Source organism: Triticum dicoccoides, chromosome 1B, assembly GCF_002162155.2.
Source record: "Triticum dicoccoides isolate Atlit2015 ecotype Zavitan chromosome 1B, WEW_v2.0, whole genome shotgun sequence".
Lineage (NCBI taxonomy): Eukaryota > Viridiplantae > Streptophyta > Magnoliopsida > Poales > Poaceae > Triticum > Triticum dicoccoides.
In genome coordinates this window covers 497,180,854-497,242,154 of record NC_041381.1, presented here as the reverse complement: position 1 = coordinate 497,242,154, position 61,301 = coordinate 497,180,854, and the positions used below count along the sequence as shown (strand labels likewise).

General features: G+C 41.6%; 2 protein-coding genes and 2 pseudogenes across 2 annotated transcripts in view; 3 read left to right on the top strand and 1 right to left on the bottom strand.

Annotated features, from left to right (window-relative positions):
- The first annotated feature begins 1,762 nt into the window (after positions 1-1,762).
- On the top strand, positions 1,763-12,282 carry LOC119350508 (annotated as a pseudogene).
- Positions 12,283-19,467: 7,185 nt separating this feature from the next.
- Positions 19,468-36,113, top strand: LOC119350507 (annotated as a pseudogene).
- A 20,441-nt stretch (positions 36,114-56,554) lies between these two features.
- Positions 56,555-60,136, top strand: LOC119344265 (GDSL esterase/lipase 7-like). The gene is made up of 5 exons (XM_037614787.1): positions 56,555-56,846; positions 57,139-57,296; positions 57,464-57,703; positions 59,378-59,633; positions 59,756-60,136. Exons 1-5 carry the CDS (start codon positions 56,555-56,557, stop codon positions 59,983-59,985), a joined length of 1,176 nt encoding a protein of 391 aa, XP_037470684.1. The 3' UTR covers positions 59,986-60,136.
- Positions 60,137-60,353: 217 nt separating this feature from the next.
- Positions 60,354-61,301, bottom strand: part of LOC119344279 (calcineurin B-like protein 7) — a 2,345-nt gene continuing 1,397 nt past the window's right edge. The window contains exons 6-9 of the mRNA XM_037614791.1: positions 61,162-61,214; positions 60,801-60,881; positions 60,602-60,714; positions 60,354-60,517 (exon numbers count right to left, since the gene is read on the bottom strand). Coding sequence (XP_037470688.1) covers positions 60,454-60,517; positions 60,602-60,714; positions 60,801-60,881; positions 61,162-61,214 — 311 coding nt within the window. The 3' untranslated portion in view covers positions 60,354-60,453. The remainder of the gene's footprint in view (positions 60,518-60,601; positions 60,715-60,800; positions 60,882-61,161; positions 61,215-61,301) is intronic.

The window sequence follows — 61,301 nt, the reverse complement described above, 5'->3', positions numbered from 1 at the left end:
CTAGATCTCATCTAGAGGGGGCCGGCCCCCTTCCCCCTTCCCCTATAAATAGAGGGGCGAGGGGAGGGCTGAAGACCTGATCCAAGGCGCAGCCCCTCCCCTCCCCAACACCTCTCCTCCTCCGTTGAGCGCTTTGCGAAGCCCTGTCGGAGTACTGCCTCTCCACCATCATCACGCCGTCGTGCTGCTGCTGGAGCCTTCTTCCTCAACCTCTCCTTCCCCCTTGCTGTATCAAGAAGGAGGAGACGTCGTCCGTACCGTACGTGTGTTGAACGCGGAGGTGCTGTCCGTTCAGCACTTGGTCATCGGTGATCTGAATCACGGCGAGTACGACTCCATCATCACCGTTCCCTCGAACGCTTTCGTACGCGATCTACAAAGTGATATGTAGATGCAATCTCTCTCCCATGACTCGTTGCTTAGATGAACTCATAGATGGATCTTGGTGAAACCGTAGGAAAAAATTTAATTTTCTGCAACGTTCCCCAACACAGTTATCTAAAGTAGCTCCATGCAGAGCATTATGGACATAAAAATTTGCGAAATACATATGGATCTCAATGTGGCAGATGCGTTTACTAAACCTCTCTCACAAGCAAAACAAGATCACGCCTTAGTACTCTTTGGGTGTTAATCACATAGTGATGTGAACTAGATTACTGACTCTAGTACAATCTTTGGGTTTTGGTCACATGGCGATGTGAACTATGGGTGTTAATCACAAGATGACGTGAACTAGATTATTGACTCTAGTGCAAGTGGGAGACTGAAGGAAATATGCCCTTGAGGCAATAATAAAATTGTTATTTTATATTTCCTTATTCATGATAAAGGTTTATTATTCATCCTAGAATTGTATTGATCGGAAACCTTGATACATGTGTGAATACATAAATAAACACCGTGTCCCTACACTACTAGGGAAAAGCTTATACACAGAATTTTATTAGTAGCACGGTCTAAAAAGAGGCGCTACTAATAATTAGTAGTAGCGAGGGTATAAAACCCGCGCTACTACTAAGGTGATAATAGTAGCAAGGTGTATAAACCTGCGCTGGTACTAAGTGTTCTTCACCGCGCCCTCCGGGACAAGCAGTAGTAGTAGCGCGGGTTATAAACCCACGCTACTACTAAGTTGATAGTAGTAGTGCTGGTTATATATCCCACGCTACTACTAAGTGGTCTCCATCGTGCACCCGGACATGCCATAGTAGTAGCATTGGTTTAGCGTGGGGTATAAACCCAACGCTACTGCTAAGTGATCTCCTTGCCGCCGCCACCTCGGCCTCTCACCCCTCCTTCGCCTTTGTCTCTGTGTTTCTCCTCCACTCCCCACGATTCCCCCAACCAACCCCATATCCGTCGGCAATGCTGACAACCTCCTCTTCCCCAACCCCACCGTCGGTGCCCCCCACCTCACCAGCAGCCACTGCCTCTCTCGGCGCCCGAAGCCCTAGCTCAAGCTGCTGCGACCCACCCGCTGCGTCCCATGTTCATGTGCGAGATCCGCACCATGGTGATGCTCAATCCAGGCAGGCCCGAGGAAGGAGAGCAGTCGGCTCCCTTCCTCCTCTCCGGTGAGCCTAAGCGAGCACCCCCTCCCCCCACCGCCCGCCGGCGCCGACACCGTGACCCACCCGCTCTGGCAAGGTCAGTCCCCTCCTCCTCCCACACCCCTCCCCGTGCATCACGCGCTCAAATCGGGCGCCCCGCCACAGGACGGAGATCTCACGGGTTGTTTGTTTGGTGGCTGGTTCCGCAGATGAACAAGGAGAGGCTCATGAAGATGGTCGGCACCGTTCGCACCAGCGGCAAGGGCACCATGCGCCGGTAGGTCCTTGTCCTCGACTGGCGCGACCGATCTATGGAAAAGGTTGGGATTGCAATTGCTAATCTGGCTCGTTGGCTGGGGTCTGGTGTAGGAACAAGAAGGCGGTGCACAAGACGGCGACCACGGATGACAAGCGGCTGCAGAGCATGCTCAAGAGGGTGGGCGTCAACACCATCCCCGCCATCGAGGAGGTCAACATCTTCAAGGACGACCTCGTCATCTAGTTCATCAACCCCAAAGGCATGTTATTTATTTCCTTCATGGTGTCTCTGCATACTCGTTGCTTGCTTCTGCTTACCATGTGGAGGTGTAGATGGGGATTACTGACTTGTTTGTGTCCTGTTTTCTGTCGATGCAGTGCAAGCGTCCATCGCCACAAACACATGGGTGGTCAGTGGGACTTCCCAGACCAAGAGTATGGATCCATCTCACTTCTCTATCATTTGGCCATGATGATGATGATGTAAGTTGTAACATTCTTAGATTGGATTTATGGATGCATCGCTTTAATGCAACAGCTAACCCTCATTTGCATCCATTCAAGCGAGATCCACTGGTTTTTATTCCTTAATTATCCTAGTCAATATGTGTTGGAAATATGCCCTAGAGGCAATAATAAAATGTTTATTATTATATTTCCTTGTTCATGGTAATTGTCTATTTTTCATGCTATAATTGTATTGACCGGAAACCGTAATACATGTGTGAATACATAGACCACAACAAGTCCCTAGTGAGCCTCTAGTTGACTAGCTCGTTGATCAACAGATGGTCATGGTTTCCTGACTATGGACATTGGATGTCATTGATAACGGGATCACATCATTAGGATAATGATGTGATGGACAAGACCCAATCCTAAGCATAGCACAAGATCGTGTAGTTCGTTTGCTAAAGCTTTTCTAATGTCAAGTATCATTTTCTTAGACCATGAGATCGTGCAACTCCCGGATACCATAGGAATGCTTTGGGTGTACCAAACATCACAACGTAACTGGGTGGCTATAAAGGTGCACTACAGGTATCTCCGAAAGTGTATGTTGGGTTGACACGAATCGAGACCGGGATTTGTCACTCCGTATGACAGAGAGGTATCTCTGGGCCCACTCGGTAATGCATCATCCTAATGAGCTCAATGTGACTAAGTAGTTGGTCACAAGATCATGCATTGCAGAACGAGTAAAGTGACTTGCCGGTAACGAGATTGAACGAGGTATTGGGATACCAAAGATCGAATCTCGGGCAAGTAACGTACCGATTGACAAAGGGAATTGTATACGGGATTACTTGAATCCTCGACATCGTGGTTCATCCGATGAGATCATCGTGGAACATGTGGGAGCCAACATGGGTATACAGATCCCGTTGTTGGTTATTTGCCGGAGAGCTGTCTCGGTCATGTCAGCATGATTCCCGAACCCGTAGGGTCTACACACTTAAGGTTCGATGACGCTAGGGTTATAAGGAAGATTTGTATATGATTTCTGAATGTTGTTCGGAGTCCCGGATGAGATCCCAGGCGTCATGAGGAGTTCTGGAATGGTCCGGAGGTGAAGATTTATATATGGGAAGTCATTATACGGTCGCCGGAAATATTCGGGGGTATACCGGTATTGTACCGGGAGCACCGGAGGGGTTCCGGGGGTCCACCGGGAGGGTCCGCCTGCCCCGGAGGGCCTTATGGGCTGTAGGTGGAAGGGAACCAGTCCCTAAGAGGGCTGGGCGCCATCCCCCCTAGGGCCCATGCGCCTAGGGTTGGGGGGAACCCTAAAGGGTCGCCCCCTTCCTTGAGGGGCAAGTCCCGTCCCCCTTGGCCGCCGCCCCCCTCTAGATCTCATCTAGAGGGGCCGGCCCCCTTCTCCCTATAAATAGAGGGGTGGAGGGAGGGCTGCAGCACAACATCCAAGGCGTAGCCCCTCCCCTCCCCAACACCTCTCCTCCTCCGCGTGAGCTTGGTGAAGCCCTGCCGGAGAACTGCCACTCCATCACCACCACGCCGTCGTGCTGCTGCTGGAGCTATCTTCCTCAACCTCTCCCTCCTCTTTGCTGGATCAAGGTGCAGGAGACATCACCAGGATGCACATGTGTTGAACACAGAGGTGCCGTTGTTCGGCACTTAGATCGGAATCCACCGTGATCTGAATCGCTACGAGTACGACTCCTTCATCCGCGTTCTTGTAACACTTCCGACTCGCAATCTTCAAGGGTATGAAGATGCAATCCCCTCTCTCTCGTTGCTAGTTACTCCATAGATTGATCTTGGTGATGCGTAGAATTTTTTTAATTTCTGCAACGATCCCCAACAGTGGCATCATGAGCTAGGTCTATGCGTAGTTTCTATGCACGAGTAGAACACAAGTTGTTGTGGGTGTCGATTTTGTTAGTTTACTTGCCACTACTAGTCTTATCTTGATTCGGCGGCATCATGGGATGAAGCAGCCCGGACAGACCTTACACGTACGCTTATGTGAGACAGGTTCCACCGACTGACATGCACTAGTTGCATAAGGTGGCTAGCGGGTGTCTGTCTCTCCCACTTTAGTCAGATCGGATTCGATGAAAAGGGTCCTTATGAAGGGTAAATAGCAATTGGCATATCACGTTGTGGTTTTGGCATAGGTAAGAAACGTTCTTGCTAGAAACCTATAGCAGCCACGTAAAAACTTGCAACAACAATTAGAGGATGTCTAACTTGTTCTTGCAGCATATGTCATGTGATGTGATATGGCCAAAAGGATGTGATGAATGATATATATGTGATGTATGAGATTGATCATGTTCTTGTAATAGGAATCACGACTTGCATGTCGATGAGTATGACAACCAGCAGGAGTCATAGGAGTTGTCTTAATTTATTGTATGACCTGCATGTCATTGAATAACGCCATGTAATTACTTTACTTTATTGCTAAACTGTTAGCCATAGTAGTAGAAGTAATAGTTGGCGAGACAACTTCATGAAGACACGATGATGGAGATCATGGTGTCATGCCAGTGACGATGATGATCATGGCGCCCCGAAGATGGAGATCAAAAGGAACAAAAATGATATTGGCCATATCATGTCATTATTTGTTTGCATGTGATGTTTATCATGTTTTACATCTTATTTGCTTAGAACGACGGTAGCATAAATAAGATGACCCCTCATAAAATTTCAAGAAAGTGTCCCCCCTAACTGTGCACCATTGCGAAGGTTTGTTGTTTCGAAGCACCACGTGATGATCGGGTGTGATAGATTCTAACGTTCGAATACAATGGGTGTAAGCCAGATTTACACATGCAAAACACTTAGGTTGACTTGATGAGCCTAGCATGTACAGACATGGCCTCGGAACACAAGAGACCGAAAGGTCGAACATGAGTCGTATAGCAGATACGATCAACATGAAGATGTTCACCGATGATGACTAGTCCGTCTCACGTGATGATCGGACACGGCCTAGTTGACTCGGATCATGTATCACTTAGATGACTAGAGGGATGTCTATCTAAGTGGGAGTTCATTAAATAATTTGATTAGATGAACTTAATTATCATGAACTTATTCTAAAATCTTTGCAATATGTCTTGTAGATCACATGGCCCACGCTAATGTTGCCCTCAACTTCAACGTGTTCCTAGAGAAAACCAAGCTGAAAGACGATGGTAGCAACTATACGGACTGGGTCCGGAACTTGAGGGTCATCCTCATAGCTGCCAAGAAAGCATATGTCCTAGATGCACTGCTAGGTGAAGCACCCGTTTTCCCAGCAACTCAAGACGTTATGAACGCCTGGCAGTCACGTAGTGATGATTACTCCCTGGTTCAGTGCGGCATGCTTTACAGCTTAGAACCGGGGCTCCGAAAGTGTTTTCAGCAGCACGGAGCATATGAGATGTTCCAAGAGCTGAAAATGGTTTTCCAAGCTCATGCCCGGGTCAAGATATATGAAATCTCCGACAAGTTCTATAGTTGTAAGATAGAGGAGAATGGTTCTGTCAGCGAGCACATACTCAAAATGTCTGGGTTGCACAACCGCTTATCTCAATTGGGAGTTAATCTCCCGGATGATGCGGTAGTCGACAGAATCCTCCAGTTGCTTCCACCTAGCTACAAGAGCTTTGTGATGAATTTCAATATGCAGGGGATGGTGAAAACCATTCCTGAGTATATTCAATGCTAAAATCAGTGGAGGTGGAGATCAAAAAGGAACATCAAGTGTTGATGGTCAATAAAACCACTAGTTTCAAGAAAGGCAAGGGTAAGAAGAAATTCAAGAAGGACGACAAGGGAGTTGCCGCGCCCGGTAAGCCAGTTGCCGGGAAGAAGCCAAAGCATGGACCCAAGCCTGAGACTGAGTGCTTTTATTGCAAGGGAAACGGACACTGGAAGCGGAACTTCCCCAAGTACTTAGCGGACAAGAAGGCGGGCAACACCAAAGGTATATGTGATATACATGTTATTGATGTGTACCTTACCAGTACTCGTAGTAGCTCCTGGGTATTTGATACCGGTGCACTTGCTCATATTTGTAACTCAAAGCAGGAGCTGCGGAATAAGCGGAGACTGGCGAAGGACGAGGTGATGATGCACATCAGGAATGGTTCCAAGGTTGATGTGATCGCCGTCGGCACGCTACCTCTACATTTACCTACGGGATTAGTTTTAAACCTCAATAATTGTTATTTAGTGCCAGCTTTGAGCATGAACATTGTATCTAGATCTTGTTTAATGTGAGATGGCTACTCATTTAAATCCGAGAATGATGGTTGTTCTATTTATATGAGAGATATGTTTTATGGTCATGCCCCGCTGGTCAATGGTTTATTCTTAATGAATCTCGAACGTGATGTTACACATATTCATAGTGTGAATACTAAAAGATGTAAGGTTGATAACGATAGTCCCACATACTTGTGGCACTGCCGCCTTGGTCACATTGGTGTCAAACGCATGAAGAAGCTCCATGCAGATGGACTTTTAGAGTCTTTTTACACATGCGAACCATGCCTCATGGGCAAAATGACCAAGACTCCGTTCTCCGGAACAATGGAGCGAGCAACCAACTTATTGGAAATCATACATACTGATGTGTGCGGTCCAATGAGCGTTGAGGCTCGCGGAGGCTATCGTTATGTTCTCACCCTCACTGATGACTTAAGTAGATATGGTTATGTCTACTTGATGAAACACAAGTCCGAGACCTTTGAAAAGTTCAAGGAATTTCAGAATGAGGTAGAGAATCAAGGTGACAGAAAAATAAAGTTCTTACGATCAGATCGTGTGGGAGAATATTTGAGTCACGAATTTGGTACGCACTTAAGGAAATGTGGAATTTTTTCACAACTCACGCCGCCTGGAACACCTCAGCGTAACGGTGTGTCCGAACGTCGTAATCGCACTCTATTGGATATGGTGCGATCTATGATGTCTCTTACCAATTTACCGCTATCATTTTGGGGATGCACTCTAGAAACAGCTACATTCACTTTAAATAGGGCACCGTCTAAATCTGTTGAGACGACACCGTATGAGTTATGGTTTGGGAAGAAACCTAAGCTGTCATTTCTAAAAGTTTGGGGATGCGATGCTTATGTCAAGAAACTTCAACCTGAAAAGTTGAACCCAAGTCGGAAAAATGCATCTTCATAGGATACCCTAAGGAAACCATTGGGTATACCTTCTACCTCAGATCCTAAGGCAAGATCTTTGTTGCCAAGAACGGGTCCTTTCTAGAGAAAGAGTTTCTCTCGAAAGAAGTAAGTGGGAGGAAAGTAGAACTTGATGAAGTACTGCCTCTTGAAGCAGAAAGTAGCGTAGCTCAGGAAGATGTTTCTGTGGTGCCTGCACCGACTAGAGAGGAAGTTAATGATGATGATCAAGGTACTTCATATCAAGTTGCTACTAAACTTCGTAGGTCCACAAGGACACGTTCCACACCAGAATGGTATGGCAACCCTGTCCTAGAAATCATGTTGTTAGACAACGGTGAACCTTCGAACTATGAAGAAGCGATGGCGGTCCCAGATTCCAACAAATAGCTTGAAGCCATGCAATCCGAGATAGGATCCATGTATGAAAACAAAGTATGGACTTTGACAGACTTGCCCGATGATCGGAGAGCGATAGAAAATAAATGGATCTTTAAGAAGAAGACGGACGCGGATGGTAATGTTACCATCTATAAGGCTCGGCTTGTCGCTAAGGGTTATCGACAAGTTCAAGGGGTTGACTACGATGAGACCTTCTCACCTGTAGCGAAACTAAAGTCCGTCCGAATCATGTTAGCAATTGCCGCATTCTATGATTATGAGATATGGCAAATGGACGTCAAAATGGCATTCCTTAACGGCTTCCTTAAGGAAGAATTGTATATGATGCAGCCGGAAGGTTTTGTCAATCCTAAGAATGCTAATAAGGTATGCAAGCTCCAGCGCTCCATCTATGGGCTGGTGCAAGCATCTCGGAGTTGGAACATTTGCTTTGATGAAATGATCAAAGCGTTTGGGTTTATGCAGACTTATGGAGAAGCCTGCATTTACAAGAAAGTGAGTGGGAGCTCTGTAGCATTTCTCATACTATATGTGGATGACATACTATTGATGGGAAATGATATAGAACTTTTGGAAAGCATAAAGGCCTACTTGAACAAGTGTTTTCCAATGGAGGACCTTGGAGAAGCTGCTTACATATTAGGCATCAAGATCTATAGAGATAGATCAAGACGCCTCATAGGCCTTTCGCAAAGCACATACCTTGATAAGATATTGAAGAATTTCAATATGGATCAGTCCAAGAAAGGGGTTCTTGCCTGTATTGCAAGGTGTGAAATTGAGCTCGACTCAAAGCCCGACCACGTCGGAAGATAGAGAAAAGATGAGTGTCATCCCCTGTGCCTCAGCCATAGGGTCTATTATGTATGCCATGTTGTGTACCAGACCTGATGTAAACCTTGCCGTAAGTTTGGTAGGAAGGTACCGAAGTAATCCCGGCATGGAACAGTGGACAGCGGTCAAGAATATCCTGAAGTACCTGAAAAGGACTAAGGATATGTTTCTCGTTTATGGAGGTGACGAAGAGCTCGTCGTAAAGGGTTACGTCGATGCTAGCTTCGACATAGATCTGGATGACTCCAAGTCACAAACCGGATACGTGTATATTTTGAATGGTGGGGCAGTAAGATGGAGTAGTTGCAAGCAAAGCATCGTGGCGGGATCTACATGTGAAGCGGAGTACATGGCAGCCTCAGAGGCAGCACATGAAGCAATCTGGATGAAGGAGTTCATTACCGACCTAGGAGTTATTCCCAATGCATCGGGGCCGATGACTCTCTTCTGTGACAACACTAGAGCTATTGCCCTTGCCAAGGAGCCCAGGTTTCACAAGAAGACCAGGCACATCAAGCGTCGCTTCAACTCCATTCGTGAAAACGTTCAAGATGGAGACATAGATATTTGTAAAGTGCATACGAATATGAATGTCGCAGATCCGTTGACTAAACCTCTTCCATGAGCAAAACATGATCAACACCAGAACTCTATGAGTGTTCAATTCATCACAATGTAACTAGATTATTGACTCTAGTGCAAGTGGGAGACTGTTGGAAATATGCCCAAGAGGCAATAATAAAATGGTTATTATTATATTTCCTTGTTCATGATAATTGTCTGTTGTTCATGCTATAATTGTATTGACCAGAAACTGTAATACATGTGTGAATACATAGACCACAACAAGTCCCTAGTGAGCCTCTAGTTTACTAGCTCATTGATCAACAGATAGTCATGGTTTCCTGACTATGGACATTGGATGTCATTGATAACGGGATCACATCATTAGGAGAATGATGTGATGGACAAGACCCAATCCTAAGCATAGCACAAGATCGTGTAGTTCGTTTGCTAAAGATTTTCTAATGTCAAGTATCATTTCCTTAGACCATGAGATCATGCAACTCCCGGATACCGTAGGAATGCTTTGGGTGTATGAACGTCACAACGTAACTGGGTGGCCATAAAAGTGCACTACATGTATCTCCGAAAGTGTATGTTGGGTTGACACGAATCGAGACCGGGATTTGTCACTCCGTATGACAGAGAGGTATCTCTGGGCCCACTCGGTAATGCATCATCCTAATGAGCTCAATGTGACTAAGTAGTTGGTCACGGGATCATGCATTGTGGAACGAGTAAAGTGACTTGCTGGTAACGAGATTGAACGAGGTATTGGGATACCGACGATCGAATCTCGGGCAAGTAACATACCGATTGACAAAGGGAATTGTATACGGGATTACTTGAATCCTCGACAACGTGGTTCATCCGATGAGATCATCGTGGAACATGTGGGAGCCAACATGGGTATCTAGATCACGCTGTTGGTTATTGGCCGGAGAGTTGTCTCGGTCATGTCTGCATGATTCCCGAACCCGTAGGGTCTACACACTTAAGGTTCGATGATGCTAGGGTTATAAGGAAGATTTGTATGTGATTACCGAATGTTGTTCGGAGTCTCAAATGAGATCCCGAACGTCACGAGGAGTTCCGGAATGGTCCGGAGGTGAAGATTTATATATGGGAAGTCATCATACGGTCACCGGAAATATTTGGGGTATACCGCTATTGTACCGGGACCATCGGAGGGGTTCCGGGGGTCCACCGGGAGGGTCCACCTGCCGCGGAGGGCCTTATGGGCTGTAGGTGGAAGGGAACCAGCCCCTAAGTGGGCTGGGCGCCACCCCCCCAGGGCCCATTCGCCTAGGGTCAGGGGGGACCCTAAAGGGGGCGCCCCCTTGCTTGGGGGGCAAGCCCCCTCCCCCTTGGCCGCCGCCCCCCTCTAGATCTCATCTAGAGGGGCCGACCCCCTTCCCCCTTCTACTTATAAATAGAGGGGTGGAGGGAGGGCTGCAGCACAACATCCAAGGTGCAGCCCCTCCCCTCCCCAACACCTCTCCTCCTCCGCGTGAGCTTGGCGAAGCCCTGCCGGAGAACTGCCACTCCATCACCACCACGCCATCATGCTGCTGCTGGAGCCATCTTCCTCAACCTCTCCCTCCTCCTTGCTGGATCAAGGTGCGGGAGACGTCACCGGGCTGCACGTGTGTTGAACGCGGAGGTGCCGTTGTTCGGTGCTTAGATCGGAATCCACCATGATCTGAATCGCTACGAGTACGACTCCTTCATCCGCGTTCTTGTAATGCTTCCGACTCGCGATCTTCAAGGGTATGAAGATGCACTCCCCTCTCTCTTGTTGCTAGTTACTCCATATATTTATCTTGGTGATGCGTAGAAATTTTTTAATTTCTACAACGATCCCCAACAATATGAACAAGTTTATAACATCTCTCTATGCACCTTATTAGTCTTGTATCCCTGAAGCCATGCACTTTAGTTTGCCCATTCATGACTTTCCTGCTGTTAAAACATGTGTTCATTTGCAGCTCCTTTCAATTCTGTCGCAACTCACTGAATATATTTTTGCAGTTCGTTGTGAGAATCCATGGCGCTGGCCGCGCCGCACCTTTTCCTGCTTCTTCTTGTCTGAGGCGAGCACCAGCGGTACGTATCAGCCCTCTTCTCTATGATGCTGGCTAGGTAAGAACTAGGGATCTGTGGCAGCATCTCATAGATTAGAATTAGATTTGATAATTGGAGATGGATTCCTGAACCAATTTGCAAATTCGTTGGTGATTTCAGTGCTTATACTTATTTGGTTTTGGTGCCTGGTCGGACCTTCTCTATGTTAGTTCCTTTGCTTAGTCAAATCAGTTAGGGATATAGCCCATCCATGATGTTGCAAGGTGTTGATTGCCTTCTAGCAAAAGTCTGGAGCACTGGGTATCTCTGGCTGTAAACTGAATCTGGTTCAGTTAAAAACTGCACTGTCAAATCTGGACAGACAGCTTCTAGGTGAAAAACGAGTTAGTTATTCTCAGAATTTCGAGTTGCCTCTATATGAAATCTGTAAAGCAAGTTCCAAGCTTTCCGTAGAGTATTTATTTGCGTCATTTGGATGTATGGTTTGAGAGCAGCCATCGTTTTAGTTTGCTGTCCCGAAAGTTAGTATCTTGAGCGCATTGTTTTCGTATGCCAATTTACGGCCTTGTAGAGGCTGTTTTAAAAAAAAGTTTCAATACGAATTTTGTTGAGGGTTTGTAGTAGATTGCAAGGCTGATTTCAGTTTCAGTTTGCTCCACCGCTGTGAAAGGTGGAGGAGCCTAGATTGCAAGGCCGGTTTCAGTTTCAGTTTCGATCGAGCCTAGATTGCAAGGTCGATTTTAATACTAGCACTCTCCATGTAGCTCCTCAATAATTGTAGTCAATTGGTTGGACAGTCTTCTTGTTTTCATCATTTTTTTCTAGTTATATACATAGTTGACTGGGATTATAATGCTATCTTTGCTTACTGTTAACTGTCTAAATTGATGTAGAAAGATAAACAGTTGTTGATCGCTTCTACGATTGTTTGATAGAAACGTCAATTAGTAAGTGAAAATAGACGTTTGCACCTACTTCTATTTTATAGTAGTTTCTAGGACTGTGACATGTTGGTCATCCTTATGTGATTGGTTATATATGGATTATATATGTTAGGCCTGTGGAAAAGGACTAAAGAATCCATAGCAAGAACTGAGAGGCTATATAATTTTGCAGGGGCGTACATGTTGGGGATTTCTTATTTGCGCGTCCATTCCTTAGTCGCCTTACGATTTTGTCATTTGTTCCACTTAAAATGTCCACAACTTCTCTGAACTTTCCAAGACCACCTCCTTGTTGATGTGTCTGCGCCATATGATTGCAGAAAGCACCTGGGATATACTAAGCTAAGTAGTGCCTTAATAGCTTCTTGCATTTTGTTGCACTTGCATCTCAGCAATTACACTAAAATCTGGTTTCTCTGGTTGTGCTACTGACATGTCTTTATATTTCTTGGCAGATTAACATATTCAAGTCAAGATGGTTAGGTTTGGGCAAATTTCCATTGCTGCAGGATAATGAGATGTTGAAGCGGCAGTCTGAATCCATGACACCGAAGTGCAATTGTGGCAGATTATCTCTATTTTTCCTTTTCATTTTTCTTATTATTGGAGTGAGAACGGGTAGAATGAGGAGTTGTGTGATAGTAAATACAACAACTGTAGTAGAAAGAAACTTATGTTTGCAATTGTTAATGACATACATACTTGCATGTTCTTTGAAGTGGTCAACTGTGAGTACCAATGCATAATGATGGGGTTTTGGCTCATTTATTGGCTTCGGTGTCCAGTTAACCATGAAATAGGAGTCCATGTCAATTATGTATGCTCTTACTGGATGTGTTCTAATGCTGGTTTATTATAAATCTTGTATTTGTAATGATGTGTATTGGTTTATTATTTTTAATTCCTAATAAGTTAGTAGTAGCGTGGGGAGGAAACTGAGCGCTACTAGTATATAGGATACTAATTTCCCATGCTACTACTATTTCATTAGTAGTAGCGCGTGTATGTAATAGCAGTAGCGCGGGTGGTACACGCTATTACTAACAAAGTTAGTAGTAGCGCGGGTTTAACCCACGCTACTACTAACTATTAACTATAGCGCGATACTAGTAGCGCGGGTACCCGCGCTGCTAGTAGCCTTTTTCCTAGTAGTGCTAGTGAGTCTCTACTAGACTAGCTCGTTGATTAAAGATGGTCATATTTTCGTAGTGCTTAGGCGAAGCCCTGTGGACATAACTTCACCATCACCGTCACCACACCGTCGTGCTGACGGAACTAATCTACTACCTCGACGTCTTGCTAGATCAAGAAGACGAGGGACGTCACCGAGTTGAACATGTGCAGAACGCGGAGGTGCCGTGTGTTCGGTACTTGATCGGTTGAAGCGCGAAGAAGTTTGACTACATCAACCATGTTGTGAAACGCTTCCTCTTATGGTCTATGAGGGTACGTAGACACACTCTCCCTCTCGTTGCTATGCATCTCCATGGATAGATCATTGCGTGCGCGTAGAAATTTTTTTGATTTCCATGCAACGATTCCCAACACTAATGAAGATGTTGCATCCCATCTAAATATTTCTATTGAGTTGTGTGATATGCAAAAGAAAATAGATGTGGATAATGATATTGTTAAATTGAAGCTATTTCCGTTCTCACTACGAAACTTGGTTTTCATCTTTGCCTAAAAATAGTATTGATTCATGGAACAATTGTAAATATGCTTTTATTTCGAAGTATTTCCTCCCGCTAAGATCATCTCCCTTAGGAACGATACAATCAATTTTAAGCAACTTGATCATGAACATGTTGCACAATCTTGGGAGAGGATGAAATTGATGATAAGAAATTACCCTACTCATGGTTTAAGTTTATGGATGATCATACAAAAAATTTATGCCAGATTGAATTTTGCATCTAGAAATGTTTTAGATTCCACCGCGGGAGGTACTTTTATGAAAATCACATTAGGAGAATCTACTAAACTCCTAGATAATATTATGGCAAATTACTCTCAATGGCATACCGAAAGATCTTCTACTAGTAAAAAAGTGCATGCGATTGAAGAAACTAATACTTTGAGTGAAAAAATGGATGAGCTTATGAAATTTATTGCTAGTAAGAGTTCTCCTATTGATCCTAATGATATACCTTTTTCACTTTTATTGAGAATAATAATGAATCTATGGATGTGAATTTTGTTGGTAGGAACAATTTTGGTAATAACGCGTATAGAGGTAATTTCAACCCTAGGTCGTTTCCTAGTAATTCCTCTAATAGTTATGGTAATTCCTACAACAATTCTTATGGAAATTATAATAAAATACCCTCTGATTTTGAGAATAATATTAAAGATTTCATTAATTCTCAAAAGATTTTTAATGTTATGGTTAAAGAAAAATTGCTTAAGATTGATGATTTGGCTAGGAACATTGATAGAATTCCTCTTGAGATTGATTCTTTGAATATGAGATGTATGCCACCCAAGCATGATATTAATGAGTCTTTAAAAGCTATTAGAATCTCTATTAATGAAAGTAAAGAAAGAACTGGTAGGATGCGTGCTAAGAGAGTGTTATTCTTGTTTTTGTGATAATAATAATGAAGATCTTAAAGTGATTGGTGTGACTGCTATTGAATCTTTGTTTGCTAATGTAAAACTTGATAAAGATGGGACTGTAGATGAGTCAACTTTATCTAGAAGGCGTCCCAGTAATTTGGAGGGTGAAGATCTTAATGAAAAGATTGATAAAAGTGGGATTGGCGAGGTCAAAACTTTAAGTAGTGATGAACCCACTCTTTTGGATTTCAAGGACTTTAATTATGATAATTGCTCTTTAATATATTGTATTTCCTTGCTGCAATCCATGCTAAATTAACCTCATGCTTATAGTCAAAATAAGGCTTTTACTAAACATATCGGTAATGCTATGATGAAATCTTTTGAAGAAAAACTTGAGTTGGGAGTTTCAATCCCTAGAAAGCTTTATGATAAGTGGGAAGATACTATTAAGATTAAAATTAAAGATTATGAGTGCAATTCTTTGTGTGATTTGGGTGTTAGCGTTTCCACAATTCCAAAAACTTTATGTGATGTGCTAGGTTTCCAATTTGATGATTGTTCTTTGAATTTGTATCTAGCGGATTCCAATATTAAGAAACCTATGGGAAGGATTAATGATGTTCTTATAGTTGAAAATAGGAATTATGTGACCGTAGATTTTATTGTGCTTGATATAGATTGCAATCTTACATGTCCTATTATTCTTGGTAGATCTTTCCTTAGAATGATTGGTGCTTATGAAAGAAGGAAACATTAGATTTCAAATTCCGTTAAGGAAGGGCATGGAACACTTTCCAAGAAAGAAAATTAAGTTGCCATATGAATCTATTATGAGGGCCACTTATGGATTGCATACCAAAGATGACAATACCTAGATCTATGCAATATGCCTAGCTAGGGGTGTTAAACAAGAGCACTTGTTAGGAGGCAACCCAATTTTTATTTTGTGTTTTTTGTTTTTGCTTCTGTTTTTCAATAAATACACATTATTACCTCTGTATTAATTGTGTTTTAGTGTTTAAATTAGTGTTTGAGCCAAGTAAGACCTTTGGGATGGTCTATGGTGATAGTTGATTTGATCTTGTTGGAAAAACAGAAACTTTTGCGCTCATTGCCAGAATTTTAGTAGTTCATAGAAGCGCACTTTTGATCTCAGTTTTTTTACAAAATATTGGTATACAAATTTCCTAGACTGTCCTAATTTTTCAGAATTTTTTGAGTTACAAAAGTATACCAAATTTCCAGATTACTACAGACTGTTCTGTTTTTGAAAGATTCTATTTTCTATGTGTTGTTTGCTTATTTTGATGAATCTATAGGTAGTATCGGGGGGTATGAACCATGGAGAAGTTGGAATACAGTAGATATAACACCAATATAAATTTAGAATGAGTTCACAATAGTACCTAAAGTGGTAATTTATTTTATTATACTAACGAATCTTACAAGTTTTCTGTTGAGTTTTGCGTTGTGAAGTTTTCAAGTTTTCAGTAAAGTTTTGATGGACCATGGAATAAGGAGTGGAAAGAGCCTAATCTTGGGGATGCTTAAGGCACCCCAAGGTAATATTTAAGGACAACCAAGCATCTAAGCTTGGGGGTGTCCCGGATGGCATCCCCTCTTTTGTCTTCAATCAATTGGTAAATTTACTTGAGGCTATATTTTTATTCACCACATGATACGTGTTTTTCTTGTATGATATGATTCTTTAACTTTTTAGTTTGCCACAATCATCCTTGTTGAACACACCTTTTGAGAGGAACACACATCAATCATGAATTTATTAGAATACTCTATGTGGTTCACTTATATCTTTTGAGCTAGGTAGTTGCTCTAGTGCTTCACTTATATCTTTTTAGAGCATGGTGGTGGTTTTATTTTGTAGAAATTGATGAACTATCATTCTTCACTTATATTGTATGTTCCAATGATGGGCTTCCTCAAATTTCCCTAGGTTTTCGTGAGCAAGTAAGTTGGATGCACACCCACTTAGTTTCTTTTTGAGCTTTCATACACTTATAGCTCTAGTGCATCCATTGCATGGCAATCCCTAGTCACTTGCATCGATATCAATTGATGGGCATCTCCATAGCCCATTAATTTGCCTAGTTGATGTGAGACTTTCTCTTTTTTGTCTTCTCCTCACAACCTCCACCTTATTCTATTCCACCTATAGTGCTATATCCATGGCTCATGCTCATGTATTGCGTGAAAGTTGAAAAATCTTGAGAACATTAAAAGTATGAGACAATTGCTTGGCTTGTCATCGGGGTTGTGCATGATGAAATACTTTGTGTGATGAAGATAGAGCATAGCCAGACTATATGATTTTGTAGGGATAACTTTCTTTAGCCATGATATTTTGAGAAGACATGATTGCTTTATTAGTATGCTTGAAGTATTATTGTTTTTATGTCAATATCAAACTTTTGTTTTGAATCTTATGGATATGAATATTCATGCCACAATAAGAAGAATTGCATTGATAAATATGTTAAGTAGCATTTCACATCAAAAATTCTGTTTTTATCATTTACCTACTCGAGGACGAGCAGGAATTAAGCTTGGGGATGCTTGATACGTCTCCAACGTATCTATCATTTTTTATTGTTCCATGCTATTATATTATCTATTTATATGCATTAATATTCTATTTTATATTATTTTTGGGACTAACTTATTAACATAGTGCCCAGTGATAGTTTCTGTTTTTTCCTTGTTTTTGTCTTTTATAGAAAAGGAATATAAAATGGAGTCCAAACAGAATAAAACTTTACGATGATTTTTCTTGGACCAAAAGAAACCCATGAGACTTGGACATTAGGCCAGAAGACCTATGAGGCGGCCACAAGCCATAGGGGCACGCCCCGGGGGGGCGCACCCAGGGCTTCTGGGCCCCTCATAGACCTACTAACCCTAATCCTTGCACTATAAATCCTCAGATATTCCCCCTATACCAGAGGGCACACCAAAAATACTTTTCCGCCGATGCAAGCTTCTGTTTCCTGTGAGATCCCATCTTGGGGCCTTTTTTGGCACTCTACCGGAGGGGGATTCGATTACGAAGGGCCTCTACACCAACCTTGCTGCCCTTCCAATGACATGTGAGTAGTTTACCACAGACCTATGGGTCCATAGCTAGTAGCTAGATGGCTTCTTCTCTCTCTTTGCTCTTCAATACAATGTTCTCCTCGATGTTCTTGGAGATCTATTCGATGTAATCTTCTTTTGAAATGCGTTTGTTGAGATCCGATGAATTGTGGATTTATGATCAAATTATCTATGAATATTATTTGAGTCTTCTTTGAACTCTTTTATGCATGATTGAGATAGCTTAGTAATTCTCTTTGATCTATCGATTTGGTTTAGCCAACTAGCTTTGTTTTTCTTGCAACGGGAGAAGTGCTTTGTGATGGGTTCAATCCTGCGGTCTCCTCACCCAGTGACGGAAGGGGTAGCAAGGCACGTATTGTATTGTTTCCATTAAGGATAAATAGATGGGGTTTATATCATATTGCTTGAGTTTATCCCTCTACATCATGTCATCTTTCTTAAGGTGTTACTCCATTCTTGTTAACTTAATACACTAGATGTATGCTGGATATCGGTCAATGTGTGGAGTAATAGTAGTAGATGCAGAATCGTTTTGGTCTACTTGTCACGGACATGATGCCTATATTCATGATCATTGCCTTAGATATCATCATAACTATGCACTTTTCTATCAATTGCTCAACAGTAATTTGTTTACCCACCATATGCTTTATTCAAGAGAGAAGCCTCTAGTGAAAACTATGGCCCCGGGTCTATTTTCCATCATATATTTTCAGATCTATAAACCAAAAAACACAAAAAATACCTTTCTGCACTTTATTTGTATTTACTTTATTTTGCCTTTTATTTATCTTTTATATCTATCTCTATTAGATCTCACTCTTGTTCATGACTGTGAAGGGATTGACAACCCATTTTTCGCGTTGTGTGCAAGTGTTCGTTAGTTTGTGCAGGTGCATATATTGGAGACATGCTTGTGCCTCCTACTGGATTGATACCTTGGTTTTTAACTAAGGGAAATACTTATATCTACTTTGCTGCATCACTCTTTCCTCTTCAAGGGAAAAATCAATTCAAGCTCAAGAAGTAGCAATGGTCTGGGTGGGGTTGGGTGTGGATTGATCGATATACCCATATAACCCGACCCCATGAATTGGGAGCGAGCTTGGGCTTTCCAGTGGACATAGTTGGTTCAGTTCAAAGGTTTAGATGTGGTATAGTTGAGGCCAGGTGAAGAGACTTTGGTGGAGGAGGACATGGCTGCTCAAGGTGGAAGATGAAGGCTGATGATGGCTGCGGTGGTGAGGGGCTTGCTAGATGTGATTGAATAAGGAGGCTCTGTATACCATGTCAAGATGGGTAAAGCATCTGAACTCCCAACAGAGGAGCCCACATAATTTTATATTGATCTGGTCGTGGTGATTACAAAAGTGTTTCGGTTAGGACTCCTAACCGAGAGAGAGAGAGAGAGGAGAGATCTTATAGGAGGGAGATAGCGATTAACCAACTAAATAACAATAAAGGTTCCTATCTCTACCAGAACATGGTATACAAGTAATGCGCCATAATATTACTTTAACACCATGTACACATTTTGAATTCATCAGAGAGCATTTTAAGGGTATTGGCAAAGATTCTAGAATTTTGAATTGGCTGGTAAGCAAGCATGAGGTCTTGTAACAAACTTGATTTATGTTGCAAAATTGCATGGACTAGTAAAGTTTCCTATGACATATGCAACGTTTTAGTCTAGTTATGCCTTATAGGAACGACTTTATTTTTATATAATACTGGAAGTGTACATTGACAAACTAATTAGCCCCTTTTTCCATTTCCCATGCAGCATTCTTTTTTCAAGCAGTTCTACGGATCAGTAAGTAAAGCCGACTACATCATAACGTGTCTTGGTGTTTTCATGGTAAGTGTAGCTTGTAATAAGCTGACCTTGCATGCTTTCCTTGGTTAGGATAAGGTGAGCAAAGAGCATCACACATACTGGCGGAGCTTCATGGGGCCAAATGGGGCAATTGCCCCCCCCCCCCTACTCTAGGAAAACTCTTAAGTGTACCCCTAATATTATTAGGCTTGAATATCAAAGATTTTTCTGAGTTCATGCATAACTTATCTTCTTTGCCCCCTTAACTCTGATTAACCACCTCAACAATCTTCATCAAGCTCCGCCACTGATCACACAAGTTTCTATACAAGTTAGCTCAACTCCTGTCGTGTCTATTCTTCTTTAGCTGGTACTTGTGGGTCTTCGTAGTGATCTTTCTGTTGCTGAATGTTAATGGTAAGTTGTAGTCATCTTTTCTGAACAGCACTTGTATGCACTGCAGTAACTCTGTGTTTGAGCCAGTTTCAGTTTTTTTTTGAAATAAGGTCCTAAATGCTCTAGTTTGAATAAGAAAAAAAACAATCATGACATGTTTACATATTCCAAATTCAAATTAGATTCTTTAGCAGTTACGCTGGTAATGGGCAAAAAATGAGAACCTTTCATCAGAATTGTTTTGTTCTGCAAGATGGTTCCCTAAACCTTGTCAAAAATATATTTCATTATTTAATCTTCTTGAAGCTATCTTACACCACATTTTGCTAATCTGCAGGGTGGCATGCATACTTTTGGATTGTGTTCATTCCCCTTATTGTAAGTGCATACATAATGATGTGTTACTTTAAACATTCGCTATGAGCCTATTTCTTTGGTTAGCACAAAAAATCACTTGTGGTTAACTGAAAACTGCAGCCGGAACAAAGTAGTCTCAGCACCACATCATGTACTAATTCAAGGATCGTTGCTTAGCACGGAAGGAAACATATGAATCAACCATATATGGAGATACTAGGTTCAGCTTGAACCTAGGACATGTCTTGGGTGCAAGAAGTAGCTAGGATGGACAAGTACTAGCTTATTTCAGCAAGTAGCTAGGACAAGTCCTATGTGCTCTCAACCCAGAATTTCAACAGCAAGTAGCTATCACAGAGACACCAGATTTACATGGAAAACCCCTCAACCTAAAGGGAAAAACCACGTGTTGAAGCCACCCAAATCCTCTTCCACTATTATGTGTGGGATACAACAAGTTCTTCTCTAGACAACACTAGAGGTTCTCATACATCAAGATTTCTGAATCTTAGATGAACACAACAAGATTTGGGGCTGAAGAGCTAGGGATTGGAACAATCACACGAAAGATGGTGGAACCGCAACTTGAAGGAGACAAGGTAGTGGATCTAGACCATCGCAACCTTGGGGAGGAGCTCCCTTTGCTTCTTCCTTCAATCTTCCTCTCTTCCCTTTCTCTCTTGGTTTTCTCTCTTCTTCTCCCTAGGATGAGCTGATTTTCGTCACACTTGGTAGTGGCTGCTGGATGGCGGGTAAAGCATCCCCATACACTCTCGTGCAAAGTCCAAAATGATCCTAGATCATAATCTTAATGGGTAGTGGGCTTCTGCACCTCTTTGGGATGCCTAAAAGGCCTCAAATGGTCATCTCCTCACAGCTCACATGAGGAGGATATCCCAACAAATCTCCCCCTCCAACTCATGAGGGGGGCACCGCCACACCGCTACCTTGCAACATGCTTGTAGCTTCTCACTTGGCAATATCTTTGTCTCGTATCCGAACCATTATCGTTGGTATGGATCTTCTCAAGTTTCAGCAACTTGGGACTCACAACATCTCAAATCCAATGATACATCACATCAATGTGTTTGGTTCGAGAGTGATAGCTTGAATTCTTGGCAAGATGAATAGCACTTTGAGTGCCACAAAACAAAACATGCTTCTCTTGTTTCATGCCAAGCTTTTGCAAGAAATTCTTCATCCACAAAATTTCCTTGCCAGCATCAGCTGCTGCTATGCAGTCAGCTTCTATAGTTGATGTAGAAATGCATTTCTGCGATCTTGATTGCCATGATATTGCCCCCCTGCATAAGTCATCAGGTATCCAGATGTGGGCTTCCTACGAACCTTGTCACCTGCATAATCTGCATCTGTATAGCCCTGCAATACAACATCACCGCTTCCAAAGCATAAAAAAGATGTAGAAGTACCCTTGAGATACCTGAGAATCCACTTCACTACTTCAAAGTGAGCTTTACCTAGATTTCTCATGAACCGGCTAACAACTCCAACTACATAGGCAATGCCAGGCCTAGTGCATACCATGGCATACATCAAACTGCCCACAACAGATCGGTAAGGTACTTTCCTCCTTTCTTATTTCTCCTTCTTGCTTGTAGAACATTGTATAGAATTTAGTTTGTGATGGCCTGCAAGTGGAGACATAACATATTTTGCATCTTTCATATTGAAATTTCAAGTACCTTCTCAATATATCTTTCCTACGAGAGCCAAAGCAACTTCTTTGATCTATCAAGGGAGATCTTCATGCCAAGTATTTTCTTAGTTGGTCCTAAATCCTTCATGGCAAATGATTTACTCAATGCCTTCTTGAGGAGAGCAATACTTTTTGTGCCATTTCCAACAATCAGCATATCATCAACATAAAACAAGAGAATAATGAAGTCACCCTCGGCGTACCTCTTCACAAAGACACAATGATTAGGTTGTGCTTTATGGCAACCAAGCCTAGTCATAAAAGACTCAAACTTCTTGTACCACTGCTGAGGAGCTTGCTTCAAGCCATACAAGCTCTTCTTCAATTTGCAAACTAAGTGCTCCTGGCCTGCAACCATGAATCCCTCTGGCTGCTCCATGTATATCTCCTCCTCTAGGTCACAATGAAAGAATGTTGTCTTCACATCAAGTTGTTCAGTTTGCAAATCCATGGTGGCAGCCATGCCAAGCACAACTTGGATCGAAGACATCTTGAGCACCGGAGAGAATATATCATCATAATCAGTGCCCTTTTTCTGACTGAAACCTTTCACAACTAATCTGGCCTTGTACCTTGGATGTGAGCCATTTTATTCAGTATTCACTCTATACACCCACTTGTTCTTGAGTGCTTTCTTGCCCTTTGGCGGATTCACCAACTCAAAAGTGTCATTCTCATACAGGCTTAAATTTCCTGTCAGTTTCTCTCTCAACTTTGTCATGGAACTCCTCGAAGGCTTCAAGCATCTGGTATTTGTGTTTCAGCACATACATAAAAACCTTTCTAGAATGGTCATCAATAAAAGTCACAAAGTATAATGCTCCTCCATGGGACTTTTCAGTCATGGAGCAAACATCAGTGTGCACAATATCAAGAACATTTTCTGCATGATGTGGAGGGAGTGTACGAAATGCAAGCCTATGTTGTTTGCCAGCAAAACAATATGCACAAGGTTTCAAGGATATACCTTTCAACTCAGGGAGGTACTCCATGCTAGCAAGAGCATGCATGCCCTTCTCACTCATATGCACAACCCTCTTGTGCCACAATTCAACCAAAGTGTCTTTTTCAGCAATGTTCAACACCTCATTGCACAACTTGATTTTATTCACATAAAGATTACCTTGCCTACTTCCTCGAGCCACAATCAAAGATCCTTTGGTGAGCATCAACTTTCCTTCACCAAAATAACTAGAATGTTTGATGTCATCAAGCTTGCATACTAACAACAGATTCCACATTATGTCGGGGACATGCCTCACATCGTCGAGCAAAAATCTGCAACTTGTGTTTGTTTCAATGCATATAGAGCCCTTGCCAACAATTATTGACGAACCACTATTTCCCATCCTCACTTGACCAGTAAAACCGCTAACATAAGATGTGAAATACTCCTTGTCTGATGTGACATGGAAGGATGCACCTGAATCCACAACCCAACTCATGGTATCATCACGAACAACACTATAGCATTCTTCATCTTCAATGATTAGATAATCCTCATCTGTTGTAGTCATGGCTGAACTACTCTCAACCTTTTGCTCGGTTTTCTTTGCAAGCTTCCCCTCTACAAGCTCTCTTTTGTACTTCCTGCACTCGCTCTTTATGTGTCCCAGATTGCCACAATGAAAGCAAGTAATATCTTTTCTCTGTTTTGACTTTGATCTCCTCCTGGATTTACTTCTGCCTTGCTGGACTCTTGTATTCTTGAATCCACGGTTCTCATTCTTCCCATGAGTTTTAACCACATACACATCGTAAGAAGAGGCATCACCCTTTTCCTTCTTTCTGGCTTCTCCATTTAGCATGCTATTTGCTACTTCTTGAGCTTGCGTTGATTTTACTCTTTAAGAGGAAAGGGTGATGCAGCAAAGTAGAGATAAGTATTTCCCTAAGTTAAGAACCAAAGTATCAATCCAGTAGGAGGCACAAGCAAGTCTCCAATATATGCACGTGCACAAACTAACAAACACTTGCACACAACGCGAAACGGGGTTGTCAATCCCTTCACGGTCACGAATAAGAGTGAGACCTAATAGAGATAGGTATAAAAGATAAGTAAAAGGCAAAATAAAATAAATATAAATAAAGTGCAGCAAGGTATTTTTTTTTGGTTTTTTGGTTTATAGATCTGAAAATATATGATGGAAAATAGACCCGGGGCCATAGGTTTCACTAGAGGCTTCTCTCTTGAAGAAAACATACAGTGGGTAAACAAATTACTCTAGAGCAATTTATGGAAAAGCACATAGTTATGAAGATATGAAGGAAAGATGACATGATGTAGCGGGATAAACTCAAGCATATGATATAAACTCCAATCTTTATCCTTAATGGAAACAATACAATACGTGCCTCGCTACCCCTACTGCCACTGGGTGAGCACACCGCAAGATTGAACCCATCACAAAGCACCTCTCCCATTGCAAGAAAAACCAATCTAGTTGGCCAAACCAAATCGATAGATCGGAGAGAAATACAAACCTACCTCAATCATGCATAAAAGAGTCCAGAGAAGAGACAAATAATATTCATAGATAATCTGATCATAAATCCACAATTCATGGTTCTCAACAAACACACCACAAAAGAAGATTGCATCGAATAGATCTCCAAGAACATCGAGGAGAACATTGTATAGAAGATCAAAGAGAGAGAAGAAGCCATCTAGCTACTAGCTATGGACCCGTAGGTTTGTGGTAAACTACTCACACATCATCGGAAGGGCAGCAAGGTTGGTTTAGAGGCCCTCCATGATCGAATCCCCCTTCGGCGGAGTGCCAGAAAAGGCCCCAAGATGGGATCTCACGGGAACAAAAGCTTGCGGCGGCGGAAAAATATATTTGGTGTGCCCTCTGGTATAGGGGAAATATTTGAGGATTTATAGTGCTGAGATTGGATTGGAAGGTCTCCGAGGGGCCCACGAGCCCCGAGGGCGCCCCCCTGGGGCGCGCCCCTACAGCTTGTGGCCGCCTCGTAGGTCTTTTGGCATCCTCTCCAAGTCTCGTGGGTTTTTTGTGGTCCAAGAAAAATCACCGTAAAGTTTTATTCCGTTTGGACTCTGTTTGATATTCCTTTTCTGTAGAAGTCAAAAACAAGGGGAAAAATAGGAACTGGCACCGGGCACTAGGTTAATAGGTTAGTCCCAAAATAGTATTAAATAGCATATTAATGCATATAAAACATCGAAAATAGATAATATAAAAGCATGTAACAATCAAAAAATATAGATACGTTGGAGACATATCACTATTCTTCACCATCTCGAAAGTCAGCTTCCCATCCGGAACAAAATTGCTAAGTGACACAACAAGCGTGTTCCAACTATCAGACATAGAACTTAGTAGGAACAATGCTTGCACCTCATCCTCAAAGTTGATATTCATGGTTGAAAGTTTATTTATATGGCATTGGAAGACATTCAAGTCCTCAATCACACTTGTGCCATCTTGGTACTCAAGCTTTGCAAGTTTTTTGATCATCGAGGCCTTGTTCATCGATGTCTTGCTCTCATACATAGACTCTAAGTTTTTTCACATCTCATATGCATTTGTGTCATTTGCAAGATGGTGGAAAATATTATGGTTGATGTACAACTGAATCATACCTACTGCCTTTTGCTACGTCTTGAGCTTGCGTTGGTTTTCCTTGAAGAGGAAAGGGTGATGCAGCAATAATATCATAAGTATTTCCCTCAGTTTTTGAGAACCAAGGTATCAATCCAGTAGGAGGCTCCTCAAAAGTCCCACGCACCTACACAAACAAACAAAGAACTCACAACCAACGCAATAAAGGGGTTGTCAATCCCTTCACGGCCACTTGCGAAAGTGAGATCTAATAGAGATAGTATGATAAGATAAATATATTTTTGGTATTTTATAATATAGATGCAAAAAGTAAAGATGCAAATAAAAGTAGATTGGAAGCAAATATGATAAAGAGATAGACCCGGGGGCCATAGGTTTCACTAGTGGCTTCTCTCAAGATAGCATAAGTATTACGGTGGGTGAACAAATTACTGTCGAGCAATTGATAGAAAAGCGGATAATTATGAGATTATCTAGGCATGATCATGTATATAGGCATCACGTCCGCAACAAGTAGACCGACTCCTGCCTGCATCTACTACTATTACTCCACACATCGACCGACTCCCGGCTGCATCTAGAGTATTAAGTTCATAAGAACAGAGTAACGCCTTAAGCAAGATGACATGATGTAGAGGGATAAACTCATGCAATATGATATAAACCCCATATTTTTATCCTCGATGGCAACAATACAATACGTGCCTTGCTGCCTCTGTTGTCACTGGGAAAGGACACCGCAAGATTGAACCCAAAGCTAAGCACTTCTCCCATGGAAAGAAAGATCAATCTAGTAGGCCAAACCAAACTGATAATTCAAAGAGACTTGCAAAGATAACTCAATCATATATAAAAGAATTCAGAGGAGATTCAAATATTTCTCATAGATAAACTTGATCATAAACCCACAATTCATCGGATCTCGACAAACACACCGCAAAAAGAGTTTACATTGAATAGATCTCCACAAGAGAGGGGGAGAACATTGTATTGAGATCTAAAAAGAGAGAAGAAGCCATCTAGCTAATAACTATGGACCCGTAGGTCTGTGGTAAACTACTCACAACTCATCGGAGGGGCAAGGATGTTGATGTGGAAGCCCTCCATGGTCGATTCCCCCTCCGGCGGAGCACCGGCGAAGACTCCAAGATGGGATCTCGCGGATACAGAAGGTTACGGTGGTGGACATTATGTTTCGTTGGCTCCCTGGATGTTTTTGGGGTACGTAGGCTTATATAGGAGGAATAAGTACGTCGGTGGCCGCCCGAGGGGCCCACGAGACAGGGGGCACGCCCTATAGGGGGGGGCCTACCCTCTCGTGGCCGCCTCGGCTGCTTCTTGACTTGCACTCCAAGTCCTCTGGATCACGTTCGTTCCAAAAATCACGCTCTTGAAGGTTTCATTCCGTTTGGACTCCGTTTAATATTCCTTTTCTTTGAAATACTGAAATAGGCAAAAAAACAACAATACGGGCTGGGCCTCCGGTTAGTAGGTTAGTCCCAAAAATGATATAAATGTGTAAAATAAAGCCCATAAACATCCGAAAGGGGTAATATAATAGCATGGAACAATCAAAAATTATAGATATGTTGGAGATGTATCAAGCATCCCCAAGCTTAATCCCTGCTCGTCCTCGAGTAGGTAAATGATAAAAAAGAAATTTTTGATGTGGAATGCTACCTAGCATAATTCTCAATGTAATTTTCTTTATTGTGGCATGAATGTACAGATCCAAATGATACAAAATAAAATTTCATATTGACATGAAAATGGTTATACTTCAAGCATACTAATCAAAGTAATCATGTCTTCTCAAAATATCATGGCCAAAGAAAGTTATCCCTACAAAATCATATAGTCTGACTGTTGCTCTATCTTCATCACACAAAGTATTTAATCATGCACGACCCCGATGACAAGCCAAGCAATTGTTTCATACTTTAATAATCTCAAACTCTTTCAACTTTCACGCAATACATGAGCGTGAGCCACGGACATAGCACTATATGTGGAATAGAATGGTGGTTGTGGAGAAGACAAAAAGGAGAAGATAGTCTCACATCAACTAGGCGTATCAACGGGCTATGGAGATGCCCATTAATAGATATCAATGTGAGTGAGTAGGGATTGCCATGCAACGGATGCACTAGAGCTATAAATATATGAAAGCTCAACAAAAGAAACTAAGTGGGTGTGCATCCAACTCGCTTGCTCACGAAGACCTAGGGCATTTTGAGGAAGCCCATCATTGGAATATACAAGCCAAGTTCTATAATGAAAAATTCCCACTAGTATATGAAAGTGACAACATATGAGACTCTCTATCATGAAGATCATGGTGCTATTTTGAAGCACAAGTGTGGAAAAAGAGATAGTAGCATTGTCCCTTCTCTCTTTTTCTCTCATTTTATTTTTTTTCTTTTTTTCTTTGGCCTTTTTTTTTCTTTTTGGCCTTTCTCTTTTTTTTTCTTTTTTTTGTAAAGTCCGAAGTCTCATCCCGACTTGTGGGGGAATCATAGTCTTCATCATCGTTTCCTCACTAGGACAATGCTCTAATAATGAAGATCATCACACTTTTATGGATTTACAACTCAAGAATTACAACTCAAAGCTAGAACAAGATATGACTCTATATGAATGCCTCCGGCGGTGTATCGGGATATGCAATGAATCAAGAGCGACATGTATGAAAATTATGAAGGTGGCCTTGCCACAAATACAATGTCAACTACATGATCATGCAAAAGCAATATGACAAAAGTAATGCGTGTCATATGAACGGAACGGTGGAAAGTTGCATGGCAATATATCTCGGAATGGCTATGGAAATGCCATAAGAGGTAGGTATGGTAGCTGTTTTGAGGAAGGTATATGGTGGGTGTATGGTACCGGCGAAAGTTGCGCGGCACAAGAGAGGCTAGCAATGGTGGAAGGGTGAAAAGGGTGCGTATAATCCATGGACTCAACATTAGTCAAAAGAACTCATGTACTTGTTGCAAAACCTATAAGTCATCAAAAACCAAAGCACTACGCGCATGCTCCTAGGGGGATAGATTGGTAGGAAAAGACCATCGCTCATCCCCGACCGCCACTCATAAGGAAGACAAACAATAAATAAAATTGTGCTCCAACTTCATCACAAAGCGGTTCACCATACATGCATGCTACGAGAATCACAACCCTCAACACAAGTAATTTTCATAATTACCTCAACTAGCATGACTTTAATATCACTACCTCCATATCTCAAAACAATTATCAAGCATCATATTGATCATAGCATCCAATTCTTTTCTATGATAGTTTTTATTATACCCAACTTGGATGCTCATCATTCTAGGACCAACTTTATGACCATAGCAAATACCATTCTGTTCTAAAAGACTCCCAAAAAGATATAAGTGAAGCATGAGAGACTAGCAATTTCTTCAAAATTAAGTCACCATCGTGCTCTAATAAATATAAGTGAAGCACTAGAGCAAAAACTATCAAGCTCAAAAGGTATAAGTGAAGCACATAGAGTATTCTAGCAAATCCTAATCAAGTAGGCTTCTCCCAAAAGGTGTGTACAGCAAGTATGATTGTGGTAAACTAAAAATCAAAGACTAATATAATACACGACGCTCCAAGCAAAACACATATCATGTGGCGAATAAAAATATAGCTCCAAGTAAAGTTACCAATGAACGAAGACGAAAGAGGGGATGCCTTCCCGGGGCATCCCCAAGCTTAGGCTTTTGGCTATCCTTGAATATCTTGGGGTTCCATGGGCATCCCCAAGCTTAGGCTCTTGCCACTCCTTATTCCATAGTCCATAAAAGCTTTACCCAAAACTTGAAAACTTCACAACACAAAACTCAACAGGAAACCTTATAAGCTCCGTTAGTGAAAGAAAACAAAACCACCACATAAGGTACTATAATGAACTCATTCTTTATTTAATTTGGTGTTAAAACTACTGTATTCCAACTTCTCTATGGTTTATAAACTATTTTACTAGCCATAGATGCATCAAAATAAGCAAACAACACAAGAAAAATAGAATCTATCAAAAACAGAACAGTCTGTAGCAATCTGTAACTAACGCAAACTTCTGGAACTCTAAAAATACTACCACAACAGGAAGTCCTGGACAATTTGTCTATTGATCAGCAGCAAAAAGAATCAACGTGAAAGCATGTTTCTGTGATTTAGCAAAACTAAATACGTGCGCGCAAAGTTTCTGTTTTTCAGCAGGATCAAATCAACTATCATCATAGGTTATCCTATAGGTTCTACTTGGCACAAACGCTAATTAAAAGATAAAAACACATCTAAACAGGAGGTAGATGCAATATTTATTACTAAACAGGAACAAAAGCAAAAGACACAAAGAAAATTGGGTTGCCTCCCAACTAGCGCTATCGTTTAACGCCCCTAGCTAGGCATAAAAGCGAAGATAGATCTAAGTGGTGCCATCTTTGGCACTAAATTCATAAGTAGCTCGCATCATAGATTCATAAGGTAATTTGACTTTATTTCTTGGAAAGTGCTCCATGCCTTTCTTTAATGGAAATTGGAATCTAATATTCCCTTCCTTCATATCAATAATCGCACCAATCGTTCTAAGGAAAGGTCTACCAAGAATAATATGGCAAGAAAGATTGCAATCTATATCAAGAACCATAAAATCTACGGGCACCAAATTTCTATTTGCAACAATGAGAACATCATTGATCCTTCCCATTGGCTTTTTAATGGTGGAATTCGCAAGGTGCAAATTTAAAGAGCAATCATCAAGATCATGGAAACCTAGAATATCACATAAAGTTTTCGGAATCGTGGAAATACTAGCACCCAAATCACACAAAGCAAAACACTCATGATCTTTAATTATAATCTTTGTAGTAGGTTCCCACTCATCATTAAGTTTTCTAGGTATAGAAACTTCCAAATTAAGTTTTTCATCATAAGATTGCATCAAGGCATCAACGATATGTTTGGTAAAAAGCTTTATTTTGACTATAAGCATGAGGAGAATTAACAACGGATTGCAACAAGGAAATACAACCTTCTAAAGAACAATTATCATAACCAAATTCCTTGAAATCCGAGATAGTGGGTTCAATGCTATTTAAAGTCATGACCTCTCCAATCCTACTTTTACCAAATTTAGCATCAAGATCTAAAGACTCCGAATTCTTGGGACGCCTTCTAGGCAAAGTTGACTCATCATCAATCCCATAATTATCAAGATTCATATTGCAAAACAAAGATCTAATGGGAGACACATCAATAACTTTAAGATCTTCATCATTATTTTCATGGAAACTAGAAGAACACGCTTTTATAAAGCAATCTTTCTTTGCACGCAATCTAGCGGTTCTTTCCTTGCACTCATCAATGGAAATTCTAATGGCTTTGAGAGACTCATTGATATCATGCTTAGGAGAAGAAGATCTAAGTTTAAGAGAATCAACATCAAGCAAAAGTCTATCAACGTTCCTAGCCAAATCATCAACTTTGAGCAATTTTCTTCAAGCAAAGCATTAAAATTCTTTCGAGAAATCATAAATTCTTTCACACTATTATCAAAATCAGAGTGCATATTATTAAAATTACATAATAATTATTGTAGGAATTTCCATAATTATTAGAGAAATTACTAGGGAACGGTCTAGCATTAAAGTTTCCTCTATAAGCATTGTTTCCAAAACTATTCCTACCAACAAAATTCACATCCATAGATTCATTATTATTCTCAATAAAAGTAGACAAAGGCATATCATTGGGATCAAGAGGAGTATTTTTAGTAGCAAACAATTTCATAAGTTCATCCATCTTTCCACTCAAAACATTGATTTCTTCTATAGCATGCACTTTTTTACTAGAAGATCTTTCGGTGTGCCATTGAGAATAATTAGCCATAATATTATCAAGAAGTTTGGTAGCATCTCCTAACGTGATTTCCATAAACGTGCCTCCCGCGGCCGAATCTAAGAGATTTCTAGAAGAAAATTTCAAACCGGCATAAAAATTTTGTATGATCATCCATAAATTCAAACCATGAGTAGGGCAATTGCGAATCATCAATTTCATTCTTTCCCAAGATTGGGCAATATGCTCATGATCAAGTTGTTTAAAATTCATAATATCGTTCCTAAGAGTGATAATCTTAGCGGGAGGAAAATACTTAGAGATAAAAGTATCTTTGCACTTGTTCCAAGAATCAATACTATTTTTAGGCAAAGACAAAAACCAAACTTTAGCACGATCTCTAAGTGAAAACGTAAATAACTTCAATTTAACAATATCGTTATCCGTATCTTTCTTATTTTGCATATCACACAAATCAATAAAGTTGTTTAGATGAGTAGCGGCATCTTCACTAGGAAGGCCGGCGAATTGATCTTTCATAACAAGATTCAGCAAAGCAGTATTGATTTCACAAGACACACCATCATTAAGAGGAGCAATCGGAGTACTAAGGAAATCATTATTATTGGTATTCGAGAAATCACAAAAATTGGTATTATCTTGCGCCATGGCAACAAGTAATCCAACACACAAGCAAGCAGAAAAAGGCAAGCGAAAGAGAGAGGAGATTGGGAAAGAGAGGGCGAATAAAACGGCAAGGGTGAAGTGGGGGAGAGGAAAACGAGAGGAAAATGGCAAATAATGTAAATGCGAGGGAGATGGGTTTGTGATGCTACTTGGTATGTCTTGACTTGAGCGAAGACCTCCCCGGCAACGGTGCCAGAAATCCTTCTTGCTGCGTCTTGAGCTTGCATTGGTTTTCCTTGAAGAGGAAAGGGTGATGCAGCAATAGTAGCGTAAGTATTTCCCTCAGTTTTTGAGAACCAAGGTATCAATCCAGTAGGAGGCTCCTCAAAAGTCCCACGCACCTGCACAAACAAACAAACAAAGAACTCGCAACCAACGCAATAAAGGGGTTGTCAATCCCTTCACGGCCACTTGCGAAAGTGAGATCTAATAGAGATAGTATGATAAGATAAATATATTTTTGGTATTTTATAATATAGATGCAAAAAGTAAAGATGCAAATAAAGTAGATTGGAAGCAAATATGATAAAGAGATAGACTCGGGGGCCATAGGTTTCACTAGTGGCTTCTCTCAAGATAGCATAAGTATTATGGTGGGTGAACAAATTACTGCCGAGCAATTGATAGAAAAGCGGATAATTATGAGATTATCTAGGCATGATCATGTATATAGGCATCACGTCTGCTACAAGTAGAGCGACTCCTGCCTGCATCTACTACTATTACTCCACACATTGACTGACTCCTGCCTGCATCTAGAGTATTAAGTTCATAAGAACAGAGTAACGCCTTAAGCAAGATGACATGATGTAGAGGGATAAACTCATGCAATATGATATAAACCCCATCTTTTTATCCTCGATGGCAACAATACAATACGTGCCTTGCTGCCCCTGCTGTCACCGGGAAAGGACACCGCAAGATTGAAACCAAAGCTAAGCACTTCTCCCATGGCAAGAAAGATCAATCTAGTAGGCCAAACCAAATTGATAATTCAAAGAGACTTGCAAAGATAACTCAATCATACATAAAAGAATTCAGAGGAGATTCAAATATTTCTCATAGATAAACTTGATCATAAACCCACAATTCACCGGATCTCGACAAACACATCGGAAAAAGAGTTTACATCGAATAGATCTCCACAAGAGAGGGGGAGAACATTGTATTGAGATCCAAAAAGAGAGAAGAAGCCATCTAGCTAATAACTATGGACCCGTAGGTCTGTGGTAAACTACTCACAACTCATCGGAGGGGCAAGGATGTTGATGTAGAAGCCCTCCATGGTCGATTCCCCCTCCGGCGGAGCACCGACGAAGGCTCCAAGATGGGATCTCGCGGATACAGAAGGTTACGATGGTGGAAATTGTGTTTCGTTGGCTCCCTGGATGTTTTTGGGGTACCTAGGCTTATATAGGAGGAAGAAGTACGTAGGTGGCTGCCCAAGGGGCCTATGAGACAGGGGCACGCCCTATAGGGGGGCCCTACCCTCTCGTGGTCGCCTCGGCTGCTTCTTGACTTGCACTCCAAGTCCTCTGGATCACGTTCGTTCCAAAAATCACGCTCCCAAAGGTTTCATTCCGTTCGGACTCCGTTTGGTATTCCTTTTCTTCGAAATACTGAAATAGGCAAAAAAACAGCAATACGGGCTGGGCCTCCGGTTAGTAGGTTAGTCCCAAAAATGATATAAATGTGTAAAATAAAGCCCATAAACATCCAAAAGGAGTAATATAATAGCATGGAACAATCAAAAATTATAGATACGTTGGAGACGTTTCACCTTTCTGTGCAACACTCTCCATTCTTCTTCCGTGACACCAGTGGGTATCTTTTGTTTCACAATTGGCTCATACAAATCCTTGCAATAAATGATGTCTTCCATCACGGTTTTCCATAATGAGTAATTGTAAGAGTCAAGTTTTATCATGCCACTCGTAGTAGCGCTTTCTTCCAAAGCCATTGTGAGCAGCACTTCTAGCAACAATCAAGCAACTAGGATTAGCAACCTTCTAAGAAACTAAGGCTCTGATACCACTCTATTGGGAATTAGCACACAAATGCACTTGTGATTAACTGAAAACTGCAGTGGAAACAAAGTAATCTTAGCACCACATCATGTACTAACTCAAGGATCCTTGCTTAGAACGGAAGGAAACACATGCATCAACCATATATGGAGATACTAGGTTCAGCTTGAACTTAGGACATGTCTTGGGTGCAACCAATAGCCAGGTAGGCCAAGTACTAGCTAATTTGAACAAGCAGCTAGGACAAGTCCTATGTGCTCCCAACCCAGAATTTCAGCGGCAAGCAGCTATCACAGAGATACAAGATTTGCATGGAAAACCCCCCAACATGAGGGGAAAAACCACGGGCCAAATCCACCCAAATCCTCTTCCACCATTATCAAAGGTGGGATATAATAAGTTCTTCTTGAGAGAGCACTAGAGGATGTCATACATCAAGATTTCTGAATCTTGGATGAACAAATCAAGATTTGGCGCTCAAGAGCTAGGGATTGGAATAATCTCACCAAAGATGGTGGAACCACAAATTAAAGGAGCAAGGTAGTGGATCTAGACCATCACAACCTTCGGGAGGAGCTCCCTTTGCTTCTTCCTTCAATCTTCCTCTCTCCCGTTTCTCTCCTAGTTTTCTCTCTTCTTCTCCCTTGGAGGATGAATTGATTTTCATCACACTCGGTGGTGGCTACTGGATGGAGGATAAAGCATCCCCATCCACTCACATACAAAGTCGAAAATGACCCTAGGTCATAACCCTAATGGGTAGTGGGCTTCTACACCTCTTTGGGTTTCCTAATAGGCCTCAAATGGTTATCTCCTCACAACCCACATGAGGAGGATGTCCCAACACTCTTATACTGCCCTTGCTCACTCTCTATTCCCCCTACAGCTTCTGCTAGTCGTGGGCACCAAGTTGGAGCATGTCGTAGCTCAATTAGCCCAGGATGTAGCTAAGAAGCACTCCACAGTCGAGGGCGATTTGATCATGAAGCCATCGGATGACCACTTCTGGTTTGGGCGGCCGAGGATCGTCTTGTTCCTGATCCACTTCATCCTCTTCCAAAATGCCTTGGAGATTGCATTGTTCTTCTAGATACTGGTGAGCAACTTGAGGGTTACCGGTTTCAAATTACATTCAATTAGGATCTAATGACTGATTCGTTTACCCCATTTATGTTGTATACCACCTATGGATTCAACTCCTACATCATGGGGCAAGTTGGTTTCATTGTGCCGATGCATGTGATTGGGTACCTCACACACATCTCCAACTTCTTTTCCCATTGGAAAAAGCGGACATGACTTCGTCCTTGAACTGACGCGTCCATGTATCCTTGCACTTGCAGGATCAATATTCAACTTCTCTGCAGCTACAACACCCGGCCTCTATATGCCGTTGTAACACAGGTACAACCATATTTCGACATCGTAAAATATTTTGAACCTCAACACTGATTGTTGATGCATGTTATCTGTTATGTGCAAAGATGGGGAGCTTCTATAAGAAAGAGATCTTCAATGAGCATGTCATGCAGGGTGTCTTGGGTTGGGCTCAGAAGGCTAATATGAAGAAGGGATTCAAGAAGAGCAATGGCGCGACAGAATTGAGGAGCAACATTAGTTCAACTGGGCCTTTTGCTAGGAATGAAATGATGAAACGGCCAACACGAGAAGGCAACAATGCTGGTGAAAGCATAGAATGATGCAGTACCAGTAGTGAGTAGTGTTGTCTAGAGCAATGGCTACAATGTCTATTTTGCTGCTGCAGTGAAAGCACTTAGAGAGATTTACTTCTTGCAGCCGTAAAACATTGCGGTTGCAAGGTCAGAAAAGAAATTCAATCCAAAAAGTTTATCTCTCACAGCCATAGTGCCTAAAACTCTTGCTGCTTCGGCCGCTTCTAGCGTCGTTTCATCCCGATTGGTGGTAATTTTCTCATGGACCACCTATGCCTCAGCCATCAACTAAACAATATTAATTTGTTTCGGTAGATTTTGCGAGCCATTCGATTCTGATCCAGACTCTCCTTGATATTGGTATCTAACTCCTCTAGTCGCCATCCTTCTATGGCCTAACCGTCTGCTCCCTCCCCCCATGTCAGGTGGGTGTTGTAATGCGCCACCATTCCCGGCTATCCCTCTATCCCCAATATGATCATCGTCATCGTCGGCGTCCCACCCCTACCTCCTCCTCCCGAGCACCCAAACTTGTCAATCTCTTCTTGACACCATTATTTTGGCTTCCATGGTTGCATTCTCAAGATTGTCTCATGAAACATCGCCCAACAATTTTGCCTTTTGGACCATCTCAGTCCAAGGTCGTATGCAACTTCTATAGCAAAAATTGGCAGGCCTAATATTTTTCTTGACCAAAATTTGGTCGTCTGGCCCCACACGTATTGATACATGTGTGGTGTGAGGCATGGCATATACCACTCTTAAGATGGACTCAAATCAAAAAAATGCTCAACATGGAAGTTCTTGATCTCTCATTCAAACTAAAAACTTTTCTTTTTATGTCATGTCCATCCAGTTAATTTGCGACCGCTGATAATCCCCAAGTGTAGGGAATCATCGTAGCAATTTCCAAATGTTTAAGTGATAAGCATGGAGTGTCGAACCCACAAGGAGCTAAAGGCAAGATCAATATTCTCTCAAGTCCTATCTGCCACTGATACAACTCTACGTACACCGAACGTTTGCTTCCAACTAGAAACGAGAAATAAAACTACGTTGTGGGTATGAAGAGGATAAATTTTTATGATATCAAAGAGCTAAAATATAAAAGTAGGTGCTGTTATCATAAATTTAGAATATATTACTAAATATTATAAATAGCGAGTGTGGAATAATGATGGGTCGGTGTGTGGAATTATCCTAGGCAATTGTTAACAAGACCGGTAATCACTATTGCATTTTCATATGAGGGAGAGGCATAAGCTAACATACTTTCTCTTCTTGGATCATATGCACTTATGATTGGAACTCTAGCAAGCATCCGCAACTACTAAAGATCATTAAGGTAAAACCCAACCATAACATTAACATATCAAGTCCCCTTTATTCCCATACGCCGTGACCCACTTATTCAAGTTTATGTTTCTGTCACTCAAGCAACGCAGACAATAAGTAAACCATGGACATATTGCAACACCCTATAGCGGGAATCCCTCACGCTTGCGGGACACGGAGGGCACAATAGGACAGCACCAAAATAAATCATACAACTCATACCAATATAGATCATCAATCAACCCAAAGACAAAGGATATCTACTCAAAACATCATAAGATGGCAACACATCATTGGATCATAATATGTGGCATAAAGCACCATGTTCAAGTAGGGATTACAGCGGGGTGCGAGAGAGTGGACCGCGTAAAAGAGATGAGGATGGTGATGATGATGGTGATGTTGATGAAGACGATCACCGCGGCGATGATTCCCCTCCAGATGACACTCCGGCGCCACCGAGAGAGAGGAGGAGAAGTTCTCCCCCTTGTGCTTCCTCCTCCATGGCCTCCCCCTGGATGGGGAGAGGTTCCCCCTCTGGTCCTTGGCCTCCATGGCGATGATGGCCCCTCCAAGATCCTTCCCCATGGCCACCGATGATGATGGCCCCCTCCGACAGGGTGCTAGAGAGGGCCTAGATTTATTTCTCGTGGCTACAGAGGCTTGCGGCGGCGGAACTTCCGATCTAGATTATTTTCTGGAGGTTTGGGTGTTTATAGAAGAGGTTGGCGTCGAGGACAAGTCAAGGGGGCCCACAGGGAGTCCACGAGGCACAGGGGTGCACCCCAGGGGGTGGGCGTGTCCCACCCTCATGGAGCCCACGGGACTCCCCTTCGATAGATTTTTGTTCCAATATTTTTTATATTTTCCCAAAAAAAATCCCCGTTGATTTTCAGCGCATTCCGAAAACTTTTATTTCTGCATAAAAACAATACCACGGTAGTTCTGCTCAAAACAGCATCAGTCCAGGTTAGTTCTAATCAAATCATACCAAAATCATATAAAACTACTATAAACATGGCATCAATACTTCATAAATTATAGATACGTTGGAGACATATCAGCATCCCCAAGCTTAATTCCTGCTCGTCCTCGAGTAGGTAAATGATAAAAGAAATAATTTATGAAGTGTGAATGCTAGCAAGCGCTTAAGTTTGATCAATGATAGTATCAATCATTTTTTCTAGCATCATTATATATCATAACAGTAGCTCAACTCATAAAAAATTTCATGAACTTTCTTGAAAACTAACAAACCATGCTCTTAGTCATCAAACAATTGCAATTCAACTTATTTTTGGGAAGGGTCTATGTAAGAGCTTTGGTTCAGCAAACTCCACATACTCAACTATCATTTAATCTTTCGCAGTTGCTAACACTCATGTGATATTTATGGTTTCAAAGTTTCAATCGAACATAGAGAAAGATAGGGGCTCATAGTTTAGCCTCCCAACCTTTTACCTCAAGGGTAATGTCAACAATAATAATATATGAAAACCTACATCCAAATGGATATATATATATGTGGATCGCTCCAACACAAAGTGCTTGCCAAAGTAAAAGGTGTAAAAAGGAAAGGTGATGATCACCATGACTCTTGTATAAGGGTAGAAGATAAAAGTAAAAGATAGGCCCTTCGCAGAGGGAAGCATAGGTTGTCATGCGCTTTTATGGTTGGATGCACCAAATCTTAATGCAAAAGAACGTCACTTTATATTGCTGCTTGTTATAAAGACCTATATTATGCACTCTATCGCTTTTATTTCTTCCCTATCACAAGTTCGTATAAAGCTTATTTTCTTCGCACTACTAGATCATACATATTTAAGAAGCAATTTTTATTGCATGCACGATGACAACTTACTTGAAGGATCTTACTCAATCCATAGGTAGGTATGGTGGATTCTCATGGCAAAACTTGTTTAAGGGATGTTTGGAAGCACAAGTAGTATCTCTACTTGATGCAAAGAATTTGGCTAGCATGAGAGGGAAAGGCAAGCTCAACATGTTGGATGATCCAAGACAATATAACGTTTAGGATATAGGAAAACATAACCCATTAAGTTGTCTTCCTTGTCCAACATCAACCTTTTAGCATGTCATACTTTAATGAGTGCTCACAATTACAAAAGATGTCCAAGATAGTATATTTATATGTGAAATCTCTCTTCCTTTAATATTCTTTCATGAATTGTTCAAGTGACTAATGCTGCGTTTGCTGACTTTCAATAAGTTTACTACCTATAATTATTATGTGTGAAGTCATTACTCCCCATGTTATAAGCATATGAAACATATATAAATTTAGATTTATGATATTCAATTCATTCAACCATTTACTCATAGGATATACGTGAAGCACGTGAGTAAATGGCAAACTACTCCAAAAAGATATAAGTGAAGAACACTGAGTAGTCAAATAATTAACTAGCCATGGGAGGATTCTTTTTCATTCAAGATTTCAGATCCAATGATTTTATTCAAACAGCAAGTAAAATTAAAATACGCTCCAAGCAAAACACATATCATGTGACGAATAAAAATATAGCTCCGGGTAAGGTATACCGATGGTTTTGAAGACGAAAGAGGGGATGCCTTCCGGGGCTTCCCCAAGCTTAGGCGCTTGAGTATTCCTTGAATATTACCTTGGGGTGCCTTGGGAATCCCCAAGCTTAGAGTCTTTCCACTCCTTATTCTCCTCATATCGATATCTCACTCAAAACTTAAAAACTTCAATCACACAAAACTTAATGAAACTTCGTGAGATGGGTTAGTATGATAAAGAGTAAATCATTCACTTTGGTACTGTCAAAGACAAGATTCATAATTGTTCTCACAAAATGCCTACTGTACCATATCATTTCTACAATTTATATTGAGCAATATAAGCCATAGAAACTGGAAAACAAGCAAACTATGCATTAAAACAGAATCTGCCAGAAACAGAACAGTCTGTAATGATCTGAACAACAACCATACTTCTGCTACTCCAAAAATTCTGAAATAAATTGGTGGACGTGAGGAATTTGTCTATTAATCTTCTGAAAAAAATAATAAACTCAAAATCACTCTTCTGTAAAATATGACAGCTAATCTCGTGAGCGCAAAGTTTCTGTTTTTTACAGCAAGATCACATTAACTTTCACCCAAGTCTTCCCAAAGGTCTTACTTGGCACTTTATTGAAACAAAAGCTATAAAACATGATTACTACAGTAGCTTAATCATGTGTACACAAAAAAACAGTAAACGTAAATATTGGGTTGTCTCCTAACAAGCGCTTTTCTTTAATCCCTTTTAGCTAGGCATGATGATTTCAATTATGCTCACATAAAAGATAAGAATTGAAACATAAAGAGAGCATCATGAATAATATGACTAGCAAATTTAAACCTAACCCACTTCCTATGCCTAGGTATTTTGTGAGCACACAATTTAAGGGAACAAGAATCAACTAGCATAGGAAGGCAAAACTATATAACTTTGAAACTTTAAGCACATAGAGAGGAAACTTGATATTATTGCAACTCCTACAAGCATATATTCCTCCCTCATAATAATTTTCAGTAGCATCATGAATTAGTTTAAAAATACAACCATAAAATAAAGCATTCTTTTCATGATCTACAAGCATAGAAATTTTACTACTCTCCACATAAGCAAAAATTCTTCTCATTCGGAATAGTGGGAGCAAACTCAACAAAATAACTGTCATGTGAGGCATAATCCAATTGAAAATTAAAATCATGATGGCAAGTTTCATGGTTAACATTATTATTTCTAGCATACATGTCATCACAATAATCATCATAGATAGCAACTTTCTTCTCATAATCAATTGGAACCTCTTCCGAAATAGTGGAGTCATTACTAACTAAAGTTGACACTCTTCCAAATACACTTTCATAAATATCACACTAAGATTCAGCACCCTCCAAAATAGTGGGATCACTAATTCCTAAAGTTGACACTCTTCCAAACCCACTTTAGATGATAGTATTATTCATACTCCAAAAGTTATAAGTCAAGATCATGGAGCATTCTACAATTAATATAGACTAACCAATATCCAAGCTCAAAATATATAAGTGAAGCACATAAAGCATTCTGTAAAACCATACTCAAAAGATATAAGTGAAGAACATGAAGCATTCTATAAATCAATGAAGGGCTATCTCATACTACCATGGTTCCTAAAGAAAAATAAAAACACAAGGGACACAAATCATGTGAACAAAACAAAAACCAAGGTATACCGATAATTGTTGAAGAAGAAAGATGGGATGCCAACCGGGGCATCCCCAAGCTTAGATGCTTGAGTATACTTGAATTATTTAGTTGGGGTGCCTTGGGCATACCCAAGCTTGAACTCTTGCCTCTATTTATTCTTCTCACATCGGTAACTCCTCGTTCTTCGAACACTTCATCCACACAAAACTTAACAAAAACTTTCTGAGATCCGTTAGTATAATAAAGCAAATCACTACCTTTAGGTACTGTTGCAAACTCATTTCAATTTAATATTATCACTTTATATACTGTATTCCAACTTCACCATGGTTCATACCCCCCGATACTACCCATGGGTTCATCAAAATAAGCGAACAACACATAGAAAACAGAATCTGTCAAAAACAGGATAGTCTGTAGTAATCTGGAAATTTAGTAAACTTCTGTAACTCCAAAAATTCTAAATAAAATATGAAAAATTTAAAAAATTGTACAGAAGTAATGTGCAAAAAGTTTCATACCCATTTTACTTTCCAGTAAAAAATGTAAATTCACGCACTACAGCCAATGTTTCTGTTTTTGTACTGCACATAGTAAACAAGCAATCTAATCATCCTAAAACCAAAGCTTGGCACATTATTTTTATAATAAAGGATATATACAAGGGGATAATTATTTACAGAGAAACATCCATGAAAAATTCTACATTGTTTCCATGAGCATGAACACAAGTGCTCAAGGCCGACCCTCACTTCTCCAATGCATAACTTTCCAATCACTTCTCTTCTTGAAAAACTTTTTAGGCATATGAGGCAAGTGCATCTTTTTGTATTTTCTTTTTTTTTTTTGATTTTTTTGTATGTTTCACCCACAACTAAGAAAATCAAAAAGGGAAAACAAAAACTACTTAGTGAAGAAAGCAAACAAGCACACACGATAATATCAACCCCACGCTATTGCTCCCCGGCAACGGCGCCAGAAAAGAGCTTGATAGTCCCCAAGTGCAGGGAATCATCGTAGCAATTTCCAAAGGTGAAAGTGATAAACATGGAGTGTCGAACCCACAAGGAGCTAAAGTCAAGATCAATATTCTCTCAAGTCCTGTCTGCCACTGATACGACTCTACGTACACCGAACGTTTGCTTCCAACTAGAAACGAGAAATAAAACTATGTTGTGGGTATGAAGAGGATAACTTTGTATGATATCGAAGAGCTAAAATATAAAAGTAGGTGATGTTATCATAAATTTAGAATATATTACTAGATATTATAAATAGCGAGTGTGGAATAATGATGGGTCGGTGTGCGGAATTATCCTAGGCAATTGTTAACAAGACCGGTAATCACTATTGCAATTTCATATGAGGGAGAGGCATAAGCTAACATACTTTCTCTTCTTGGATCATATGAACTCTAGCAAGCATCCGCAACTACTAAAGATCATTTAGGTAAAACCCAACCATAGCATTAACATATCAAGTTCCCTTTATTCCCATACGCCGTGACCCACTTATCCGTGTTTATGCTTCTGTCACTCAAGCAACGCAGACAATAAGTAAACCATGGACATGTTGCAACACCCTATAGCGGGAATCCCTCACGCTTGCGCGACACGGAGGGTAAAATAGGACAGCACCAAAATAAATCATACAACTCATACCAATATAGATCATCAATCAACCCAAAGACAAAGGATATCTACTCAAAACATCATAAGATGGCAACACATCATTGGATCATAATATGTGGCATAAAGCACCATGTTCAAGTAGGCATTACAGCGGGGTGCGGGAGAGTGGACCGCGTAAAAGTTATGAGGATGGTGATGATGATGGTGATGTTGATGAGGACTATCACCGCGGCGATGATTCCCCTCCCGATGGCACTCCGGCGCCACCGAGAGAGAGGAGGAGTAGTTATCCCCCTTTTGCTTCCTCCTCCATGGCCTCCCCCTGGATGGGGAGAGGTTCCCCCTCTGGTCCTTGGCCTTCATGGCGATGATGGCCCCTCCGAGATCCTTCCCCATGGCCTCCGGTGATGATGGCCCCCTCCGGCAGGGTGCCAGAGAGGGACTAGATTGATTTCTCGTGGCTACAGAGGCTTGCGGGGGCAGAACTTCTGATCTAGGTTATTTTCTGGAGGTTTGGGTATTTATAGAAGAGGTTGGCGTCGAGGACAAGTCAAGGGGCCCCACAGGGAGTCCACGAGGCACAAGGGCGCGCCCCAGGGGGGTGGGCGCGCCCCCCACCCTCATGGAGCCCACGGGACTCCCCTCCGGTAGATTTTTGTTCCAGTATTTTTTATATTTTCCCAAAAAAATCTCCGTTGATTTTCAGCGCATTCCAAGAACTTTTATTTCTGCACCAAAAAAACACCATGATAGTTCTGCTGAAAACAGCGTCAATACGGGTTAGTTCTAATCAAATCATACCAGAATCATATAAAACTATTGTAAACATGGCATGAATACTTCATAAATTATAGATACGTTGGAGACGTATCAACCGCCAGGGCTAAAATACGGCCATCTGGTCCAACCATGGGTGACACATGTCTGATATAAAGTGAAAGCACAAGTGCTCCCTGGGTGATTTTGGTAATTAATGTCAACATATCTCTTGTTGGACTAACACTTTTACCTAGTATGTTTCAGACAAGTTCAACAATGGAGTGGCATGGACTAAAGGATGTGGAACCCCTTCAAAATGCTAAGGACAAAAGGATTGGCTCAAGCTCCAAGACCAAGACTCTACATTTTCTATTTTAGTGATCCAAGATCACATTGAGTCTATAAGAAAAGCCAATGCTATCAAGGAGGGATGAGGTGTTGCTTAATGGCTTGCTTGCTCAAAGTGCTTAGTGATATGCTCCAAAGCCCTCAACTACTTTCTCACATCCACATATGTCCTAAACCAAAAAGTCTAACTCGGCCCTACCGATTATTCCCATCCTGCGCCACCGAGTTCAGATGTCATAGCCACTGCCACAAACCCTAGGCAAATCGGTTTCACCGATAGGGATCTCGGTCTCACTGAGATGGGATTGTAATCTCTCTGTGTATGTCCATTACCAAAATTGGTCTCACCGATTTTGAGTAATCGGTACTACCGAGATTACAATGCAAACTCTCTGGTTAGCTTATTACCAGAATCAGTCCCACCAGGTTTGTGTAATCGGTCTCACCGAGTTTGCCTGACCAACTCTCTGGTTAGCTTTTTACCAAAATCAGTCCCACTGAGTTTGTGTAATCGGTCTCACCGAGATTACGTTATGCCCTAACCCTAACCATATCGGTCCTACCGAGTTGCATGTCGGTCCCACCGAAAATCCTAACGGTCACTAGATTTGCTAAATCGGTCCGATCGAGTTTATCAATTCGGTCCCACCGAGTTTGGAAAGTTGTGTGTAACGGTTAGATTTTGTGTGGAGGCTATATATACCCCTCCACCTCCTCTTCATTCGCGGAGAAAGCCATCAGAACAAACCTACACTTCCAACTTGCTATTTCTGAGAGAGAACCACCTACTCATGTGTTGAGGCCAAGATATTCCATTCCTACCATATGAATCTTGATCTCTAGCCTTCCCCAAGTTGCCTTCCACTCAAACCTTCTTTCCACCAAATCCAAATCCTGTGAGAGAGAGTTGAGTGTTGGGGAGACTATCATTTGAAGCACAAGAGCAAGGAGTTCATCATCAACACACCATTTGTTACTTCTTGGAGAGTGGTGTCTCCTAGATTGGCTATGTGTCACTTGGGAGTCTCTGACAAGATTGTGGAGTTGAACCAAGGAATTTGTAAGGGCAAGGAGATCGCCTACTTCGTGAAGATCTACCACTAGTGAGGCAAGTCCTTCGTGGGCGGCGGCCATGGTGGGATAGACAAGGTTGCTTCTTAGTGGACCCTTCGTGGGTGGAGCCCTCCGTGGACTCACGTAACCGTTACCCTTCGTGGGTTGAAGTATCCATCAACGTGGATGTACGATAGCACCACCTATCGGAACCACGACAAAAACATCCGTGTCTCCAATCGCGTTTGAATCCTTCAATCCCATCCTTTTACATTCTTACAAGTTGCATGCTTTACTTTCCGCTGCTCATATACTCTTTGCATGCTTGCTTGTTATGTATTGTGAGTGTTAAACTTGTTCCTAAACTCCACTTAGACTTAAAGAAGTTAAAAACTGCAACTTTTGGTACTTAGTGTCTAATCACCCCCCCCCCTCTAGACACCTCTTCTCGATCCTTTCAATTGGTATCAGAGCTTTGGTCTCTATTGCTTTGGTTTAAACACCATTGGAGGAAGATGTATGAGTCTACTATTGGGAGTCTTAGACATAGAGTGCCTATACTTGATGGAGAGTACTTTCATGAGTGGAAAAATGAGATGCATGTGATTTTCAATCAATATCATTTGAACAAGTACATTGCTAGCCCTTGTGTACCTCATGTTGATCCTATGCATCCTACTCTTGATGAATCAATTGACATGATTCGCAATGTTAGAACTGTTGAACTTATCACTAGAGGCTTGCCTAGAAACTTAATTGGATGTTTGCCTACTCTTAAGTGTGCCTACACTATATGGAAATTTCTTGAGGAACGTTTTCCAAATTATTCCTTAAAAAATCTAGATGAAATTCTCCATAAGTCTATTGCCTTGAGTAAGATGAATTCCAATGATCCTATGTTTGGTGATTGTCTATTTGAGCTTACAAACCTTATGCGTGCCAAAGGAGATGTTGGAATTATTAGTGATATTATTTCCGAAGCTATTAAAATTCATAAACAAGATCATTGTCAAACTCACTCTAACGAATCACCCTCTCTAGGATATGATCCACCACATGACGATGTTGAACATGGATACTATGATGAGGATGATGATAGTGACTTTGATCTTGATGATGCAATGAGACACTTTGGTCTTATGGCAAATCTTCGGGGATATATGGCAGGATGAAAGGAATGGGTTCTTGATAGTGGATGTACCGATCACATGACCGAAGATAAATATATGTTTCGTGAGCTTGTTGAAAATGATGCTCCTCGAAAGTATGTCACTTTCGGTGATAACTCAAAGGGTAAGGTGGTTGGCCTCGGTAAGGTGGCCATATCACATGATAGCTCCATACAAAATGTCATGCTCGTTGAATCTCTTGGCTACAACTTACTTTCAGTATCTAGACTTGCTGATTTCGGTTTCAATGTCCTATTTACTGAAGTAGATTGCCAAGTGTTTTGTAGAGATAATCATAAAATGGTATTTACTGGTGTACATAGAGGTGATCTATACATTGTTGATTTCACTAAAAAGGTTCAACCTAGAACTTGCTTTATTGCTAAATCTTCTAAAGGATGGTTATGGCATAGACGATTAGGTCATGTTGGCATGCGAAACCTTGACAAGCTTATTAAAGGAAATCATATCCTTGGAGTTAACGATGTCATATTTGATAAGGATAGACTTTGCAGCGCTTGTCAAGCAGGTAAACAGGTTGGAGGAAGGCATCCTGTGAAGAACATCATGACCACAAGGAGGCCACTCGAGCTACTTCACATGGATCTTTTTGGTCCCAACGCTTACAAAAGTCTCGGTGGAAATTCTTTTGGTCTAGTTATAGTTGATGATTTTTCAAGATTTACGTGGGTGTTCTTTCTCGATGATAAATCGCAGGTCCAAAAGATCTTCAAAAACTTCACTAGGAAGGCCCAAAATCAATTTGAAGTGAAGATCAAGAAGGTTCGCAGCAACAACGGAACGGAGTTCAAGAACGCAAATGTGGATACCTTTCTTGATGAAGAAGGTATTTCACACGAGTTCCCGGCTACGTACACACCTCAACAAAACAGAGTTATTGAGAGGAAGAACCGGACGCTCATCAAAATGGCGAGAACGATGCTTGATGAGTACAAGACGCCGAAGTACTTTTGGGCAGAAGCGGTTGAGACAGCTTGTCATGCAACAAATCGCTTGTATCTTCACAAGCTACTCGGCAAGACGGCATACGAGCTTCTCACCGGTAACAAACCCCAAGTTGGATACTTTCGAGTATTCGGCTCAAAGTGCTATATTCTTGATAAGCATCGTCGTTCTAAATTTGCTCCTAAGTCTCATGAAGGTTTCCTACTTGGTTATGGCTCAGACTCTCACACATACCATGTCTACAACAATTTCACCCGAAAGGTTGAAGAAACGGTAGATGTGAAGTTTGATGAATCTAACGGCTCGCAAGTAGAGCAATTGCCAATTGATGTAGGAGACAAAGACCCCTCGGAAGCAATTCAAGACTTTCCTATTAGCAAGATTCGTCCAACGGAGGTGAAGGAGAGTACCTCGTCCGTCCAAGTAGAAGCTTCTACCTCACGACAAGGTGAACCAAGAGTTGATACGGAAGCATCCACAAGTGGGACACACCAAGATGAAGAAAATGAGGAAGTGCACCAAGACGAACGTCAACAACCTCCTTCTCCACCACGACAAGAGAACGACAACGCCAACAATGAAGAAGGCCAAGAAGAAGAACAAGATGAAGAAGATGTTCAACCAAGACCCAAGCAAAAGCTTTCACGAGTTCGAGCAAGAATTGCTAAAGACCATCCCATCGAGCAAATCTACAAAGATATCCAAACCGGGAGAATCACTCGCTCTAAAACTCGTTTAGCTAACTTTTGTGAACACTATTCATTCATCTCTAGCATTGAACCTATGAAGGTTGAAGAAGCATTGGAAGATCCAGATTGGATAAATGCCATGCATGAAGAGCTACACAACTTTGAGAGAAATCAAGTTTGGACATTGCTTGAGAAGCCCGACAACAACCACAACATCATCGGTACCAAATGGGTGTTTCGCAACAAGCAAGATGAAGATGGACAAGTAGTTCGCAACAAAGCACGTCTCGTCGCCCAAGGCTACACACAAGTCGAAGGTACGGACTATGGTGAGACTTATGCTCCCGTTGCTAGACTTGAGTCCATTCGCATCTTACTTGCCTATGCTAATCACCATGATATCACCTTGTACCAAATGGACATTAAAAGTGCTTTTCTAAATGGTGAAATAGAGGAGGAAGTTTATGTTAAGCAACCTCCCGGCTTTCTTAATCCTAAGAAATCTGATCATGTTTACAAACTGCACAAAGCTCTTTATGGTCTTAAACAAGCTCCTAGAGCATGGTATAAATGCTTGACCAAGTTCCTTATTGAAAAAGGCTTTGAAATTGGGAAAATTGATTCTACTCTTTTTACTAAAAGGGTCAATGGAGAACTATTTGTATGCCAAATCTATGTTGATTATATTATATTTGGTTCTACTAACCCTCATTTTAGTGAAAAGTTTGGAAAGCTAATGTCGGAGAAGTTTGAGATGTCTATGATGAGTGAACTCAAATTCTTTCTTGGTTTGCAAATCAAGCAAACTAAGGAAGGTACCTTTGTCTCTCAAACAAAGTACACCAAGGAAAACAAGAAGTTCAATATGCAAGAATGCAAAGGTATGACTACACCCATGCCTACTAGTGGACATCTTGATTTGACCAAAGGTGGTGAACTGGTCGATCAAAAGGTTTATCGCTCTATGATTGGTTCATTGTTATATCTATGTGCTTCACGTCCCGATATCATGCTAAGTGTGTGCATGTGTGCACGATATCAAGCTGCTCCTAAAGAATGTCATCTTAAGGCCGTGAAAAGGATAGTGAGATACTTAATCCATACACCAAACTTTGGCATTTGGTATCCAAAGAGGGCCTCTTTCGATCTTGTTGGCTACTCCGACTCGGACTATGCCGGTGACAAGGTTGATAGAAAGTCCACTTCGGGTACTTGTCAATTTCTTGGTAGATCTCTTGTGCCTTGGTCTTCCAAGAAACAAAACTCAGTATCCTTATCCACCGCCGAAGCGTGCCGCTGGTTCATGTTGTGCTCAATTACTTTGGATGACCCAAACTCTTAAAGATTATGGGATATATGTGAAACATGTTCCATTACTTTGTGACAATGAAAGTGCTATCAAGATTGCTAACAATCCCGTGCAACACTCTTGAACTAAGCATATTGAAGTTCGTCATCATTTCATTCGAGATCATGTTGCCAAAGGGGACATTAATCTTAAGCATGTTCGCACCGAAGAGTAATTAGCAGATACATTCACTAAACCACTTGATGAGAAAGTGTTTTGCAGGTTAAGAGGTGAATTGAACATCATTGATGCTTCAAACTTGGAGTAGGAGCTCCATTGGATACATGCAAGACATGAGCTTATGACTAATCCTTGATATTTCTCTTATGTCTTGGATATATTTGCACCTTGCATGTTATCTAACCCATGTAGGTACTTGGATGAATCTAAATCTATGAGATTGCAACTCACTCACATCTTGAGCAATTTCTACATCACCAAGTCTCTACACAATGGTGGTTGAAGAAAAAGGAAGAACTAAACCATTCAAACATATCCTTTGACAAATTCTATGTTGAGTTTCATGATTATCATTTTGGATACACAAGTGCTCTTCCTTGCAAAAACTAACCCATGTAGGTAGATGAACTCAAATTCCAAGTGGTGCTCCCAACTCTTGATGAGTTACATCAACCTTGAGCAACCCACACAAGTTCAACTACATGATCACGATCAACACCACCATCCAAGTTATGTCATCCCATCTTAGAGAAGCTTTACTCCAAGTCATGAGTCAAAGAAACTCGACAAGATGTGAATACATCAAGATGCTTAAACGAAAAATGGTAACCCCATTTTGAGCTTAAACGATGAGTATGACCTATGATCAAGTGATCTCACTTGACTCCTAAGTCAATATACTCTAACATAGGTGACTTTGTCGCCGACCATCTCTAGATGAAGTTCTCTTGTGTTCTTTTCTGTGCTCTTGCATTTGTCTCATGCATATTTGTTTCCCCTTTCAAAAAAAACTTCATCTAGATTTCTTTTCTTTTCTATTTTGTTTTGCATTCCCTGCATCCAATTCATTGCAAATATTTTAGTTAGTTCCTTGCAAATCCTTGTGAGATCTTACTTGTCTAGTGAGCTGCGGTGACAAATGTTTTTTTTATGAACTCGGTCACACCGGTTTCTTGTTCTCGGTCTAACCGAATTCTTTCGGTGCAACCGAAGCATACCACTCGGTGCCACTGATTTCACTACAGGAAAGACATTTTGCCATTTATTCCTGCATCACTTTTGATCCAGCTCCACTCAATGAATCTTGTCCTCTACACGCATCACATTTACCTTAGTGCTTTGTGCTGTGACTCAAGGACCGAACCCATTCACGACAAATTCCAGAAGACCCTTCTTGGAAATTGATGTCAAAGAGGGAAAGAGAGATCACATCAAAGCTTAATCATATCTCTAGGGGGGAGAATACTCAAGGAGAGAGTAATCTTCAAGGATCCCATATGCTTGGTGTTCAAGAGGAGAGATGCCACATGTCTTCTTGAGGGGAAAGACATGTTCATATGTGCTTATTTGCATTATCTCTGTTCATTTGTTTCTTTGAGCTATGATTTTCTGTTCCCTATCTTCTCCCAGTATCCCATGCTAGATTCAGGGGGAGTAAGCCATCTAAGGGAAAGAAATCCTTTAATTCATTGCACATCTTTACCTTTGGGGACATGTCTATATCAAATGTGGTACTCAGTACTCACTCTTTACATGTCATCCCAATCTTGGTACTCTTGTGGCTTCCTTCTGTTTGCTCTGGCTAGTAGGTGCATCTGTGTTATCTAACCTTATTTTCACAGGTTCATTCCATCCTAAGCCAACTCAAGACCACAAGGTAAGTATATGCATCACAGTCATGTTTATGAGGATCTCTTGCTGATGTACATACTGTTTGCGAGAAGGACTCATGAGCATGAAGGTACATTTCCCATATTCACGTCTTTTTCTCTGATGCATATAGCCAAGATACATGTAACACATTGCTTACTCTGTCATGTCTATGCATTCACATGCTCTTATATTCCATATTCACATGATTGCATACATGTAGGGGGAGCCTATGCCTGTTACATGTCTTTCCAAAGCTTTACTTGCTATTATCTATATCTTTATCTAGAGCTTTGATGTATGTTGTCATCAATTACCAAAAAGGGGGAGATTGAAAGCACAAGTGCTCCCTGGGTGATTTTGGTAATTAATGTCAACATATCTCTTGTTGGACTAACACTTTTACCTAGTATGTTTCAGACAAGTTCAACAATGGAGTGGCATGGACTAAAGGATGTGGAACCCCTTCAAAATGCTAAGGACAAAAGGATTGGCTCAAGCTCCAAGACCAAGACTCTACATTTTCTATTTTAGTGATCCAAGATCACATTGAGTCTATAAGAAAAGCCAATACTATCAAGGAGGGATGAGGTGTTGCTTAATGGCTTGCTTACTCAAAGTGCTTAGTGATATGCTCCAAAGCCCTCAACTACTTTCTCACATCCACATATGTCCTAAACCAAAAAGTCTAACTCGGCCCTACCGATTATTTCCATCCAGCGCCACCGAGTTCAGATGTCATAGCCACTGCCACAAACCCTAGGCAAATCGGTTTCACCGATAGGGATCTCGGTCTCACCAAGATGGGATTGTAATCTCCCTGTGTATGTCCATTACCAAAATCGGTCTCACCGATTTTGAGTAATCGGTACTACCGAAATTACAATGCAAACTCTCTGGTTAGCTTATTACAAAAATTGTTCCCACCGGGTTTGTGTAATCGGTCTCACCGAGTTTGCCTGACCAACTCTCTGGTTAGCTTATTACCAAAATTGGTCCCACCGAGTTTGCGTAATCGGTCTCACCAAGATTACGTTATGCCCTAACCCTAACCATATCCGTCCTACCGAGTTGCATTTCGGTCCCACCTAAAATCCTAACGGTCACAGAATTGCTAAATCGGTCCGACCGAGTTTCTCAATTCGGTCCCACCGAGTTTGGCAAGTTGTGTGTAACGGTTAGATTTTGTGTGGAGGCTATATATACCCCTCCACCCACTCTTCATTCATGGAGAGAGCCATCAGAATGAACCTACACTTCCAGCATTCATTTTCTGAGAGAGAACCACCTACACTTGTGTTGAGGCCAAGATATTCCATTCCTACCATATGAATCTTTATCTCTAGCCTTCCCCAAGTTGCTTTCCACTCAAATCTTCTTTCCACCAAATCCAAATCCTGTGAGAGAGAGTTGAGTGTTGGGGAGACTATCATTTGAAGCACAAGAGCAAGGAGTTCATCATCAACACACCATTTGTTACTTCTTGGAGAGTGGTGTCTCCTAGATTGGTTAGGTGTCACTTGGGAGCCTCCGACAAGATTGTGGAGTTGAACCAAGGAGTTTGTAAGGGCAAGGAGATCGCCTACTTCGTGAAGATCTACCACTAGTGAGGCAAGTCCTTCGTGGGCGACGGCCATGGTGGGATAGACAAGGTTGCTTCTTCGTGGACCCTTTGTGGGTGGATCCCTCCGTGGACTCGCACAACCGTTACCCTTCGTGGGTTGAAGTCTCCATCAACATGGATGTACGATAGCACCACCTATCGGAACCACGACAAAAACATCTGTGTCTCCAATTGCGTTTGAATCCTTCAATCCCATCCCTTTACATTCTTGCAAGTTGCATGCTTTACTTTCCGCTGCTCATATACTCTTTGCATGCTTGCTTGTTATGTATTGTGAGTGTTAAACTTGTGCCTAAATTCCACTTAAACTTAAAGAAGTTAAAAACTGCAACTTTTGGTACTTAGTGTCTAACCCCCCCCCCTCTAGACACCTCTTCTCGATCCTTTCATAAAGCATGGCATATATCAGGTTCAAGAATGCTTCAAGCAAAAAGTGTTCAACATGAAAGTAATTCTTCTCGTCGAAACAAACAACTTTGCTTTTTTTGGATAATCTCAATCCAAGGTCATATGCGACCTCCGCAAGATGCAATGTGACAAAATTTTGACCTGACCCACTAGTTCGAACTAGAATTGGAGTCATTTTCTTGTATGATAAGTCCAAGTGCCTCATATATAGATGAGAGGTGATGGCCAATTGAACAACAACACACAATCGTCAGACCAACATATCACTTTTATCTTTACCTTTTGTCCTTTACCCTTGTTTTTTTCTTCCTCGTTCTTCGTTTTTCTTTGTGTTCAACCCCGAGGACATAGGGGCAGTCAAGCCAACCTAGGGCATCCTATAGGCATCGTGTGCCCTGGCGGGTTCCCTTCCGGGTGTGTGGGGTTTTTGGTTCTCAAAAGATCTCACCAGCATGTCTTGCTTACTGCGCTCCTGGCGAAGTTCCTCCAGCGACGTGTCTTTTGTACCATGCTAGTCGTCAGGGGTACACTGTGACATGTGAGAACACACTTTTTGGCGATTTCACTCCGGACGAAATTTCAAATTATCCATTCTGATCATTGTTGCTATAAAGAGATCGTCATCAAGAAGTTGCAATCTACAAAGCCAAAGGGAAGGTTCTATAAGACGACGATTTGACCCGCAATGTTGTATGGCTTGGGTGTTGGCTGACTAAAAGTCAACATGTTCAATAGTTGGGTGTAGCAAAAATGCACATGTTGAGATGGATGTGTTGCCACACAAGAAAGGATCAGGTCCGGAACGACGATATACATGATAGAGTTGTGGTAGCACATACTGAAGAGAAACTTGTTTAATATCATCTGAGATGGTTTGAGCATATTCAACACAGACCTCTAGAAACTCTAGTGCATAACAAACAATTAAAGCGTGCTGATAATGTCAATAGAGGTCGGGGTGGATCATACTTGACATGTGGGAGGAGTCCATAAAAGAAGTTCCAAAGGACTGGAATGTCAAGAAAGAACTATCCATGGACATGAGTGCGTGAAGTTAGCTATCCACGTGTCGGAACCATGACTTGATTGGAAGATCTTATGGGTTTTCAGCTCTAGCCTACTGCAACTTGTTTGGGACTAAAGACTTGGACATGACTCGGATCCCATCCGACTCGATTAGTCGGTAGTGGCTTCTAACAGAAAGTGTCGACTCCCATGTGTGCAAAATCATTTGATGAACCTTGACAATGTGGCATGTGCTATATTCCTTTTGTCTCACGATATATGTTGTCGAGTTCAAGGCGAGTACTTGTCACCCTTGTTGCTAGTTTCCTTCAAGTGCTTATCTTGTTTAGGGACAGTTCTTTTGGGCGGTGTAAAAAATAAGCTGCCTCTCCCATCTTAAAAAATAAGCCACTCCCAAAATTTAGGATCTTGTGTAGGTTGTTGGTGCATTTAATTGAGCCTAGCATATTAAGGATCTATGCTTGAAAAATATCACATTATGATAAATTCAAATCCATAAGAGTTTTTAAAATGCACATTCACTCCCTCTAGGCGACATGTAGGTCCTTTCACTTCTAATGTAGTTTTATACTAGTGTGTTGATCTGTTACAATGGCTTTCTTTGAAGGATTGTATTTCTCGGAGAATTTGTTAAATCTCCTATTCACCTCACCTCTGATCGATAACTTTGGTCCTACCATAAGCATATTATATGTTGACCGAACAATGAAGAAACCTCTTTTATCATGGAACCAAGCACGAAAATCATTTTGCCTTCTAGTGGTAGTGGGATGGTCCTCATGTTCTCACCATCCATAGGTAAAAATGTTGTTGCAACTTCTGACCATCCCACTCGGTCGAGGAAGAGACAATGAACTTGCTCACCATCGCTGATCAAGCATCGTATTGACTGAAATGCCCCCTTCTAGGTAGCCATTACTATTTTTAATACAGTACAATCATAGAAGACGTTCCCGTGGCCATTGCTTATTATATGTTACTTTGACCTCTTGTCCCCATCCTCTTAATAAGTCCTTGTTGTAGAACACATTTGTCATGCACGATAGCACGCTAAATTTGTGAGGGGTGTGATCCCACCTCAAGCTTTAAGAAATCAACTCTCGGGCAATAGACAACTTTGAGCACCCTATGACCAATCTGTCAGGCTTTCGGCTAGTTTCCCTAATAAACTGGCCAATTCTCTTCCTCTTTTTCATGGGAAAAAAAGAAGAGAATTTCCTGACGGTTGCTAAAAAAAGAAGAGAAATCCTCTTCTTGATGATGAAAAGTAGAGCTCCTGCCCGTTGCTAAAAAAAAGAACCCTTCAAGTTTAACGCGTGAGCATAGCCAAGTAGAAAAGCTCAGTATCTATGAATCCTAGGTGCTCACAGACGTTTGGTCTATGGGTGTATATACACCCTATATGCAAAAAAGTAATTAAATAAAAAGTAAAAAAGAACTGAAAATATTTTTGAAATAAACTTGACCTTCCATTGTACTTGTGAAAAAAATTCACAAAAATAAGAAGGCCTTTTGACTTCTTAAAAAAACAAAATTTCTGTCAAAAAAATAGTGCGAACAGTGACCTGTGATAACAAATAACTTTTCCCCTAAAGTCAACGTTGGTTTAGTGCAAAAGAAAGTAAGTTTATTCTATAAAACTTCTGATTTTTAAAACTTCTTTTGTATATTTCTAAAATCCCATATAGAGTGTAGATACCAGAAACCAATGGGTATCTCCCTATCCTAGACCTCCTATTCTTATACGTTTTGTCTTTTTTTTTTTTTTTGAGGATTCTTATACGTTTTGTCATTCTTGGCGATCAAGTAAGGATGTCAAACAGGCCAAGGGGCCGTGCATCAATCGGCTGAGAAGGGGCCCGTTTCCGCTACTGTTTGCTGACTTGCTCTAGTCCATAGCCCTAGCCCACCAAATGTAGGCCTTTTCCTCCATCCTCACTGCGGTTAGCGACTCGAGTCTGCGGCGAGTCCATCCTCTTCCATAAACCCGACCGGTCTTCTCCCCCCACCTTTCCCAACCCAGAGCGCGCGAACTCGCCACCGCCTCGCCGGAAATGGCGCCTTCCCTCGCTCACCTCGTGTGCCTCCTCCTCCTCCTTCTCCTCCTCCTCTCCGCTCTACCCCTCTCCGCAGCCGCCTCGACCCCCCGGTCCGCGCCGCCGTCGGCACCCCCCACCCCGCTCGTCCCCGCGCTCTTCGTCATCGGCGACTCCACGTCGGACGTCGGCACCAACAACTACCTCGGCACGCTCGCCCGCGCCGACCGCGAGCCCTACGGCCGGGACTTCGACACCCACCGCCCCACCGGGCGCTTCTCCAACGGCCGCATCCCCGTCGACTACCTCGGTGCGTCGCTCACGACCTCGTCTCTGCTCGCTTCTCTCGGTTTCTCCATGGATTGGTGCGGTGCTGGTTTCTCGATTTTATGCGTCCTTGCTTCCAGATGCGGATCGTTTCGGTTTATTAGGTCTCCATGGTTCATCATGACTACTGATGATTGTTTGTTTCTTCTCCTCGATTGTTCCGTGTAATCTTCTGTCACTGCTGTGGTCTGAATCCGCAGGAATATGGCAGCCCCATGCGACATTCCTAGTTCCCCTTCTCTTGATTTCTGATCCCTTTTGTTGTTGTACCACAGCGGAGAAGCTGGGGCTTCCCTTCGTGCCTCCGTACCTGGAGCAGAGCATGCGCATGGGCGGCGGCGGTGTTGGCCTCAGCAACATTGGCGGAATGATCCAAGGCGTCAACTACGCTTCAGCGGCAGCCGGCATTCTCTCCAGCAGTGGCTCTGAGCTGGTATGTTCTCCCACCGCTCCCAATAACTCTGCGTCAATCTTATTAATTACGTCTTGGTGCTGTCGAGAGATCTGTTTGGGGATGATTCTGCTGTCAATCTGTGGTTTCTTCACACCAAATTTGATGCTAATCGGTTGGGGTTTTTGCGATTTTGGTTGCGCTTGCAGGGGATGCATGTCTCGCTGACCCAGCAGGTGCAGCAGGTTGAGGACACATATGAGCAGTTGGCGCTGGCTCTTGGGGAGGCAGCTACAGTCGACCTGTTCAGGAGGTCGGTGTTCTTTGTGTCGATCGGGAGCAACGACTTCATCCACTACTACCTGCGCAATGTGTCAGGCGTGCAGATGCATTATCTCCCATGGGAGTTCAATCAGCTCCTTGTTAATGCAGTGAGGCAGGAAATCAAGGTGTGCTTCTTGCTCCTCAGTTTGTTCTGTATACCATTGCTCGCCTCCTTTTTTATTATCAGTGTGCTGTGCATTGTTTTACTTGTGGAGATGCGCACCACGCGTAGTCAGGGATATCTGTAACTACGAATTCCGTTTTGGACATAACTTAGTTTCTTGTGTGGATACACTAGAAATCATTATCTGGGAAATTAACACATGAAAGTGATTTAAATGAATGAGGTTTCCTTGTTGGTTCGCAGTTCTAGAACTTAACGCCTTCACCTATGGTCTACATACAAATTGTTCTTACTGTCGAATTTGGGTTTATTTCTTGCAATATTGCACAGGTATTGCGATTGCAAAATGTTTCACACTGATGTTAGATGCGGCATTTTGATAAAATATGAAATAAATATGGTTGGATTGATGATCCCGATTCTACAATGAGGTGTAATGGTGTTTAGTTGGTATTTAAGGTTATATATGGATGGCAGCCAAAACTTCTCTCCAATTTTTTTGCATGCCAATAGCTCTTTACCAACTCTAGTTCATTTTTCTTTCCAACATTGGCCAACTCAAGGACCAGTACTTTGACCAAAATTTTGGCCATTTTGGTAAGGCAAACATGGGCTCAAACCAAACTGACATTATACTGTCTTAAAACTTTTTTTTCCTCTCAAATGCACACTTAAATGTGTGTTGTTGTATATTAGAAGAAGGCGTCATGATGACGCAAAGTACAAAGCAAATACAACCCTGAAAAGCAAAAGTCCTAAACTATTGAAAACGAAGCAATACAAAGGCAGCCCAACTGAAAAACTGAAACTACACAAGGTGCTACTCATGCTACCCGAGCTACACCACAGCATACTATATTAAACTGTGATATATTCTGAAATGCTTAGGCAGCACTTTTGTTTGTGCTACCATCTGTTTTGGGTTCAAGTTAAGTCTGTTGTACTTTCAGAATTCATGGATGGAACCCTCATTCTGGGATGCAGTGTTTTATCTGTGGAACTTGATGTATTTTCACTGGTCTGTAATTTCTGGTGCTCATGCTTGATCGTCGTGTTTGATCTGCCTGTGTGCAGTTGGTTCCTGGTAGTTGCTTTACCTGTATGCTTGTAGGTTTAGCTTCCTGTTTTGTGTCTTTAATGTTTCTCATACTCTGTAGAACTATGCCGGTTTCTTTAATGGAAATCGATGAGGAGGCTCGTTGCTTGAAAACTAAAAAAAACAGTCTGTTGTATTTTCAGCTATAACTGTATAACACCTTGCACATTTATCTCGCTGCATTGAACTGTTCATGATCTGACCATGGTACAAGTGTGCTTCTCAGTTCATGTGTCATGGATCATTTGATTCTCTATGCCTAATTTATCTCTGTTACCTAATCTTAAGCAGAACATGTGATGCATGGTGATTGAAGATGCATATACCAGTAGTTTGTTGTATGTAGAAATTTTCTTTGTGTTCATTCCATAATCTCATTTCTATGCTGACGCAAATTGTAATGGATTGCTTCAGTTTCTTTATTCTTCGCAATACCGTAGCAAATTAATTGCCATTTTGCATCCATTACTGTTTAGTTCTATACATGTGGTTCTTATCAGATTACTCCACTTTTGATGTCTAAACTAGTTCTGGACTCATGTGTCTCCTACTACCTTCTGACAATGATGATTTATGCAGAATCTGTACAATATCAATGTCCGGAAGGTCGTGCTGATGGGTCTTCCTCCTGTTGGCTGTGCCCCTCACTTCCTCTCAGACTACGGCAGCCAAAATGGGGAATGCATCGACTACATCAACAACGTCGTGATCGAGTTCAACTATGGGCTGAGACACATGTCCAGCGAGTTCATCCGCCAGTACCCAGACTCGATGATCAGTTACTGTGATACATTTGAGGGGTCAGTGGACATACTAGAGAACCGTGACCGCTATGGTGAGCAAATGCATAATTAGTACTGCATTTAAATTGAGTTCCGGGTCTTCGCAACTGTAACATTTGTAGTACATTTAAATGGAGTGCTAAGTCTTCTCATTTTGGTGGAATTGCAACTGCAGGCTTTCTGACCACCACTGATGCTTGCTGTGGGCTTGGCAAGTATGGCGGGCTGTTCATCTGTGTTCTTCCACAGATGGCGTGCAGCGACGCGTCAAGCCATGTGTGGTGGGATGAATTCCACCCGACCGATGCTGTGAACCGGATCCTGGCAGAAAACGTGTGGTCTGGTGAGCACACCAGGATGTGCTATCCAGTGAACTTGCAGGAGATGGTGAAGCTGAAGCAGTAGAACCAACCTGGATCGTCATTGCAGTTACTTGCTCAACTTCTGTGTTCTCATTTTCGACAAAGAACTTCTGCGAGTCGGACAGTGAAATGTGTATCGAGAGCCATGGAGTTCAATAGTCAAATTTTGAGTGAAATGTGTATGGAGAGTCACGGAGTTCAGTAGTCAGATTTTGACAGTTCAGGTTAAATGCACGTATATTCGCCTGTAAATGTACTGTGAAGAATCTATATGGCCAAACTGTTAGATATTGCAAATGTAAATATGAGAGTGATTAGCCCATTCGGTGACAAAAAAAATTGCCCAGCTGTTGAGGTGATGTGTACCATTTCTCACTACACATTCTGCTATTGCAGTTTCTGCTACAAAGCGGTGTTTCATAATCCAAAAATTTGTACTGTGAACATGATGTTGTATGCCTGAGACTTGAGAGGTCAGAGTCACAGATGCTTGTGCCGATGGCTGCTACTGCTACAACTCTTCGTCGCCGGCTCCAGAGTAGACAACAAAGCTGGGGAATGACATGGTTATGTCCCTGCATCACAATATGCTCAGGTGTCAGTCAAGAGTAATGTTCTCAGTCACTCTTTTCCAAAGCTGAAAATATGAAGCTACTTACTTTAGGTATGGGAGAGTCATGTTCTTCAGCAAGGCTGGATTCTTACTTGCAAACTCCTTCCATTCGTCGGGATCTATCCTCCCGTCGCTGTTCAGGTCTGCCTGCTTGAATGTCTGTCAGAATATAAGTTAGCATAAATGTATGCATAGTGTTAACTATTCTTGTGCAGCAACATTTCATCTGGATGTGGTGTATGTACCTGATCTACAATCTGTTCGACGGCATCATCAGAAAGAAGGAGGTCCGATTCATTCAGGATTGCAAGTACCATTTCCTTCAACTGCATGAACGGCCAGTTTCAGTAAGTGCTCAAACTGTCAAACTGTTAAGGTAGTGTGGGTGCTATACTTCGCGTATGTAATGGGCTTTGTGTTATTTTTCCAGTGGAGCTGAATGTAACGACAGAGCCGAAGGATAATAAGCATCTAAATCGGCAAATCGCAGTGTGTGGTAGTATGTTCAAAACATCTTGAAGTGCTATGTTCAGTTGAGAGGACTATGAGCAGAACTGTTTCCAAAACATTATGTGCAGAACAATTCAGTAACTAAAAGATACAAACCTCTTCACGTTCAATGCTGCCGGTGCCTCGCAGGTCATATAACCTGAATGCAACTGCGAGAAGGAATACTTCAGATGTCAGATAGGAGAAGCATATACAGACAGAAGTCCTCCCAAATATATATACCAGGCTACTGCTAC

Excerpts from the sequence above, each read along its gene's own strand:
- LOC119344265 (XM_037614787.1), top strand. The coding sequence starts at position 56,555 with ATGGCGCCTTCCCTCGCTCACCTCGTGTGCCTCCTCCTCCTCCTTCTC. Across the intron at positions 56,847-57,138 it reads CATCCCCGTCGACTACCTCG|CGGAGAAGCTGGGGCTTCCC; the intron begins GTGCGTCGCTCA and ends GTTGTACCACAG. Across the intron at positions 59,634-59,755 it reads AGAGAACCGTGACCGCTATG|GCTTTCTGACCACCACTGAT; the intron begins GTGAGCAAATGC and ends TTGCAACTGCAG.